At 38.4% G+C, this 72,089-nt stretch overlaps 3 protein-coding genes and 1 non-coding gene across 4 annotated transcripts; 2 read left to right on the top strand and 2 right to left on the bottom strand.

Annotated features, from left to right (window-relative positions):
• Window positions 1–23,643: 23,643 nt before the first annotated feature.
• Window positions 23,644–27,014, bottom strand: LOC110890428 (protein SODIUM POTASSIUM ROOT DEFECTIVE 2). Its single transcript, XM_022138036.2, has 3 exons — window positions 26,270–27,014; window positions 24,966–25,041; window positions 23,644–24,007 (listed from the first exon to the last, which is right to left on the bottom strand). Exons 1-3 carry the CDS (start codon window positions 26,900–26,902, stop codon window positions 23,841–23,843), a joined length of 876 nt encoding a protein of 291 aa, XP_021993728.1. The 5' UTR covers window positions 26,903–27,014; the 3' UTR covers window positions 23,644–23,840.
• A 14,315-nt stretch (window positions 27,015–41,329) lies between these two features.
• Window positions 41,330–41,770, top strand: LOC110888357. The gene has a single exon (XM_022135887.1). The coding sequence runs from the start codon at window positions 41,330–41,332 to the stop codon at window positions 41,768–41,770; it is 441 nt and encodes a 146-aa protein (XP_021991579.1).
• A 6,923-nt stretch (window positions 41,771–48,693) lies between these two features.
• Window positions 48,694–49,254, bottom strand: LOC110888358. Its single transcript, XM_022135888.1, has one exon. The coding sequence runs from the start codon at window positions 49,252–49,254 to the stop codon at window positions 48,694–48,696; it is 561 nt and encodes a 186-aa protein (XP_021991580.1).
• Window positions 49,255–61,502: 12,248 nt separating this feature from the next.
• LOC118484497 lies at window positions 61,503–61,609 on the top strand. Its single transcript, XR_004873608.1, has one exon. It is a non-coding gene; the product is annotated as a small nucleolar RNA R71 (small nucleolar RNA).
• Window positions 61,610–72,089: the final 10,480 nt, after the last annotated feature.

The following is a 72,089-nucleotide window of genomic DNA, read 5'->3' as shown; positions in this document are numbered from 1 at the left end:
TAAACCCTTTTAAAAAGTTGTCAAAATTACCAACCCACATTTCTACCAGCAAAACGTGGCCCGTCCACATGGGTTGGCAAAGGGTGTCCATTGTCTATGCGGTCTTAGCAGGTGCAGGAAATTAAAAGCGGCAGGATCACAAAGGCTTCATCCCCCAAACAGAGGATCCCTCCACCTTTTGTAATCCTACCTATTGTCCAAAGGATCCATGATCCTTAACCCTAAAAACTATTGTTCAAGTTACAGACCATAAATTGTTTCAAACATCACAACCACAAAAAAACCACTACCATACTTAAAAAATTGGGCTCCGGCCTAGTCTCGAAATATCCATCATCGCCCAATCCAGCAGTTCACACCTTTGCTGCTCCATCACCACCAGCTTCTCCACCCTGATCCTTGTCAGCATCACCGCCCTCCAGCATTGGGATCTCCTCAGCTTCGTCCTCATCCTCCAGCTCTGCCAATCTCGCCTTCCAACCCTCCACGTCCCATGAGCTTTTGTCAAAGGCAGGATCCTGAGCCTCCGCAGCCATCTGTAGTTGTATCTTGTACATGGAAATTGCGGCAGAGACCTTGGCATCCTGGGTGATCTCCTGCTTCTCGCCATCCATGTCGATCAGCCTTTGAGCAGCCTCATCCTTTGTAGCCCGGAGTTCCTTCTCAAGATCGGCTATCTTGAGATCCTTCAACACGCCCATTTGTTGGAGGTCGGCGATTTGGCTTTCCTGATCCTCGACGTGGCCAAGGTAGGTCTCAATCTCAGCAAGTTTCTGCAAAAGAGAAAAAAGGTAAGTTCAGGATCAGGTGATCCTCAAAGAAGCCGGATATACTGGCAAAATACATAAGCAGGATATTCAAGAAGGATAACCAACAGGGGCAATGATCCTTACCTCATTGACATAGTCAAGGAACTGCTGGCGGAGCAGGGGAAATCCTTGGAGATCTTCAGAAGTCTTTCTCTTCTTCCCCTTACCCCTAACAGGCGCTTTAGGGGCCGAAGCAGAGGGACTGGCAACAGAAGTCTTCTTTCTTGAAGACTTGACATTGGCAAGTTCATCAATCCCAAACTTGGAGGCAGACTTAGCAGGTTTCCCAGCGCCTACACAATCAAAACAAGATAAGTTCCCCTTATTAACTAAACAGTCTTACATATAACTTACTTTTTAATAAGGATACTTACTTGACATAGTGGCAGATGCGGAGGATACTTCTTGTGAATCTTGGACGGTGACTTGAAAACTTCTGGTCTCAGGATCAAGCTTTTTGAAAGCTAAAACTCTCTCTCTTGCAGCAGGGGTTAACTTGAGATGAGCAACGGATATAGCTGAAAAAACACAAAAGACAAAGGAAACATTAGTGATCCTCATCATGAGAGACAAGTCTGATAGTGATCCTTCTAGGATCCTCTATCCTACCATGAGTGGCCCACTCCTTGGGCAAATCCTTCCCGTTAGGGATGGTATCCCTCCTAACAAAGAAGAAACGTCGCTTCCAGTTTATGTCATTCTTGGTAACCTTAAAAACAGGGTGATCCTCCCCGGCTTTCCGTTTCAACAAGTACCGACAGGAACCAAACGTGGTAAGATCATAAAGATCAGCCAGCTCTGCCATCCCTAAGTCAATACCCTCCTGCTCGATGATCCTCTCGAAGGTATACAGAACCCTCCGGATCATCGGCATAGCTTGGACATAAGACATGCCGGTCAGGGAAAAGAAGGATTGGGTGAAGGCTGGAAAAGGATACGAATATCCTATGGTAAACGGAGTTGCAGGAAAGGCCACCCAGGTGTCGGAAACAAAATCACTTAGAGCGGTGGAAGTGAATGACTTGAAGATAGCATCCGCCGGAAAACAATGACGGATCCTATCAACATGAGCGTCGGTGAAGCAGCACCTCTCCGTAGGAGAGTCTTTAATGATCCCTTGGCCTTTTAGGGGACTGCTCTTCTTGTGATCCTTGTGAGGAGAATTTCGGAGCAACATACTTACAGCAGAATGAAAACAGAGGAGCAGAAAAACAGAGCAAGAGAAGGAAGAAAGAAAAGAAGAGAATACCTGATCGATCTTCGGTAGAGATTATAAAGGGAGTATATCTTGAATTTAAATGCAGATTGATCCTTACCCTATCTCCTATTTATAATCATGATTTGCAGGGATGTCACCTCAGTGACGTAAGGATTGCAACGGCTAGTTCGAGATTAACGGCTAGTTATCCGAGTTGTTCGTTGCAGATAAGATCAAAGCAAAATATAACTCATTTATTTACAAAATCACTCCTTATATTTTGGGGGCAATTGTTAGGGCTGGATTTTTACAATACATGATCCTCACGTGTGCTCCTAACCAGTGATCCTTGTCCCTTTGGCAGATAGTGATCCTCAGCAGAGTTACAGGATCACGGACCATTATAGGATCCTCATGTTAACAGTTACCTTCATTGAATTAAGTGATGTTTTGCAGGAACATTTAGCAGGATCCGCTCTTAGCATCATGATCAAAGGACGCGTCTTTACAATTATAGCATGTGCTTAATCGGAGATGGACGTTGCAAAGGATATGGGAACTTGGCATGATTTAAGGGCGACAATTTAGGCAAGATTTACTTTTATTTCTAAAAGGGTAATGAGCTGATTATTAGTCTTTTTACCTAAAATAGGTCACCTACACTTGTATATATAACACTCTTCCCCATTCGGAAGAACACACAACACAATTCTCACACGCTTAGACACACATGACGATAGTGATCCTTGTACTCAGCTCATTATCATCCGAAGTTGTAACCACATTTTGATATATTGAAGTTTGATGATCGGTAGTTGCCATCACCCGAGGTTTTTTATGCCGGAGATCATACATTGATCAAGGGCTTTTTCCTCGTATAAATCATTATGTCTTTGCATATTTCACACTGAAGTGATCCTTTACTTTTTCTATAAACCAAGCATCATACCCCATTTACATAAAGTTTGGTTGCATTATCCTTGTGTGATTTTTAACCAAAACACTTATTATCCGTTAAAATTTCACTTATGGTTAACTTGATTAAAGGTTAGGATCCTAACTTGGATTCTCAGGTATGATCCTTGACTATTTTGATTATACTTGTTATTTTAAATAACCCTTACACTTTGACAACTAAACCTATGATCCTCGATCATAAACTATTTTTGAAAATTTTTCGATTACAGGATATTTGATCCAGGATCATATCCTAAAATTATTGAACATGATTTGCTTAACAATTGGAAAATAAAAGGATAAGCAAAGGATAACAACACGAGATAAGCCAGAAAGATTAGAGTTATTTTATTAACAAAGGATTTTAAACCCTTTCAAAAGTTGTCAAAATTGCCAACCCATGTTTCTACCAGCAAAACGTGGCCCGTCCACATGGGTTGGCAAAGGGTGTCCATTGTTTATGCGGTCATAGCAGGTCCAGGAAAGTAAGAGCGGCAGGATCACAAAGGCTTCATCCCCCAAACAGAGGATCCCTCCGCCATTTGCGATCCTACCTATTGTCTAAAGGATCCAGGATCCTTAACCCTAAAAACTATTGTTTGAGTTACAGACCATAAATTGTTTCAAAACATCACAACCACAAAAAACCACTACCAAATTTTAAAAAATTGGGCTCCGGCTATGTCTAGAAATTTCCATCATTGCCCAATCCTGCAGCTCAAACCTTCGCTGCACCATCACCACCAGCTCCACTTGCTTCCCCCTGATCCTTGCCAACATCACCGCCCTCAAGTATTGGGATCTCCTCAGCCTCCTCATCATCCTCCAACTCTGCCAGCCTCGCCTTCCAGCCTTCCACGTCCCATGTGCCTTTGTCGAAGGAAGGATCCTGAGCCTCCGCAGCCATCTGCAGCTGGATCTTATACATGGTTATCGCAGCAGAGACCTTGGCATCCTGGGTAATGTCATGCTTCTCATAATCAAAATTGATCAGCATCCTGGCAGCTTTATCCTTGGTGGCCCGGAGCTCCTTCTCAAGATCAGCAATCTTGAGATCCTTTAGCACACCCATCTGTTGGAGGTCGGCAATTTGGCGGTCTTGATCCTCAACGTGGCCAATATATGTTTCTATTTCAGCGAGTTTCTGCCAAAAGGGAAAAGGGTAAGTTCAGGACCAGATGATCCTCAAACAAGCAGGATATACAAGCAGGATATACAAGCAGGATATACAAGCAGGAGCAGTGATCCTTACTTCGTTAACATAATCAAGAAACTGCTGGCGGAGCAGGGGAAATCCTTGAAGATCCTCAGAAGCCTTTCTCTTCTTTCCCTTACCCCTAATAGGAGCTTTAGGGGCTGAAGCAGAGGGACTAGCAGCAGGGGTCTTCTTCCTTGAAGACTTGACATTGGCAAGATCATCAATACCAAACTTGGAGGCGGACTTGACAGATTTCCCAGCGCCTACACAATCAAAACAAGATAAGTACCCTAACTAATTTAAAATCTTACATAGAACTGCTTTTTAAATAAAGATACTTACTTGACATTGTGGCAGATGCGGAGGATACTTCCTGTGAATCCTGGGTGGCAACTTGAAAACTTCTGATTTCAGGATCAAGCTTTCTGAAGGCTAGAACTCTCTCTCTTGCAGCAGGGGTCAACTTGAGATGAGCAACGGATATAGCTGCACAAAAGACAAAGAAGACATTAGTGATCCTCATCATAAGGAACAAGTCTGATGGTGATCCTTCCAGGATCCTCTATCCTACCATGAGTAGCCCACTCCTTGGGCAGATCCTTCCCATTAGGGATGGTATCCCTCCTAACAAAGAAGAGAGGAAGAATACCTGATCGATCTTTTGGATGAGATTATAAAGGGAGTAGCTCTTGAATTTAAATGCAAATTGATCCCAACTCTATCTCCTATTTATAATGATGATCTGCAGGATTGTCACTTCAATGACGTACGGGTTGCAACGGCTAGTCCGACTTTAACGGCTAGTTATCCGAGTCGCCCGTTGCAGATAAGATCAAAGCAAAATATAACTCGTCAATTTACAATATAACTCCTTATATTTTGGGGGCAATTGTTAGGGCTGGATTTTTATAATACATGATCCTTACATGTGATCCTAACCAGTGATCCTTGTTTCTTTGGCAGATAGTGATCCTCAGCAGAGTTCCAGGATCAGGATCACGGACCATCATAGGATCCTCATGCTAACAGTTGCTTTCATTAAACTTAATGTCATTTTGCAGGAATGTCTAGCAGGATCCGCTCTTAGCATCACAATCAAGGGACGCGTCTTTACAACTTTGGCATATGCTTAATCAGAGATGAACGTTGTGAAGGATATGGAAACTTGGCATGATTTAAGGGCGATAATTTAGGCTAGATTTACTTTTATTTCTAAAGGGGTAATGAGCTGATTATTAGTTTGTTTACCTAAAATAGGCCACTCACACTTGTATATATAACACTCTTCCCCATTCGGGAGACACACAACACATTTCTCACACGCTTAGACACTCGATACTATAGTGATCCTTGTACTCAGCTCATTATCATCCGAAGTTGTAACCATTTTTTGTTATATTGAAGTTTGGTGATCGGTAGTTGCCATCACCCGAGGTTTTTTATGCCGGAGATCATACATTCATCAAGGGCTTTTTCCTCGTATAAATCCTTGTGTCACTTGCATATTTCTTACTAAAGTGATCCTTTACGTTTTCAACAAACCAAGCATCATTCCCCGTTTACTTAGAGTTTGGTTGCATTATCCTTGTGTGATTTTTGACCAAAACAACAGGGATAATGGTTCACCATCCTCGGGCTTCATCAACAGAGGCGTGGTTGAGAGATACTGCTTCAAATCTTGCAGGGCTGCTTCATGCTTCTCACCCCATTCAAATTTCTTATTCTTTTTCAGGATATCATAGAATTCTTTACATTTTTCCAAGGATCTTGAAATAAATCTATTCAAGGCTGCCACTCGTCCTGTTAACCGTTGAACATCCTTCATATTCGAGGGTGACTTTATATCCAAGATAGCTTTGATCTGCTCCGGGCTTGCCTCTATCCCGCTTTTTGTCACCATGTATCCTAAAAACTTTCCTGCCCCCACTCCAAAATGGCACTTTGCAGGATTTAGTTTCATATTATACTGGTCCAGGATATCAAACGCTCCTTTAATATCCTGGAGATGATCCTCAGCTTTCTTGGATTTGACCACCATATCGTCAATGTACACCTCCATGGTGTCCCCCAGTTTGTCTTTAAACATCATGTTCACCAATCTCTGGTACGTTGCACCAGCATTTTTCAAACCGAAAGGCATAACAGTATAACAGTAAATACCTGTTGGTGTCATGAAAGCAGTATCCTCCTGGTCTGAAGGTTCCATTTGGATCTGCTGGAATCCTGAAGATGCATCCATGAAGGTCAACATTTCGTGACCGGCAGTGGCATCCACCATCGAGTCTATATGAGGCAGAGGGAATGGGTCTTTTGGACAAGCTTTGTTCAGGTCTATGTAGTCTACACAGACTCTCCACTTCCCATTCTTCTTTTGAACCACTACCACATTTGCTAGCCATCTAGGGAATTTAACTTCTCTAATCATCCTGGACTTCAATAATCTTTCAACTTCCTCTTGGATAATTGCATTCCGCTCAGGGGCGAATTTCCTTCTCTTTTGTTGTATAGGCTTGAATGACCTGTCAATTCCAAGCTTGTGAGTAATAATGTCTTTGGATATACCTGTCATATCCTCATGCTTCCATGCGAATGTTGACATCCTGCATTTCAGAAAGTTAGTTAATTGTTCTTCAATATCCTGAGGGATATTGGTTCCTACGAGCACCGAGATATCAGGATTATCCTGATCCAGGATAACTTTCTTCACATCCTGCTCCGAATTCTCCACGATATCCTGGGCCCGCATCTTTAATTGCTATGCTGCACTTGGTTTGGTCGAGGATTTCATTGAGGATGAGTAACATTCTTTCGCCTCTTGCTGATCACTATCGACTTTGACAACTCCCCAAGGGGTAGGGATCTTGATGCATTGGTGATATGTTGATGGTACGGCCTTCATATCATGAATCCACGGTCTTCCCAGTATGATGTTATAGCAGGATAGAGAATCCATCACACAGAAGCGTTGTATGGAGTTGACTCCTTCAACATATACCGGCAACTTTATTTCTCCTACCGTGTTCCTAGCTTCTCCACTGAAACCAACGAGCACAGTAGACTTCGAAGTGATATCCATCGGAGACACATTCATTCTTTTCAGAGTCTCCAGTTGGATTATATTGACGGAACTGCCATTGTCAACCAGTATCCTGCATACAAAATGGTTAGCCACATATAATGTTATTACCAGAGCATCATGATGAGGATCCTGGACAGTATCCCTGTCATCAGCATCAAATGTGATCATTTTGTCAGGTGTGAGGGTAGTCATCCTGACAGGTTTTTCTCCCCTCTCAGCCTTAGCTTCTTTTGCATGTCTCTTCGCCGCCGAATACGAAGTCCCACAGATGTCGGATCCTCCCAAAATAAAGTTGATTATCTTGGCATCCGCGGGAGGTGATGTTGCTCGTTCAGGATCCTTCTCAGTATCCTGACCTTTATTCTTCTTTCTTCCCAAGAGATCTTTTAAATATCCCTTGCTCAGAAGATAGCTTATTTCCTTCCTCAAGGCAATGCAATCCTCCGTAACGTGTCCGAAATCCTCATGGAAGGCACACCATTTGGATTTATCCTTCCAATCAGCTTTTTGTTGATTCTTCCGAGGCTATCTGGCTTTATCTCCCAAACCCTGCATAGCATACATTAGTTCAGGTATATTAACAGAAAAACAATGTTCGGATAATTCAGGATATTCTTCAGGATCCTCGTCTTCGACAACATTCACTCTCTTGTTATCATTTCTGCCATATGGCTTGGAGCAGTATGGCTTGTACGAGGATTCTGACTTCCTGTTAGTCGACTCGTATGTTGAGGATGCATTCATCCTTTCTTGCATTTTCTTGTCATCTTCCAATCGAATATATCTTAGAGCCCTGTTACGAGCCTCATCGAGATTCCTACAGGGATTCATTACAAGATCCTGATAAAACTAAGAATCCTTTTGCAACCCCATCTTAAAAGCTTGCACGGCTGTTGCAACATCAAGATGTGGGATATCCAAGGATTCTCGACTGAATTTGTTCACATATTCCCTCAAGGATTCCTGAGGCCCTTGAGTTATCCTGTAAAGATCACTGGTTAGTTTTTCAAAACTCCGACTGCAATAAAATTGACTATTAAATAAATTCACTAAGTGGGCAAATGATGTAATCGAATGCGGAGGAACATTTAACAGCCATTTTAAGGCTGATCCTGTCAGAGTAGAACCGAAACCCTTGCACAGGCAAGCTTCCTTGAGATCCGGAGGGATAGGGTTGATCTCCATCCTTTCCCTATATTGGGCAATATGCTCTTCAGGATCCATGGTTCCATCGTAAAGCTTCATGTTTGGAGTCTGAAATCTTTTTGGGATTTCAGCATCACATATAGGACGTACGAACCGAGATATCCTGTGGCTATCCTGGGATACTTCAGGAATTGGCTGAACCACCCCAGGTACAGTGGATATCATATCCTTTAGCTTCCGAAGCTCCCTGGATAATTCTGACGTTACGGCTGTATCCTGCAAAGATCCAACACTGTTAGTGGCAATGGTATTATTATTATTAGATACGTTACCAGTCGGAGGATTCTGCCCATATCCTAAGCTCCTCATAGTTGACATCCTAACCGAGGAGGGTACTTCAGGAGTATGATTCTAAGGAAGGCTGGGCACAATATTCCCCCTATTATCCTCAGTATACACAGCTGAACTAAAGTTCAAATTTCTGGGCTGTAGTGGAGTGACGATATCCTCAGCAGATCTGCTAGAGCCGGACTTCAGGAGTTGTATTTCCCTCAACAGCATCTGGTTTGTTTCCTGTTGCTGCCTCATTTGTTCCTGCACACTCCCAAATAAGGTTAGAATTTCATCATTAGAAGCCAAAATCGGAGCAGATCCCTGGACATTCCGAGTAGGGATAATGTCCTGAGGTTGTGAAGAAGATTGCATCCTTGGAGGAGGTGGTGGAAGCACCAGACCAGTAGTAGCAGAAGTTGTAGCAGACACAGTGGAGGAGCTCATGTTTGATCTCGAGGCCATTGTAAACAACGTGGCAAAAAGTGAGGAAAATAGAAAACCGATTAGCGATTTCACAAAAATTTTTAGCAAAGAGAGCACCACTTGCCCCACGGTGGGCGCCAAATTGTTTTGGTCAAAAATTACCGAAGCAATTAAGTGATCAAATTAGTTAAGTGAGGTAGTGTGCTAAAAAGTGTGTTGAAAATATGTTGGTTAAGTTGTTTAGAAAAACACTATTCAGGATACGGCTCAGGATATTGAGCTGTATCTACGATCAAACAATGAGCAAAAAGTAAAGGGGTTGACACGAGATGTACGAGGAAAGCCCTTGATCAATCTAGATCTCCGGCATAAAACCTCGGGAGCTGACAATCACAGCTGCCTTGTTCTTCTTATTACTTCAAACTTCAGGATACAGTGCAGGATGTGGTGCGGATCGACTAAGTGTTACAATATGATTTGGATACAAGTGTGGTGATCGCAGTAAGCTAGAGAGTGAAAGTGTACGAGAGTGTTAGTGAAAATTGTGTGCCTTAAACTGATCCGCCCCCATCTATTTATAGTAAAGATAAAGAAACTAACTATCCTCTAAAACCGAGATCCAACGAATATTCCTCAGCCGAACGTTGTAGACCCAGTCTTTCGGGTTCAACGTCTCTCCCTTAACAGATACGCCCGAGTCTTGAGGAGAAGAAGTCCAATTAACCGTTAGCAAGTTCCAGCCTCTAACCTGCACGTGATTAATTCAATATACCTCGGGATATTATCGCAATATCCCGTCCAGTATCCTGATTACAAATAAACAATCATAATCATAATATTAGTCAAGATATACGTTCAGAAAATGGCCCATAACAATTACAGCTTGTGCGATCCCACAGTCTTGTGCGACTCGGGACCCCTTGTGCGACTAGACTTGTGCGTTCAGATCAAGTCTCATGTGACTTGTTTCTTGTGCGATCGACCAACTTGTGTGATTGGGCTCTTGTGCGATCAGAGCCCCTTGTGCGATTGGTTTTAAATTCCGAATTCTATGCAATCGGTTACAATTATACCATGGTTTCCAAATTTACACTAACCAATCAACAGATAATCAGTTTCAATCATGCTAATTTTCGATCAAACAAGGCAACTATCCTTTAATCCATAAATATGAACAATATTCATAACATATTATCATGATTCATATACTTGATCACTAACATGCATACTAACATAACATCACAACATCCATCCGAATGATATCATATCCCAGCCGATTAGTAAGCCTTCGGTTAACAATCATCTTAACATTATTCGATTATTAATCCTTATCATGATCTAACACTAACTTTCATCACAATCAATCACATAAACATCATTGATTCTCATAATGTACAACACTCAATCATTATATAAATCATAGAATCATAGCAACATGTACACTAACCAATTGAGAGGGGAATGAAATCAAAGAAAACTTCGAGAGATGGGAGGGCCGCCGGCTTCGAAAGAGAGGTGAGAGCAAGTAGGGTTTTGTGTGTGAAGTGTTTTTGCGAATTATGAGAGGTATACCCCATCCTCTATGTGTCATTCGTATAAAGGGAGTGGGCCGGCCCATCATGGGCTGCCCCTTTGGTCCGAATATATGAAATACGGCCCCCAAGTGGGTTTGTGCGATCAGACGGGTGTTGTGCGGTTTGGGCTCGATTAACACAAACATTTAATACACATAGCATACAATCATAACATTCAATTAATCATTCAAGTTCATATAGTCGTATCATGTTCACAAACGTTACATCAAAGTACAAAGATAGGTTCGGAATTGCGAGTTGTCACATTCAAACTCTAAGAAGAAGGATGCAGAAAGTTATCCTTAATTTTCTCTACCCATGGTTTCCCCTTCCGGTAACAACCTAGCCGTCATCTCACCACCAATTTTCGGATCCAAGACATTCATCAAGCTGTAACCTGCGAGAACAAAAATCAATAAGTAACCGGGCACTTGACAAAGCAAATTAAACGAGAAAACAACTAACAAAGGCTACCTCTGCCCCTATAGGCATATATCGGTGTAGCTCTCGGATCCTTTGGAACCCACATTAAACTCATACCAGCACCAACCAACGCTTTCTCCTCAAGTTGTATAATACCAGCACCAACCAACGCTTTCTCCTCAAGCTGTACCAGTCCCGACCAGCATATATACCTCCAATCACCATCTTCGGCACTCCCTCGCTCTCAGAACGGTAGTGCATGTCTATTGGAATCACACCACGACGAATGAAGAAAATCTTGTTCTTCCAATCATGGAAACTATTTGGTGGGTCCTTACTACAGGGTACAGAGAAGGACATTTGTGGTTCTGGAGTTAAACGAGTAAAAACCACCTATATATGTGACGTATTAGAAGATGTTTAACATATCAACTGTCGGAACCAACTTCTGAGCCCGACAAACAAACTCAAAATGAGTCACTCGGGGCAAACCCAAGGCATTGATTTGTGAGATATGCAACCCATACCGCGTAAGAACCTCCCCAAGGAACTTCGTCATCGGCAGACGAAAGTTCCCCTCCCTAAAAAACGCAACGTATAGAGTTAGGGATGGCAAAAATACCCGAGCCCGACGGGTATACCCGAAACCCAACACAAATGGGACGGGTATACCCGATACCCGACGGGTATTGGGCCGGGTATGGGATTAGTTTTAAATTTTTTCGTGGGTTTGAGTCGGGTATGGGATTAGGTGGTACCCGGCCCGATTACCTGAAACCACATACCCGTTTACCTGAACTATATACCCGATCATATACTCGAAGTTTTTAATTTATATTTTTATTTTCCATTAACCATTATCTATTAGTGATTTATTTTAGTATGTTTATAATGTAAAAAATAAATTTTCTTTTAGCATATGTATTTGATGATAGTATTTATATTTTGTATGTTGTGAAGTATATACGTATAAGTGTATAAGTATTATAAAGTTATTATTAATTTATGATAAAATTTATATGTATGTAATGTATATTTTTAATTTATAATAATTGTTGCATATATAAAATTATATAATAATTATAATAGTAAAAAATGTATTTGGAAATTTCAATGTATATCTTTTAACAAACTAATGGGTATACCCGATATCTGTGGGTATACCTGGTACCCGACGGGTAATTACCCGACAAATACCCGACGTGTATTGGGTCGGGTATGGGACACGATTTTACATCCGGTATTGGTATGGGATTACCAATACCCGACCCGAACCCGACCCATTGCCATCCCTATATAGAGTCATGTAACCGGGGGGAGCGTTCAAAGCAGTACTACCAACGGTCGGATATTGGGCTCCCAAATCCGATGGAAACCTAAATCTCTGAGAAAGATTATGAAACTCTTCTTCTTTTTAGTTTATAATGACGCGATCCGGGCCCTGTGGGTCTTTGGGCTTTGATTGCCTTTTCTTAGAGCCTCCCAGCTTAGTAGAAGCAGACATATTTGGAGAAACAAATGTCGATTTAGAGAAGGAAGAAAGAAAATATATGATGAAGAAGAGAGAAAATTTGAATGAGAAGTTTGAAAGATGGGGGAAACCGTCGAAAACTTCTAGTATTTATACTCATCGCATTAAATGCGATGGGGAAGTGAACCGTCAGGAGGAAAAAAAGTAACCAATCAGAGAGCGACACGTCAGGAGAGAGAAACAAATCGCTGCCTATTTAGGGCGCGTGGCCGCCACGCGCCTGACACAGACGAAAAACGTACCTGTCACACCTAACGTGCCCCCTACAAAAGAAACTCTTCCTCATTGACAAGACAACCACCTCAGACGGCAGAACGTCAGTCAGGCGTCAGGGGTTACATCTCACCAAACATGAAAACCAACAAAAAGGAACTTCTCCTTGAAGAAATCTTAAGGAACCCCATATGCGTGCGCCAAATCCACGCGCTATTTTGGCTCAATTCCGTACGCCAAATCTACGCGTTGTTTTGGCTCAATTTTGTATGCCAAATACACGCGCTTTTTTTTGGCCCAATTCCGTACGCTAAATCCTTGAGCTTTTTTGGTTCAATTCTTTAAGCCAAATCCACGCGCTGTTTTAGCTCAATTATGTATGCCAAATCCACGTGCTTTTTTGGCTCCATTTTGTGCGCCAAATCAACACGCTGTTTTGACTCAATTTTGTACGCCAAATCCACGCGTTGTTTTGGCTCAATTATGTACCCCAAATCCACGCGTTTTTTTTTGGCTCAGTTCTGTACGCCAAATCCATGCGCCGTTTTGACTCACTTTTGTACGCCAAAACCCACACGTTTTTCTGGTTCATTTCTGTGCGCCACCTACACATGCGACTTTGGCTCAACACTACACACCAAACCCTGACGCCTCCTAGCTTACATAACAACTGCTATAGCACAATCTCAATTTTTCTAAGTACAGAATCCCTCCCAGTTGATAAACTCACCTGGAAGCTACACTGGACAATGGGGACTTGAAGAGGTATGGTCCCAAATCAGTGCACCCATGTCACGGGGACCACACCACCTTTCCAACATGGCGTCCACATCACACGAGTGCACCCAGAAGGTTCTGGAACCATCTGGAAGAAATCACCTTGTGACAAGTAAGATGCCCCTGCAGACAAAAAGGACAACAGGTGGCACTAATAGATGGACGCCAGCAGCGATCACAAGATCCTTGGGCGACAGGCTGACAACCAGTGCAAGTAGGCGCCCAGCTAGAACGAATGGCCATGCGACACATCACCTCCAGGACTGACGATGCCAGAGGGGACATAAAGGATATTCCCCCTAGTCGGACATCTGGCGAGCACTGGCTAGCTGGCAGGCCTCCTCCTCCTTCATTCTCCGCCTATAAATAGAGGACTCCACCTCCAGGTTTAAGGATCCGATTTCTCATTCTCTTACTCTTAACACATACTTATCCTCAGAACAATACTTATTCTCACGCCAGAGGGTGGTCACAAGGAGAACCCTCTATTCCTATCCTTGTGGGTGAGTCACTGGTGTAGTGTTGTTGTTTTGCAGGATACTCTCTGAGAGATCAGCTTAATGGCGAGTGAAGAAAGAGACTGAACCACCCTTCACGAGACGACCAGCTGGGAAAACTTAGTGTTAACCAGTGTGTCATCACTTTTGTATATTTAAAATCTCTTAAAAAACACTTACTAATTACAAATCAGTTGTAATTCTAATAAAAATACAAATAAAACCAATGAATGATGGTAGAAACGATACTCCAAAGGTTATAAACAATTGAAAGAAATCGTAAAAGTTATTTCTTATAACTTCGTTTTTAAATTTCTACTTCTCTATCCATTTAAGATAACTTGTTACACACATTAGAGTGAGTGTTTTATGAGTTTGGTGTTGCTTTTGTAGCTTTGAATGATCTTGGGTAACATACTCCAGTCGGATATGATCATCATCATATTAAAATATTTAAATTGTACATTTAAAAGCTTAATCAAATAATTCAGAAAGAAACAAAAAGGAGAATGTATATATCGGTTTTGTAGATTGGGAACATTTACACCACTTAGTTGAAACGACACAATGTTTCGTGAAAGAGTGTGTTAGTTGAGGTTGATTTTGGTAGTTAATATGATCAATAACTTAGTTACTACACTTGTTACTTCTATAAGTAGGGGTTAAGTTATTTTACAAAGACTCCTAATTGTAAGAAGTGTAAGAAAGATTTATTGAGTGACAAGTGTCCAATAACCTAAAACCTAAACCCACTACACAACCACCCAAAACCTAAACACCCCCCACCTCCACCCAAAAATCTAAACCCCCCCACCCCTATCCCCACCCCCAAAAACCTAACCCCTCCCCCACCTCCAAAAACCTACCCCCACCGGCACCCCCAAAAACCTAAAAAACCTAATGTAACAACCCGCATGTTCGAGCGTTGTTACTACCCATTACACTCGTTACGCATAGCACCAGAGATTCGGATCATAATGTAACTATATCGATTACAACGCTATTTCGCAATCTTTTCGCATATTACGCATACTTTATCGTTATAACACCTCACAGCGCATACACCAACGCTCACGATGACGTCGAGTGAGGACTTAAACTACTCTCCTCGATAGCCGTGATGCGACGTAACGCAACGTAAGACTCGAACGCGCACTCGCGATCACGCGCAAATCGATAATCCCAATGCAACCTTGGAAATGTGTATACTTATATACGACCTATTTATGGCTAATTATAATAAATATATATATGTATGGACATGTGTAAACAAACTATTGCAACGCTTAACGAATGGAACGAAAAGTCGGAAAACTAACCCAAGCAAGCCTTCCGATCGAATGACCATTCGATCGAATGGTCATCCGACCAGATGACCATCCAATCGGATGACCATCCGATCGCAAGGCCCTCCGACCGGATCACTGTGCACCGCCTTTCCCCCTCTTGCCTATAAATACCCCACTGTCACATCATTTCTCACTCATGTGACAGCCTCCTCCGATCCAGACGCTCTCCCGCACTTTCACGCACTTTTCTCTCGATTCAAGGCCAAATCTTAAGTATTCCACTCCAAATCTTGTACTTCTATCACCTACACACACTTTCACATCATTTCCACCACCAAATCTTGCATTTTCACCATGAAATCATCTGATTTCAGCTGTTCTAGGGTGACGTTATCACGGGTTCCGATGAACACGATTGAATGACCTCATCTCATAAAGAACAGTTCGGATCTAACAGATTTCTAGACGTTTTTACACTAGTCTCGACTGAATCTAGACGAGAGACGATCGATTCACGGGTTGAACATGAAACGCCATCAAGAACAGTTGGGTCTGATCGAACGGGGTGATTCCCAACCGATCAAACGAGCTGGACTTGATGAGTTTTCCGTTGTTTAACGCGTTGTCATACCGTCTCAGTCAAACCGCAAATTTTCTAAACTTAACAAAATTTTACAGGTTTCAAACGATCAGGTCGCTGAACGGATTGCCGTCCGATCGGATTACCATCCGATCGAACAACAATCTGATCAGATGACTTGTGGTCTCCAACACTTAAACATTTTGCTAAACTTCAAAATATCAGTTTCCCCAACGAATTGTCATCCGATCAGATGACTATCCGATCGAATGACTATTCGATCAGGAGACTTGGATCTTGAAATGTCTCACTTGGATCGGATCGCCATCCGATCGAACAACAATCCGTCCGGATGACCGTTCGATCAAACGACCTGAAAGGTAAAGATACTTCTCATTTCATAAAATGCTACAATGAAAACTTCAAACTCATCATACACAAACACATCCACCCTAAATGAATGACAATCCGACCGAATGGCCATCCAAGCGGATGACCATCCATCCGACCGGATGACCATCCATCCGGATTGTCATGCGATCGAATGACCCTTCGTCACTCAGTTCACCGACACACCATTTAACGCACTGTTCGTCGCCTATGCTATCATTCTGTAATCAGGCTAACTTTCTAGCGCTCCCTTCAATCCAATCCAAGACTGTGTTTATTTTAAACACGCTCTGTGAGTACACTCGAACCCTTTTTATCGCACTTTTGGGCGTAACATACGTTTATATCAAAATCGCACTTATCAAAACAAATCAACTATTTAGACTATTTATTACTTGCGAATGACTGACTTACATATTGACACGTGATGCTAGTTACATATGTGCTAGGACTTTTACTCGCGATATCCCGCCTTAACTAATATAGTACTATAGCACCCGATGCGGTGTAGTTAGGATGAATAGCAATCGCATATCGCAGCTTGAATGACATAGCCGGTAGTATCTGTCTTGTATATATGTTGTGTATTTCGTTTATGTATGTGGTAATTTGCAACACTTTTTATCTACTATGCTACTCTATCAAAAACTTGTATACTCGCCAATACTTTTGTATTGACGTTATTTTAATGTATGTTTCAGTTTTGGTTGCAATCTACATCAAATCAAGCTAGGAAGTCTAGAAAACACCTAAAATCAAGGTTGTCGGATTTGTATTGTTTGAGAGAACATGAAATTCGTGACAGCTTATGTGATTGTACTCGTTTATTAGTATGGGATAATGAACGCATTAAATATTGTCGCAATTTAGTTGTTATGGATTCTCTTGAGCAATCTGATTCGCCTAGTGCCGCGCCCCGATGATTCTGCCATCGGTTGGGGTGTGACAGATTGGTATCAGATCCATAACTATAGGGAATTAGGTGAAATCTTATGACTCGACCTAGTTCGGGATACGAATCAAGTTGACCTAATCTATAGTCTAAATACCAACAGACCAGGCTTCGTACGAACCCAGTAGGGGTTAGTACAAGCCTACTTTTGTTACTCTTGTTCAAACTGCTAAAACTACAACTTTGTGTGAACACCGCGTACTACAGCGTCGCACAAAGAAGCCTTTCCTAAGGCTGACACAATACACACGTTTTCAAAAATAGTCGTATAACACAACCGAGTGGTCAAGTCGAGATTAGGTGTGAAAACCAAGAACTCTCAATAAGATCGCTTACTCAGCGCATTATTCTAGCACGAGAACCTTTCGTTGAGCTAGGAGTGACATCCATATCTCAACGGAAATCTCCATTTTGAAATCTAGTGGAATTCCCGAGTTTATTCGACGAGCACAACCACGGCTAGGAGCAAAGCTGTTAAGTCAGGGGTAAAACCCGTATCTTAATAACCCGTTCCACTCCCTAAAATGGTTTTCAAAAGCTCTCACCAAAGACTCGACTATATCAATGACTCGAGTCGCGTGATGACTAGGAGGACGAACGCCATGAGCTGCATCCCAGTGGAAGCATAGTCTACTAGATAAAACGTGTGCGCGAATTTGTTGAGGATAGCTGACTTACATTGGGTAGTCGATGCCTAAACACCCAAGGCACTCTGTCTACTTTTTCTAGCCTACAATTCGCCGGTTTTACGCCTTACCGAACTTATTTACGCTTATGTGCTAACGACTTAAATTTTACGCTTTATCGATTTTTTGACTTTACCGCTTTATCGATTTGTCTCTTTTTGCTCCCCGCTTTATAAGCACAACTCGCACAGCTATCGAAATCTAAAACAAAAGCCGAATGCTCGCAACAAAACTAAAGTCTAAGAACTCGCTCGCTCTCTCTCTCTTCATCGCGTCCTCACGCAATCCACACAACTACATGTATGTATGTATATATATATATATATATATATTATACAATTGTATGTGTAACATGTGAGAACTTAGGAATCTCATGTCTCCTATGTGGCTCTTATGTGAATACGTATTACTATACTACCTGCAACAAATTTTAAACGCGCTCAATCGCATCGCAAACTCGAAAATCATTATGATTGAATATCACTCCAAATCTCTCTCTGTCTAGATGTCTTCAAACGATTCTACCTCGATACGAATAGCTAGGAGAAGAGCTAGACAAAGCACCGATAAGAGGATTGCCTCGCTTGTGGCTAAGGAAGTGGCCAAGGTCATTCCTCAAATTGTCGCTCAGGTTCACTCTCTCGGCAACTCTCGAACCTCGAAAGCATGTGACCTGATGGTTTTCACAGGAAAAACCATCAAGAAGTACATCCGCGGCTTGCTTGAGTGTGTGGGTGATTTTGTCGAGGCTGCGAGACCTGCTACCATCGAAGAAACCTATCGCTTGGCTGCAGAAATCAACGACAAACGAGTCATAGAAGGCTTTTTCTCCAAGAATGCCACCAAGAAGGTTAGCCAAGTTATCACCGTGTCATCTGATGGCACTACCGAGTCGTCTGATGAATCCACCGATGCTACCGACTATTCTACTGACTCATCTGACGACGACATGCCACCGCAAGACGCCGACGAGACCAGCCGCAAGTGAAAGAACCCGAGCTTTGAATATGCGGCAACAAACTCACACCAAGAAACTCCGAATCCCGAACCTCTCTAAGCAGTCCTAGTTCACTCGAAGCGCGCCTACACTGGAACTCGTCCCCTGTGTCACATGTGTACGTATCATCACCCGGTAGAAGCTAACTGTCGCTATTGCACAAATTGCAACTGTCTGGGTTATCTTACCCAGCACTGTCAAACAGGGCCACGAGCTTGAGGAACGCCAGCAACAATCGTAGTCTCCGCAGAAGTCTTCTACCGCAACATCAACTATGCTCTTAACGATGTTGTAATAATACGATTTGCGCTGTTAAAATATTCATGTGTGGTACTTATGCTACTACTCGATGCTACTACTATATGATGTGTTTTCCCCCATTATGCGTTCTTGAAATAAGGTACGACAAACGTGCAAGGATCAAAATAATCACGGGTGCACACGGGATTACCGTGGTCAGTGAACGGAGATCGTAGTAAGTTTCAATGATGCCATAACGTTAAAAGCATGGTTAATCGTGGTGGATACGCCGCTGGTACTTCCTTTATATAAGCGTCTTAACCATGTCAACACAGTGTGACACCTATTCACGGGACAGAGGCGTGTGGTTGAAGCATGGTGGATACACCGCTGGTACTTCCTATATATAAGTGCTTCGCCATGCCAACCAATTTCTTGTGAAGAAAGTGCCATGCGACGTTGAACGTTATTAGACCAAGTATACTATTGAAACTATTTTCGACACCCTAAACTACATCGCAAGGCGTAACAATCTCATCGCAACTTAAGCATGTCATCGCTAGACTTTTCATAAGTCAACACGCTCGAAATCGCACCATCGCTGGAATCTATCTCGCACTCGCTATCGCTTTACGCTTAACGCTTCAACGCCTTCGACGCTTACCACTCTATCGCTTATCGCTTGACGTTGTCGCTTATCGCTTTAACCCTCATCGCCGCCGTCTTCGCTTATTGTTTTCGTTTTCGTTTTCGTTTATCGCTCATCGCTTACCGCTTACCGCTTGCCGATTATCGCACTCGCTCGCATCGCTGAGCCGAGTTCGTAAACGGCTTCATCACTCAGTTTATCCCACCATTCTTCTAAACTTGGTCCAACCATTCCTCGTTTGGACCGAGGGAACGAAAATCTATTAGAACCATGTTGACACACGTGACACTGCTTCACGGGACAGAGTCCATATGTCTAAAGCATGGTGGATACGCCGCTGGTACTTCCTATATATAAGTGTTTTAGCCATATTGTCAAACTTTCATGGAAAGGAGCCATGTGGGGCCCAACTTTAAATTGAAATTGTGGTATTATTAAAACCTTTTGTGTAAACAAAACTTTTTCTTACAAAACTTTTACGAAATATTGGAGAAATTCCTAAATTTTAATCAAAACCTTTGACAATACAAGATTTTCTCGTGACGATGGTGTAACAATCGACTCAAGTTAACGCCGCGTGATGAGAAAATTTAAACAAGTTTTATTACCTTGAAATCTTTTAATAACTTAACAAAACTTCTCTTATAAGCGCTGGTGTGAACATCGATACAGTTAAACACCGCACTGAGAGGAAATTTTCATAAAATCAGTGTTTTTCAAACCTTTTCGCATCAAATTAATCAAAATTTTCGAGAAATGAAAACACTTTTGGATCGCCTATTCGTAAGTTACCATCCTTATACGAATCGCCTTACTCGCCGCTCTCGTCTAGTCTCCGCAATTCTTTCACTCGTCAATTTTCGGTCGATCGCTCGCTTATCTTGACGCTTCTTATCGCTTCCTCACTTGCATCAATCCTCGCGACCCTCCTTGTGGATTAATTTCGGGACGAAATTTCCTAAAGCAGGGGAGACTGTAACAACCCGCACGTTTAAGCGTTGTTACTACCCGTTACACTCGTTACGCCTAGCATCAGAGATTCGGATCATAATGTAACTATATCGCTTACAACGCTATTTTGCAATCTTTTCGCATATTACACATACTTTATCGTTATAACACATCACAGTGCATACACTAACGCTCACGATGACGTCGAGTAAGGACTTAAACTACTCTTCTCGATAGCCGTGATGCGATGTAACGCAAGACAAGACTCGAACGCGCACCCGCGATCACGCGCAAATCGATTATCGCAATGCAACCCTGGAAATGTGGATACTTATATACGACCTATTTATGGCTAATTATAATCAATATATATATATATATATGTATGGACATGTGTAAACAAACTATCGCAACGCTTAACGAATGGAACAAAAAGTCGGAAAACTAACCCGAGCAAGCCATCCGATCGAATAACCATTCGATCAAATAGTCATCCGATCGGATGGCCATTCGATCGAAAGGCCCTCTGACCGGATCACTGTGCACCGCATTTCCCCCCTCTTGCCTATAAATACCCCACTGTCACATCATTTCTCACTGATGTGACAGCCTCCTCCGATCCAGACGCTCTCCCGCACTTTCACGCATTTTCTCTCGATTCAAGGCCCAAATTGTAAGTATTTCACTCCAAATCTTATATTTCTATCACCTACACACACTTTCACACCATTTCCACCATCAAATCTTGCATTTTCACCATGAAATCATCTGATTTCGACTGTTCTAGGGTGACGTCATCACGGGTTCCGATGAACACGGTTGAATCACCTCATCTCATCAAGTACAGTTCGGATAACAAATTTCTACATGTTTTTACACTAATCTCGACTGAATCTAGACGAGAGACGATCGATTCACGGGTTGAACATGAAACGCCGTCAAGAACAATTGGGTCTAATTGAATGGGGTGATTCCCAACCGATCAAACGAGCTGGACTTGATGTATTTTCCGTTGTTTAACGCGTTGTCAAACCGTCTCAGTCAAACCGCAACTTTCTAAACTTAACAAAATTTTACAGGTTTCAAAGGATCAGGTCGCTGAACGGATTGTCGTCCGATCGGATTGCCATCCGATCGAACGACAATCCGATCGGATGACTTGTGGTCTCCAACACTTAAACATTTTGCTAAACTTCAAAATATCAGTTTCCCCAACAAATAATCATCTGATCGGATGAACATCCGATCGAATGACTATTCGATCAGGAGACTTGGATCTTGAAATGTCTCACTTGGATTGGATCGCCATCCGATCGAACGACAATCCGTCCGGATGACCATTCAATCGAACGACCTGAAAGGTAGAGATACTTCTCTTTTCATAAAATGCTACAACGAAAACTTCAAAGTCATCATACACAAACACATCCACCCCAAACGAATGACAATCCGACCAAATGGCCATCCGACAGGATGACCATCCGTCCGGATTGTCATCCGATCGAATGACCCTTCGTCACTCAATTCACCGACACACCGTTTAACGCACTGTTCATCGCTTATGCTATCGTTCTGTAATCAGGCTAACTTTCCAGCGCTCCCTTCAATCCAATCCAAGTCTGTGTTTATTTTAAACACGATTTGTGAGTATACTCGAACCCTTTTTATCGCACTTTTGGGTGTAACATACGTTTATATCAAAATCGCACTTATCCAAACAAATCAACTGTTTAGACTATTTATCACTTGCGAATGACTAACTTGCATATTGACACGTGATGTTAGGTACATATGTGCTAGTACTTTTACTCGCGACGTCCCGCCTTAACTAGTATAGTACTATAGCACCCGACGGGGTCTAGTTAGGATGAATAGCAATCGCATATCGCAGCTCGAGTGACCTAGCCGGTAGTATCTGTCTTGTATATATGTTGTGTATCTCGTTTATGTATGTGGTAATTCGCAACACTTTTTATCTACTATGCTACTCTATCAAAAACTTGTATACTTGCCAATACTTTTGTATTGACGTTATTTTAACGTATGTTACAGGTTTAGTCGCAGTCTACATCAAATCAAGCTAGGAAGTCTAGAAACACACCTAAAATCTAGGTTGTCGGATTTGTATTGTTTGAGAGAACATGAAATTCGTGACAGCTTATGTGATTGTACTCATTTATTAGTATGGGATAATGAACGCATTAAATATTGTCGCAATTTAGTTGTTATGGATTCTCTTGAGCAATCTGATTCGCCTAGTGCCGCGCCCCGATGATTCCGCCATCGGTTGGGGTGTGACACCTAACCCCACCCCCTGAAAACCTAAAAAATTCTTAAACACCCACCACCACCCAAAAACCTAACCCCCCCTCTCGACAAAAAAAAAATGGGGGGGGGGGAGGTTTAGGTTTTTGGGTGGTGGTGGGTATTTAGTTTTTTTTTTTTTTTTTTTTTTGTGTAGTTAGTTTTTTTTAGAAGCATTTATACCCTTCTTACAATCAGGAGCCTTTGTATTTGATCCTAAAAATAGTTGCTGGTTTGTGTCTGTCAGAATTAACTTTAGAATATGTAGATCGCATGGTTCATGTTAACTGCATAGTTACTATTCATCACTTAGTTACCATGGATGTGTTAGTTACTAATAACAGAATTGTCGTTGCACAATGAGTCCCTTCTAATGGATAGAAAAGATTCCACCGATGAAAGGTTCATGCTATTGAATCACTTTTTGTTGAAGTTTCTATACCAAGCTCAAAAGTAAATTTCAGAGGCTTTCAACTACTGGAACCGAACTTTCGCTCGTCTTGTCGCAGTTTACATAAACCTCTATCATCTAAATATGTTTTGGGTTTTTACAAAAGTCGAACATACACAAACACACAGTTGTAACTCTTGAAGAACACAAAATATCGATTTCATTACAAATAGCAAAAAGATAATGTGCATAATTAGTATCCTATTGTAATTAACGGCGAAGAAGAAGATGAAGGAGAAGTAGAAGGCCATAATTGTGCATTTTTCACCTTTGAGATGCTTGTAAGAACACTCAATGGAGTTACATCTCCAACCACTGTCACCTTCTTTGATTCCAAGTCTATGTGAAATGATGTCACCCCTGCATATATGAATTTGAATCAAAAGTGGATTTTGTAGCATATCTAAAATGTTTTTACATTCATATGTGTGATTTTGTATACAGTAACCAAATTTTAATATGCTATATGTTCTATTGTTTAACTAACCCTAAACATAAAGGTAAAATCTTAAGAATAACATTTCTGGCCAACATTATAACTCGTAAAATGTTTGCATAACCATTTGACTAAAAAATGCAATAAAAGTATTTGATCTTTTAATGTTAAAAGTACATAACCCAATATATTGGTATTAAGGATTTGATCTTTTAATGTTAAAACTAAATAACCCAATATATTGGTATTTCACTAAATTATATGTTACTAATTAACGCGATCGTGAGAAAAAAGTATCATTAAAAAACAACATATGTCCAAATTACGTATTTTTATATCAGACTTGTGAATCAATAAAAAAAACAACGCATGTGATTCCACAAAATCGTATCACATCTATACCTTTATGTTTGTAAATTATTATTTTTTTCATATAAATTACACAAAATCAAGTAACAACGCATGGACTTTATAGGTTTTTTTCTTCTTTAACGGGTAACAGAATTAATCTCGAGCACTCTCCGAACACTCACTGGATCAAATGGATCAAATGGAGTACTCTAAGAGCAACCTAAGTCCACCACCAATTCTGGAGAAAACCCGGTAACCCACCAGCCTATATGCACAATGGTGAAATTACTGGTAAAACCCGTTTGTCTCAAACATCGAACCCAGGTTTCACTGGTTCTCCTATCATTGCCCACCAGTGTCTCACTCTGCACTAAGTGGGAGTTAAACCTGCATCTTTCAAGAGAAATGCAAGTATTCTACCACTTGATTTAGAGATTATTGGCGCATGAACTTTATAGGTTAAACGGTTATTTTGGTAAAAATGGTTATATCTCTAATTTCTTATGATTTCCTAACATATAAAAATCATACCTTCCATTCTTGAAAGGTGTTTTCTTACTTTCCCTGCGCATCCTTTGCAGTGTATCGACACCCTCAGTTCCACAACCTGCACAAACCATTACAATAATTTTTTTTATATTATATTAGTATATAACAAGCCATATATAAGAATATAAAATTAGTTTATATCTGTTTATTAACGTTATTATGTTTGAATAATATTTAAAGATTCGAGTTTGAGAAAGTAGAGACAATAATATTAATTTGCTATGCGTTTTAACTTTTTTGTTGTTTTATTTTACGGAGTTCTATAAACTACACATAAACTTTGTGGAATTAATTTATCAAAATAAGTGCAAATCTAGAATTTTAAAAGCAACTCGTCCAAATCTTTTTACTGTAGTGTTCCATAAAAAGCCAAGTTTTGGCCAACTTTTGAATTATTTCAATCATAAAACTAAAAATTATAATTTAAAGAATAAATCATATATTACTCAAGTTATAATTGAATGAATATAATAATATACAACTCAAACTACAAATTAAAGAATACAACTATGGAAGAGTAGCCATGTTTTAATATTATTTAAATAAAATCACTTGTATTTTTTTTTCCTAAAGCACAAAAATTTACTCAAGCATAAGCATTGTTTAATTACTATAATTTTTTTTTATTATAAAATTTTTAATGTAAAAGATCTGGATAGAGAAATTATATAATTTAGTAACTGAATTCCGATAGTGTATTTAGATATTGAAGTCGATTTCAGAATCTATATTTAAAAATATACAACAGTATTTAGATATTGATGTCAATTTCAAAACCTAAATTTAAAAATATTGAACTCGATTTAAAAATAAATATTGAATTCAATATCAAAATACTGAACTCGATTTAAAAATAGATTTTGAATAGCAACTCCGTAAGAGTTTTCAGGTTGAGCAGAGCAAACTCCTTTAGTTTTTGCGTCGAGCTCGATCTAAAGTTGGCTTGACTCGCTTGTTAAACAAAAATCATCACTGTTTACCAACTTTTCTTCTATGATTACTTCCTGCTTCATGTTGTACTTGAAAAGAATAATCAATATATACTTACCAAGTTTAACATTCATTATAAAAAAAACTATAATAAGTTGGAAAATGAAAGTTTGAGAAATAGTCAAAATAAGATATTTATATTTTTAAGATACATTCTCAATACCTACTTTAACTTTCAAAAGATCCCAACTTCAAATTTTCTTTTTTCACTACCAAACATTTATTATTCAAAAACAAGAAAAGGATGAGAAAATAAGATATAGGAGTGTGGGAATAGTAGGAGCCCATTAACAAACCTGATCACGGGACCTAGCCTTCAAACCTTTCGAACTAGGAGACTCCGGCACTGCCACTACCGCCGTCGCCGCCTCAATCCGCTTCGACGATCCAGTTTTTACCAACGCCGGGGACTCCTCACCTCGCAACCGGCTCGACAACGACTTCTTTCCCACCACATGCACCTCATCATGATAATCCGGCCACACATGCTCACTAACCACCAAAGCGCCCGCGTTACAAACATCATCCCCATCCGCCACGAACATCGGATTATTCAAAAGATACTTAGCCGAAGCAGCACTTCTATAATTCCTAACACTCTCATCAGCACTACTTTTCCTTCTCCCTACTATGTCACTATCTTTTCCGGTGGTGGAGATGCTCTTTCGAGCTTTTTGGAGGTAAGCAGTGTAGGGTTTGGGGTCAATATGTTGTTGTGAAGTGCATGGGATTGTAGGGACTTTGAATTTAGGTTTATCTTCAAAGTCAAACTGGTAGTGATTGTTATAGTAGTTGTGGTTGTGGTGGCGGTTGATTGGTCGTGGCGTGCCGCTGCCGCCACGTCGGACCATGGCGTGTTGGTTCATGGTGGTGCAGATGGCGGTGGACGCCGGAGAAGCACAAAAGAGTTCGGCTGTTTTGATCTTCATGTTTTTTGGAATGGTGTGTTTGTGGGAATGTAGGTAGGGTGTGTGTTGTTATAAAGTGGTGGATGAAAAGTGGAATATGGAAAATATTATATGGAAATGGGAAATAGTTAATGAGATTGTAGAAATGGAAATAGGGATTATGATAAAAGGACACCTCATGTGACATGATGATATATATTTTCCATAGTCTTAAAAAGCAAAGCCGAAAAGGAAATGAAATAAATGTAATCATCTCTTGTTTTAGAGGGTTATTTTTATTATTTTTACATTTTTAATTTTCTCTTTTTTATGTACTTTTAAATGAGAAGGATCAAATAGAAAGTATAGTTTTGGTAGGGAAGGTAGGAATAAAAATAGTTATGACATGTGGATAAATTGAAAAATGAAGAGAAAATGTATTTTAGTCAATCTTATCTCATCTTTTTTCTTTTTCTTTTCCTGCAACTTTAAAACTCACAATTTTCAAAACTCATCATCTTCAACATTTTCTTAACTTTCTATCTCAATAATTACTATATTATAGTGCGATGTTCATCATCAATCAATGATTCAAACACTCAATCAAGGTCTTCTTCAATTTTTTTTTTAAAGAAATACAGTTTAATTTCATACAATTTCTCATTTTTTTCCGTGATTTTGAAGCGAATCACTCGATTCGTTCGATTCGATCGCTGATAAGTGTTTCTAGCATTTATTATATCGTAAAACTGGAAAAATTTGAAGAAATCGGCTTCGATATGTGTAAGAAATTTCTAAACTTTACGATCTAAGTTTTTTATATAAGTCATTGTGTTTTACAAATGAATGAAAACACACTTTTTGTTTGTGTTTTCAGTCCATTACTTTTATAAACAACACATTTCTTTGTGTTTTTAGTCCACTGCGTTTTAGAAATAACATATTTCTTTGTGTTTTTTGTGCATTGCACTTTAGAAACATCATATTTTTGTGTTTTTTGTCCATTACGTTTTAAAAACAAGACATTTCTTTGTGTTTTTAGTCACTTGCATTTTAGAAACAACATATTTCTTTGTGTTTTTTATCCATTGCATTTTAGAAACAACATATTTTTATGTTTTTTGTTCATTGCGTTTCAGAAACAAGACATTTATTTGTGTTTTTAGGTCGTTGCGTTTTAATAACAACATATTTGTTTGTGTTTTTAGGCCGTTGCGTTTTAGAAAAAAAGATATTTCTTTGTGTTTTAGTCCATTGCGTTTTTGAAAAAAAACATTAATTTGTGTTTTTAGACCATTGTGTTTTAGAAACAACACATTTCTTTTGTGTTTTTTCCCACTACGTTATAGAAAAAAAGACTTTTTTTTTGTGTTTTTTATCCATTGCATTTTAGAAAAAAGTTATTATTTTGTGTTTTTGTCCATTGCGTTTTACGCATCAATTTTTTTTCCGAAAGTTTAGCAATAGTGTGCTCGTTTTAAAGATAAAAACGCTCGTTTTTTGGTGCAATCTTTATAAAAGATATTGTCGTATGAAAAATTTATCAACGTTTTAAAAACGAGGGGAATTGGGGGAGAGAAAAATTATTGGTTTGGATGGACTAGAATACTCTTAAACAATCTCACGCACCTCGATTTTTTGTTCAATTTAACTTATTTAATCCAAGCTCTTAATTATTTAATGGATGGTCAAAAATGCTTCTTAACCTTCCTACAATAATACATCTTCGTATTATATCCTGACCCTGGTTTAGATATATCTTTACCGCTTGTCAGTTATCATTTGAACTTACCTTAAAATTTACAAATTCTCACAAAAACTTAACGTACATTATCAAACCATTACAACGATACATCTCACGACTTTACTAGCAAGGCTAAGACTGACACCTTCACTAACAGAGTAACAAATACTATTATTAAATTATTGTTGAATGTATGTTATTCCGATTAAAAAATATGCTAAGTAGCAATGAAGAAACAGAGTTTTTAATAAAAAAAATCAATTCGATTGAATTGTATTTTGATTGATTTTGTTCACAGTCACACACGCGAACGTGGCACACTTTGATAGCACAATCTTTTTGACCACACGTTAGTGGTAGCGTGCACAGTTTCGCACCTACTTCTCAATGATTATACTGTATATTAGAGGAAACGAATTGTAATTATTGTAACAATTGTAATTATCTTCTTTCCTTGTTATTTTGATTGGCTCTCCTGATATCTTTGTAATTATTCATTATAAATATATGTTTTGATCCCTCATGTTAGATCCTAGGCTCTCATGATTGTGCTTGTTTGTGATGTTTGAACAAATCAAATAAATATGAGCAGTTTTAAGTGCAACGGAAATGAATAACAAACTTTGTAAACACAATCAAAGGAGAATATAGTTTGATAAACAATTGCTTTTTCGTAGAGTCAAAAGATTACATTAAAAGCAAAAGGTTACAATGCAAGCTTACAGACTAAACTCCCCCTCAGCCTGATACTCCAGGGTTGGTTGCACAAGATGAAAGGATTGAATTGAGGAGAAGAACTCACTCAAAACGAATCAAATATAACAGTATAGAGTACTGTCATATTTATAGGCAAACCAAACTACTGATGTACCTCAGCTGACGTCACCATGATAGTGACATCTAACAGCCTAACAACCTATAGACACTGATCTATACAAAACTACTGATGTCTAAAAACTGATTGATAATACAATACAAAACAAGTCTAACACTGTTCACGTTCCACTGTTGTAGCCTAAGCACTGATTACTTGAACATCAGTGCTTTCTTCAAAAGGTGATCAGTCTTTGAATGAGCAGTGCTTGGATCTTCAGCAGTACTTAAGAGACAGCAGTAGGTAGAGCTCAGCGTTTGCCTTTTAGCAGTCTTTAGTTGTTTCATCAGTGTTTGGTTCATCAGTTGTTCTTCTGAGCAGTGTTTAGAGTGTATCAGCAGATAGGTAACCACTATCAAGGGGAGAGCTTAGTGTAAACATCTGCTTATTGTGAATCCACTGTTGTGATCAGGTTTTGGCTTTACATTATCTATTCCTCTGGTAGGGTTCAATCCCAACAATCTCCCCCTGGAACAGATAATGCCAAAAACCTGTCATTATTCTGGATTTTTGTTCTTCATCAGAAGTTCCTTTGCTTTTCTTTTAAATTCTTCTTCAAACTCTTTGGAACTTAAATCAACCTCATCCCTGCACAGTGTAAGCTCAAGGATATCTTGTAGATCTTCAACACTTAGGCCTAGTGCTTGATTCCTTGATATATGCCTCACTTCTCCATTGGTTCTGATCAGAGTTAATACGTGGGTCTTTTGATCAGAGAGCCACTTTAGTATTTTTAAACCAAATGGCTTTCTTGGGAGAGGTTTATTGACTGATGAACTTAAGATGTTTGGCCTAGAGAAGAAGTGTAGAGCAGTATCATGAGCTTCAGACACTCGTGTGAATGCTTTTTCAATAATCTCATTAGCTGCAGCTATGTCTGCTTCAACTTCAGACAGCTCACTGTTTGTGACATCTGTTGATGACTTTTGGCTTACTACTTTGACCCTTTTGGCAAGGTCTTATAGTTTTGCTAATCTTTCTTTATCTGAAGCTATTTTCTTGATAGCTTCTTCAATCTGATCAGCTTCTTTATTCTTTTCTTCTCCAGCAGACAACATTTCCTTCCTTTCTTTTCTCAATTTTGTGACAAAGGCTTCTGCTGTGCTGATCTGTGTTTCAAAGGTCTTGACTTGCTCCTGTAGCTTTTTGTAGTTAGACTTTTTAGGAATGTCAGAGACTTTCAACCTCTGCTTCTCAAGCCTTTCATAAGCTTCATCAGTTTGCTGCTTTGACCATTTTGCTATGGCATCCGCAGTATCCACCTTTCCATCCACTGACTCCTGCTTCTTTCTTTTATGCTCGGAAATAAGATCAGCTATGAATTTGTTGTATTTGTTCCAATTTGGAGCTGTCTTTTTCTTCCGTGGATCAAGTTTAATCTTTTCAATTCTGTTAGCCTCATGCTTTAGTGCAACGATTGGCCAGTCTTTGAATTCTGTTTCTTCAGCAGGATAGAACTTTTCTTTCATTATGTATGCAAGATATTCTTTTCTCAATTCATTTCGTTGTTCTTCAGGGAATAAACTTGACATTTCTTTGTTCAGATTACTTGCATATTCTTCTATTTGTTTGACTTTGTTGAGCAGGAATTCCCTTCTTTCCAAAATGGCTTCATCACCTTAATCCTTGCATTCAACTTTGGCTCTTATCCTTGCTTGTCTTGCTTTTATTTCGAGATATTCATCCATGTTTTCTGGAATTATGAAACCTATGAGAGAAGGAAATTTCCTTTTTGTAGGATCATCTTCAGTGCAAAATTGTTTCATCTCATTTTTCACAGCTTCTAATTCCAATGGATATTTAGCAGCAACAGGATCATACTTTTCATCAGTAGCCTGTGTTGTTTCTCTTTTTCTTTTGTGAGGCTTTGGAGGTTGTGGTGTCGAAATGATGAGATCAGTGGTGGATGTTTGACTAACAGTGGTTGAAACAACTGGTGTTTCAACCGCTGTTGTCATTACAACTGCTGATATGTCAACAGATGTCTTCTGCTTTTGAGCAGGGGATGGAAGATGTGACTCATCATCAGGAATGAAAACCCTTCTCCTTTTTGATGTAGAAGAGGATGATGATGTTTTGGGTGGATCAGTGGTTTGAGATTGGATAGTAGTGGTTTGTGGCATTACAGCAGATGTTGTAACATCTGCAGTCTTCTGCTTTATGGCAGGAGGCAGTGGTGGTGATATGATTTTAGATGATGATGGTGGTGGAACAGTGGTTGTGATGGTGTGTGATAGAGTGGTGTGTGTTGGAGGTGTGTGTGTGTTGATGACATGGCAACTATTTGGCTACTGACAGCAGTTTTTGTAACTACTGATGTATCAACTGTTTGATTTGAAATTTTGGATTTTGTGGTTTGAGGTGATTAGATGATTGTTTTTCTTCTTCTGGTTCAATATACAGCCCATCTTCTATTCCTTTCTTTCTCAACTTGATTTTCTCCCCCTTTTGGCATTATCTGCAAGGGGAGTATCCATGAAGAGGATGGAAGATGGAACTTTTCCACTATGGGCAGTCTTTTGTTTGCTAGCCTTTATAGCCTTGATATCTGCTTGAGTGTCTTTAAACCTTGATTCCACCATGTTGGTCAGCATTTGTACTTGAATAGCATGCTTTTGATCAGCCATATGTTGCTGTTTTTCAAGCATGGGTTGAAAAATATTCCAAAGCTCATTTGCAGCAAATGCATGTTGTGCAGGTGCTTGAGCAGGAGCAGCAGTAGCTTGTGCTTTTTGAGCTTTTAAAATCTCTTGCACCATATCTTTAATTTCAGCAACTGAATCTTCAAGTTTTTCAACTCTTTCCGTCAATTTCTGATATTTTGAATCATCACCTACATTAGTAGGATCATCTGAATCCCCACCAGTAGTGGTTGTATCAATGTGTGACTTAGGAACTGAGTCCCAAAAATCATCCATTGATGCCCCTTGTTCTTGGTACTGGGGACTTCTTTCTTCAGCACTCGATAAACCTTTGATGGTACCGGTGGTTAAAATCAACTCACTGGTGGTTACGGATGTTGCCATGGAAGAAATTGCCTTCAAGGGAGTCTTATTAATGAAACAACTGTCCAACTGAAGATCTGTTGATCCATCAGTTGTAGTTGCTGCTCCACTTGAACTACCACCCAGAGTTACTTGTAACTCAGGGGGTGTAACCTCCTCAGTTGTTGCTGGGATAGCAAAGGTATAAGCAACAGACCCAGTCACTTGTGGAGGTATACTCTCAGTAATGGGTGATAGAGAGGAACTGGTTTGTGTCTGTGCAATAACAACTGCATGCAACAAGGGTATTATTGATTGTGGCATTATGATTGTTGAGGGTGTGGGTGTTGAAAGAGACATGTCCTTGGGATCAGGACTATGGAAGATAGATCCGAGTGGATGCAGAGCTTCATAATTTGGTGTCCCTGTGATTACAACCTGATCCTTTTGTGAGGATGCAGGAGGAGTTTTAGGCATAGGTTGAGATCTTTCTTCCAACTGCTGTGAGGAAGTAGCAGCAGTGGTTTGTGGTGATATTTGTTTTGTCACTGGCATTTGTTCTGGGATCTCATCTTCCAGAGTTGCCTTTGTTTTGGGTTTGGTGGGTTTTCTGGATGTTTTTCTTTTGGTCTTTTTGGTAATGTCAGGTATGGGTTTCAGAGCAGTGGTTGTGCTGATCTGATCACCTAGAGCAGTGGGCTCAGCAGAAGTTACCTGAGGATCAGTGGCAGTTTCTAAAGTCTGCTCAGGTACCTTTGCTTTTAATTTTATTGGTGCCATCATTCTTGAAAATGTTTCAATTGTTAAACTTTTTATTTGAAAATGGACACCTTGTTTGGGCAAATTTTCATCCTCTTTTTCAAATTTTTATTTAAAGTAATAGCTCAGAAATCTTGGAAAAAGAAGAAATGATTTGCTGTCAACATTCTTTACCATGTCATTGAAGATCTCCTGGGAATAGTTGTAATCTTTATTGTTTAGAATAACATATCCCAAGCATTGAATCTTCAATGGTATTTCATTAAACGTTGTTGTTTTATTAGAAACACAACTTAAAAGTGTGTGGAATAAAAATCTGGGTGCAGATGGAAAATAACCTTTTTGTAAGGTATCTACCTTTGATTATTCTGCATACCCTCTTTTCAGAAAATTAGCTTTTAACTCGATTTTATCAAAAGAAGTTTTACCTTTTCAGATCATCGAGTTTGAAGACCTCTGAGATTGATTGTGGGGTGATTTGAAATGCTTTACCCTGTATCGAGGAGTTAATGGCTACTACTTTTCTGTCTTGTTTTTCAAGATTTGCATTTTTCCAAAACTCTCTCTGGGTTTGCAAGTAAATGGGAGCATCTACTGTCAACAAAGTTTTGTACTTTGATGCAAATAGTGTATCAATGATGGAGTCGAAGGTGTGGTTATCGGTAGGTTTTGTGAGGAGACCCACATAGTTATGAGGTGATTTGTATGGGATTTCAATGGTTTCTTCGGTCGTTTGAGCGACCTCTTTTGAAGATGATGGTGATTTTGGTTTAGATTTTGATTTTGATTTTGACTTCGTCATTTTGATGAAGAAGAATCAGAGAATGTTTTGAGAAGAAAGGTTGGAAACTGCTTTGAGAAGAGAACTTTGGAATTCAATTCGACAGTGTAAAACCCCGTTTGGGGGTTTAGGGCAGGGTTTTATTTAGGGAAAAAAATGATCGCTGATGTGGCAGCGGTTATTTTGATCCGAAGGCTAAAAACTGACCACGTGTCAAACACAGATGAAATGGATGAAGGGTGGAGAACAGTTGTTTTAAGAGCCACTGATGAATCAAGCATCAGTGGTTACAACGGTAATAATGTGACAACAATGGAAGATTTTTACTATCAGTGGATAGTATATCAGTGGATAAGACACTGATTTTGAGCATCATTGCTTGTCTTAGCAAAATGAGGAATCAGTGGTTGACTTTCAGCAGTGGATAGTATTTAGTGATCAGATGTTTGAACAAAACAGTAATTAGGGTAAATGATACAGATTTGAAAAACAAATATTTTAGCAACTGTTTTGAGAATTTTCATTCAAGGTTTTTGCCACATGTCAATTTTGAAGAACAGTGGTTAAGTACCCCAGATGATGAAAACTTTTTACTAAGGCATCTCATTATCGTTTAATATTCAAATTAAAACATAGATACCTCAGTAGTTTAAGCACTGTTTAGCAATCAACCTTTGATGTTTAAAACAACCCTGAAAATGACATGACCTTGACATATGTACCTTTTCCTCTTGACCCATTTATGAGGACAATAATACCAACAAAAATAAGGTATTATATCCTGACAGGTAACAGAACTATCGCCAACAAAAACAAGCAAAAGTTCAAAATACATTATTAAAAAAATGAACACTATATCCTGGTTATTTGAGAAAATCCTTTGAAGAAAAAAATTAAAGGATTTTCTGAAAACAGCATCAAAGAGGATCTGGTAAAGTTTTCAATAAGATACGTGATCATATCATTCTTAAGTTTAACAAAATGGTCAGTGGTTTGGCAGTAGTTGGTAGAACATTCTGAATACGTTCTGACCACTGTATGGTACCATTTTCTTTGTCAGTTGATTGCAAACATGAGGACACATGGATGAGAGAAATTTTTTTTTTCAAGTCCTCTTTGGAGTTCATTCACCGGAATCAAAACCTTTTCCTGAGCAAGTGGATGCACACAGTTGCTTAATGATTATTATTACTCTAAACTATGACTTATAAATGTTTTATGTTTATACTCTTTTCTTTTGACTTGAAAAGTTTTGAGATAAACACACTTCTGAGTTTTTGTGAATTTTCTTCTTCCCTTTTTACCCTTCCCAATCATAAGTATTGAAATACTTACTGAGGGGTATTTATTGAAGGAATACTTGTTCCAGAATCATTTTGTAGTAATGTTTTGAGAGATTTGGTCATTTCTGCACATGCTTATGCCAACCTTCTCATTACCTATGATCTTGACATTTTTGACTCCTGATTTTCTTAATGTATTTTAACATAGTTGATTTTGTCCTTTTGAGGAGCTCAACCTGTTTTCAACACATAAGATCTGAATGACTAAAGTTTTAATTTCCCTCTTTTATGTTATCAAAAACACTAATGTTTTAAGAACATAGGTTTTTGTTAATCTGAGGTTCATACTTTAGCATTTAGTGAAAACATCACAAATATCAAAACAACAATTGAAATCAATTTTGAAAATATCGAACGATCCCATAATTTATCAGATATTTTACAGATCTGAAAACTATGAGTGACTTGTGCATGATATCACTTGTTGAGTGAAATTTGTGTGTCATATGACATCTTGGTGGATTTATAGAGTTTCTGAATAACCATTTTGATCATAATTCACTCGTTACTCTGTTTTTCAACTGAATACAACCATCCTTAGTATCAATTTTGAGCCGAACTGTTATGTCAAATTGATTGTTAGATCGAATTTGACTGTCCAGGCTCTGATACCAATTGTTAGATCCGAGGCTCTCATGATTGTGCTTGTTTGTGATGTTTGAACAAATCAAATAAATATGAGCAGTTTTAAGTGCAACGGAAATGAATAACAAACTTTGTAAACACAATCAAAGGAGAATATAGTTTGATAAACAATTGCTTTTTCATAGAGTCGAAAGATTACATTAAAAGCAAAAGGTTACAATGCAAGCTTACAGACTAAACTCCCCCCCAGCCTGATACTCCAGGGTCGGTTGCACAAGATGAAAGGATTGAATTGAGGAGAAGAACTCACTCAAAACGAATCAAATATAACAGTATAAAGTACTGTCATATTTATAGGCAAACCAAACTACTGATGTACCTCAGCTGACGTCACCATGATAGTGACATCTAACAGCCTAACAACCTATAGACACTGATCTATACAAAACTACTGATGTCTAACAACTGATTGATAATACAATACAAAACAAGTCTAACACTGTTCACGTTCCACTGTTGTAGCCTAAGCACTGATTAATTGAACATCAGTGCTTTCTTCAAAAGGTGATCAGTCTTTGAATGAGCAGTGCTTGGATCTTCAGCAGTACTTAAGAGACAGCAGTAGATAGAGCTCAACGTTTGCCTTTTAGCAGTCTTTAGTTGTTTCATCAGTGTTTGGTTCATCAGTTGTTCTTCTGAGCAGTGTTTAGAGTGTATCAGCAGATAGGTAACCACTATCAAGGGGAGAGCTTAGTGTAAACATCTGCTTATTGTGAATCCACTGTTGTGATCAGGTTTTGGCTTTACATTATCTGTTCCTCTGGTAGGGTTCAATCCCAACACGTCAATTATTTTTAAGGTTGATTTTCAATTACATCTACATGGTATTAGCCTAACCAAAGAAACCCAACCCTAATCGCCTCCTTCTTCCTCCCTTCGTCTCATCTCCTAGTATCCTCATGCCCTCCCCTTCTGACTCCCTTACCACCATGACTAATGTTCCTCACCTCTACCTGATCAAACCTTCTACCACAATGTAACACTCAAAAAATGCGTAAATGCTATTCTATCGTTTTATTTTATTAGAAAGTTACTTAAACACCTTAGTATGAATAAGATAACTAAAAAGAAATTAACTTAGTTATTCTACTTTTACTTTAACATAAAAAGGAAGTTAAATTGTGCATGAAATAAAATGTGAACAATTAGGATGGACTAAATGTGAAGTTTGACAAACTTAATAAAAGAAAAAGAAAGTGCGGGAATCTTTATGTTTGTGTGTGTCGAGATATATAGGGAGAGAGAAGAAGAGAACTCTTCTCACTTAACAAACAACAAGAATTCAGCAAATTGAATGTGTTCAAGGGCTGGAATTAGATGCATGAACTAGGTTTCTTGATCATCTAAGTATTCTTAACATAAGGTAAGTCTAATTTTATGATTTGGTGATCTTGAATAAAATGGGTTGCAATCAATCCACGAGTTCATGTGAAATTAGTATGATTATAAGTTAGAAGTACCACATAGAGCATGAATTATACTTGAATTTGACTATTTTGGTGATTTAAAAGTGAAAACCCACTTGAAATAGTAGTATTATGGGTTTGATGATGAAAATGTGCAAAATTAGTGTAATGTTAATGTATGTAGTTGCATATAGTGGTCATGTGTTAGATGAATTTACTATAGAATGAAGATTATGTGAATTTAGTTGATTTTGATGATCCATGATATGAACTAGTAAAAGAATGCATATGATACTTGTACATTGTGCTTTGTTGGTGGTATGCACACCATGTGTGAGATGAAATGCCTTAAATAAAGATTTCTATGTGATAAAGATGATCTCATGTGAATAGGATGCTAAATGGTTAGAATTGGTGATATGATGGTTGTTAACACAATTGTGTTAAGAAAAAAATTGAACGAAGACATGAGCTTGAAAATATGTTGATTTTAAATTGTAGGCGTGAAAGAGGAAGATATGAGCCAATCCGGGTCACAAGCAAGGCTTGACAAAGGTAAGTTCTTATACTTAAAAATATCAGTAGTTATAATGTTTATGTTACATTTTTATGTTAAGAATATAAGTTTGTATTTTGTTAAATGAAATTATATGGAAGTTCGATTCATGCATACAGGTCGAATTAGTAAGAATGACATATGTATGAATTGGGAATTGGTGTCGAACCGAATATAGAAGATCGAATGAATTCGACATCAAGACCCGCTAGAAAGTATGATTGAATGAATGTAATGAAAGGATTATTATCATGTTCTTTGGAAGGTTCGAATTCTATGTTAGTTCATTATGATGTAACTAATTTGTTTGGTATGGTTGTAGGTAGATCATCGTGTTAGGTGGCGCCAAGCTTGGAACGAACACATCACCCGCATATGACGTTTCCACATTTTCATTTTAAACGGGTCAAAACATTTTGTAGTTATGTTTAAGTTTAGTCGTACGTTTGTAAATTGTGTTTGAAACTTATTATGTTAGTATGCTATCTACTAGTAAAATTTTAAGTAAGCAGGTTTTATTGTAAATGTTGAATTTATACATGTTAATGAATGGCAATAGCTTTTGTTAAATGTTAGTACGTTTATAATATGTGTCTTTAATCCCGTGAACAAATGGGCGTTACAAGTTGGTATCAGAGCCAAGGTTTGACGGATTCAAGTACAAAGACCGAGGTACTTGAACTCAAACCGAAAGCTCATGCATAGTGTGTGTTCACTCTGAGGCGCAAATCAAGTAAATACATTTACATTTACATTTGAAGAATTTCATATAACGGATAATGTTATGGGTTGTTACAGGGTGTTACGGAATGTTATGGGACATTATGGGTCGAATGGGGGCCTGGAAACGAGTCTTACAAGCTGAAACGAAGGAAAACAGCGTCGGTAACACAAAGGGGGCGTCGCCGACGGCCCCTGTGGCATCGCCGACGCTGCCCCCGTGTCCTGACGCCCTAAAATCATGTCTACATGATTTTCTGGCGACAGACATTTCCCAAACGCCTCGGCGACGTGGCCGTCGCCGTCGCCGACGCCACATGCAGCATTTGATCGTTGTTTTTGTGATTTCTTGTTATTTTATACCTCCTAAACCCATCCCAACACCCCGTTAAGCTTCCGAAAAACACTGTAATTCTATCGGAACTATGATTGCAAAGCATGTTAACTTAAAAATAAAAAAACGAGTGTATGTATCCGATTAGAAAGTTGTTGAATAGATGAAAGAATGTTCCAAATTTTACATCGAGAATGTTTGAGATAAGAATTATAAGAGTTCCTAACTTATAAGAATGAAATATAGAAAGCATACAAATTCTAGAATGTTATAATGGATGAGTGGTATTATATCTAACATAAGTATGTAATTGTAGATGACTGACGAAGGAAGTCCAAATGCGACGGAATGAATACGTCAGGATAAACTAAATAAACTGATTGTGGAAGAAATAGGAAAGACGCTTGACGTAAATATCCCTTGTATAGCGCAAGAAGTAGAAAGCCAAGTGTTAACTGTGGTGGAGACCATGATGACGAGCAAGATTGATGAACTAAAGGAAAGAAAGAAACACGTCGGTGCACATATAAGGAAATAATGGCATGTAAACCTTCATCATATAATGGTGAGATAGATCCCATAGAATGTCAAAGATGGATCTCCAATATAGAAGGGGTGTTCATTCAGAGTCACTGCAAGAAAGAAGATCAAGTCGTGTTCACTACGGAACAACTTCAACGACAAGCGAAGGATTGATGGGATGCATATAGTAAAGAAATAAGTGAAGACAAACTACAAACCCTCACCTAGCAAGAGTTCAAAGAACCCTTCATGAAATATCATTGCCCACAATCGGTCGTAGACCGTATTCAAGAAGACTTCCTCCCTATTCGACAAAAGGATGAAACGGTCGATGAAATCACTAACACTTTTCTAGATAAGATGAAGTTTTGCAAGGAATTCACAAGAATGGAGAGGATGGAAATTAACCGTTACCACGATATGCTAAGGGTCGAGTTCCGAGAATTCATCAGCCCTTCTAAATGCGAAACATTTGAATGAGCTCATTAATTGGTCAAGAGATAAAGAGATCAAGTTGAATAGGCAAGAGGAATGGGGAGAGAAAAGGCAAATAAAAAAGAGAACAAATCATGGTCCCCCTAAAAAGCCCAAGTCTCACGACCATAGCAAGAAAGAAACTTCTAAAGGAGGATTACCATGATGCAAGACATGTGGGAAACTGCACTCGGGTGAATGTTTGATGGGAAGAAAGGGGTGCTACAACTGTGGACTATTGATACACGATTTCTGTTTCCTTCGTCAGCATATCGAGTCATGTATATATGTATAGGATTTCGTGTTAAGGTGTCGGGTTTTACATTGTAAATACCCCTTCGCACAAAGGAGTCCTTCGTACGAAGGGAAATGTGTCCACTCACATGAATGTTGTCAGTCGCATAAAGGCCCACTCATACGAAGTAACTTTCCTATATATAGGTGAGTGGGTGCAATCATTTGAGAACTTTTTGGCAACTTGTAGCGAAGCTCTGCCAAATTGGTTTCTTGGCTTTGTAACTTCACTCTGTTAATGAAACCAATGTTTAAAAGTGATATCTTGTGTTTGTCATCTTTCTAATTGGATTCCGCACAATATGGAGAGCTAATATGAGTCGATTGGAGCTTATTCGAGATCGAAACGGTCCTCACAAGCAGTATCAGAGCCTGGAGGCCGATTTCAACGACTATCAACATAAGACTTCAGCAATTTGAAGACTTTATACACATCTCACTTCTACTCATTCTTCTTTTGATCATTTTCTAAACGAATTCATGGACGAAATGACCTAAAGTTTTGACATACTATTCGAAATTGGTTAATGGTAAACCCTAGAAAAAATTAGGTCAAAATACAATCAGAATCATCATAAATTTGTGAAAATATGCAAAAATAGGTAACTTGAATTTGTGCAACTGAATCATTCGCGCGAAGGAACACCCCACTCGCACGAAGAGATTTTCCCTTTGCGCGAAGAGACAAAATTTCAGTTTGTTTGAAAATAGTCCACTCGCACGAGTGATCTATTCATACAAGTCTACTTCGCATGAAGAAGTTGTTTGACCTAGTTTGACTGATTTTCATGTACGTTTGCATGAAGTTCGAGAAATTGACAAGATGGAGAATGAATTTTATAATGCGTTTGCAACAACTCCTAGTTGGGTAGCTCAGAGTTAGAGTTTAGAAAATGAACTTGGAACAAGAACTAAACCGCCTAAGTTGTTGAGTATTGACAAATTCAATGGTTGGAGTAAGCGATTTGCAAATTTGATTCAAGCATATCATATGGAATGTTGGTACTCAATGATATATGAATATATGGAACCAATGGCAGAAGATGGTCAAAAGAAAATGTTAACACAATTTGACCAAATTGAGAAAAATAATCTCATCAATGAGAAGAAAATGATAATTTTTTTCCAACAATCAATAAAAGATGATGTTCCCACACTCTCACAACACAAAGGAACATCTTACTCAATATGGGATGCGTTAAAATATAAATATGAAGGCAGTAAACAAATGCTTAAGAACAAAAAGGCACTGATCAAAAAGAAATTTGATATATTTACAATCTTAAAAGGTGAATCGTTAAAACAAGTAATCGAACGATTCTGTTATCTTGTAAATGAAATGAGGAGGCTAAGAATCGAAAAAGACAAAGAAGAATTAGTGCATAAGTTAGCTGATGCATTACCGCAGGGTGGTGATTGGTCAACATATCTCATGATTCTGAAAAATATCAGAGAATATGAAGATTTTCTCTAAGCATGTTTATCGAAAAGTTGGAGAACCACGAGTTAGATTTGAAAAAGATGGCTAAGACGCAAAGTGCTAATGTACAACAAGAGGTGAATCTATAATACAAAGGTAGCAGCTTATCAAATATACAGAGTCCCAAAATTCAGACAACATATAGTGCAAATAACTCGACTGGATTCTCTTCCAACCACTCAAACAACAACAGCGGGTTTTCAACATTCTCAAGTTTCAAATTAAATTCTTCAACTCCTAGTTCAAAATCATCACAAGGCTCAAACACATACTCGAATCAAAGCAATTCAAATCCTCATGTGCTACGCTGCAATATAGCGGTTAATCTGCAAAATACTCAAGGATTTAATGAATGTACTGCGAAATAGCATATGGTGTTTCTGGCATCAGTTCTCGAGTCATATGGAAGTCTACTTGCGGAAAAAATCGGCAATTCGGATAAAATAAGAGAAGAATATGACCAGATAGATCAGGAGGAGTTAGAGCTGATGGATATTAAATGGAGCTTGGCAAGTATTCTTAGACGGGTACAGAGATTCATGGAAATCGCAGAAAGAGATTGTAGGGCTGGTCCTGATTCAAAATTGGGATTCTACAAATCGAAAGTTACTTGTTTTAAATGTAAAGAACGAGGACATTTTAAAAGAGAATGCCCAAATCAGGAAGTTCAGGGAAATGTCAATCCTTTTCACGAAGATAACTACAAAAGGGCAATATATCACAAGACATTGCCACAGTCAAACATGACAAGGTCTCGGATCGAATGTGGTTCGTCTAAAGAAAGGAAAAGGGCGTTGGTAGTAACTCAGGAAGATGAAGGGTTTAACTAGGATAAATATATTCCAAAAGATGAAGGATTTGCGATGCTTGGTGAAATAATCGACGAGCCTAAACAAACATTTGAAGAAGAAATTAAAGATGAAGGAGAAATTTGTTTCGATGAAACTCCCGAGAGTTCTGATAAAGTTTATTCTTCTTCTGAAGAAATGTTACAAGAAGGATTAAGATCAATGATGTCTCCTGAATTGTATAATGTTTTTGTAGGTTATTTCGGCAGTAGCTCAGGATCTAGTGGGATGCAAAGAGAAGAAGAAAATATATAAATTGAGGAAGAAATCATTGATGTGTCAAAAGTGATGGATGAAGAAAGTTTGTGTAACATAGTAGATAAAGCAATGATCGCTCAGTTTGAAGAAGAAGAAAGAAGAGTTGAGAAAGAGAAGAAAGATGAGTCAGTTGAAAAAAAAAACCATATGTGTACTTCGTTCTATTTGCATAAAACAAGGACGATGGTGCAATTATGTCTATAATGTCATATAAAACATTTGATTGTTGTCAAACGTTAATGTCATTGTTTAATCTAGAAACCAAAGAAAACATGTCATATCCAATGATCATATGATACCAGCGTTTCAAGCATTAAGGACGAGTAACCTTAATCACCTCGCGTGTGTTGTCCTTGCCAAGCCTTCGATAGTTTTCCCACGACTATTTGTGCAATCGATGTTACCAAGCATCCCGAGAAAGCCGTATACCTCTTCATGCACATCCTACATACTTTGAATGTTACCCTATGCCGGTTTTCTTAAATATCTCTTTTTGTATAGATCAATGACACCTTATAATATTAATTTCAGCTAATAAAAAATGCACTTTAATTCGATATATAATCATAAATATTTACGAGATAATACAAATAATGTAAATACTCATATTTTAACTAAAATAAAAAATGCTATCTTTTGAGGGTTTTCTAACAATTTTAAATATTCATCCCACAAGTCGGTGCTAGTGTTGTAAGTCATTCGTCGAATCGAAGAAATATACTTATGTATAGTAGATAGTCATAGTTTACCTCTTGCATTAGTTTTTTTTATTTAAAATAGTCAAACTCGTGCTCTAGATATCTAGTTATGCGTTCCAATAGTCTACAACTCATGCGAAAACAACATCAAAATGTGATCATTATAAAGAGGCTCATCATCAAAATAATCATGAACTAGTTGGCTAGCCGCTTGTGTGCAACCGCACGATCTTGGTTTACTCGATCTGGTCTAGTACGTGGTTGAAGTGAGCTGTCAATAAGATCATTGATGAATTTTATACCAACTTGAATCACACCAATGAAAAGCTTGTCACCTTCGTATGAGGTGGCACCCCTCACGCCCCTACACACGTTCTTACCATCGCACCATGGTTTACTCGATCTGGTCTAGTACGTGGTTGAAGTGAGCTGTCAATAAGATCATTGATGAATTTTATACCAACTTGAATCACACCAATGAAAAGCTTGTCACCTTGGTATGAGGTGGCACCCCTCATGCCCCTACACACGTTCTTACCATCACACCATGGTTTACTCGATCTGGTCTAGTACATGGTTGAAGTTAGCTGTCAATAAGATCATTGATGAATTTTATACCAACTTGAATCACACCAATGAAAAGCTTGTCACTTTCGTATGAGGTGGCACCCCTCACGCCCCTACACACGCTCTTACTATCGCACCATTTTCCTTGAGGATTAAACTAGAATTAACTTTTTAATTTAGTTACACTATAAAATTTAATTTAGTTATACCATAAAATGGGTTTTCAAATGATTGCTTTAGAGAGGAATTGAGTGGCCTTTTTAGGTCTAAGAAGTCGTAAATTATTGCTTTATATTCTTTTGAGAAGATTAACTTTGAGTGCCGCTGCTTCCATTTCTCCTCAACTCATTATTGCAATATCATTGTTAACCGTTTGATCACAAAAAGCCTACCTTTGACAAATTTTTGAATTGATGAGGCAACTTGTATGGCAATTAGAGGCTTAAACACGCTTTTTTTGCATGTGCTTTCTTTTCTTTATTTTGCTTTATTACTATTATTATAATACAAAATACATCAATTTTTTTCATTATATATTTTTTTAGGAACAACAACTTTCCTGTATTAGACTACTACACTCCCTGAATTAGAGAGCCCCGTTGCCCCACTTTGGTCAGACTATGTTTTCTTATCCGGGACCACGTTGTATTCAGAGTTTTGGCTTAGTTGTTCCCTCGGGAAACCATACCGTCGACTGCCACTTGACAGTCGTTTTGCCACCACAAGAGCAGAACTCTCTGACGTAACACACGGTGGGACAAAACTCGAGTGGGCTCTAACACCTCTGCAAGGAGGCTAGGCTTTTATTATATAGAAGAATGAAATTTCAGCTACAATTTTATTAAAGTAATATTTGGTAGGGGTGTTCAAAACCGGATATCCGAAAATTCGGATATCTGAAATTTTCGGATACCAGATTTCACTATTCGAATCCGTATCCGAAATTTCGGATATTTCGGATACGGATTCGGATAGTGAATCGGATACCCGAAAATCCAACTTTTTTATTTAATCTTTGTTTTTTTATTATTTTTTTCATATTCGGAAACGGATATTTTGGATAGTTTCGGATATCCGAATATAAGTTTTTGGATATTTTTCGGATATATTTAGGATATTTCGGATATTTTCGGATATTCGGATATCCGAAAAAAATGAAAATTAAATTTTCGGATATTTCGGATATCCGAAATATCCGAAAACTTTGAAAATCACTATCCGAATCCGAATCCGAAAAAATCGGATATCCGAATTTCGGATATTCGATTTTTCGGATATTTCGGATTCAGATATCGGATATTTCGGATCGGATTTTCTGATACGGATAGTTTTGAACACCTCTAATATTTGATAGTTGGTTTAAATATTGATCAGTTCTTTGATAAATTAACTGAAAAATAAAGCTGATAATAAAAACATTATTAAATTAGCAAGTAATAATAATTATAAATTAAAGAAAATATCAATTAGCTTTAGCTCAATTGACATTTGATGGAAAGTAGAGACTTAGGTTTGAGTTCATATGTTTAAAGTTCATATCTGATCCCAATTAGGTTTTATCACAGTGGGTCTTCGGATGGTGGCCTTTCCCCATAGCTAGAGATGATAGGTTTGGGCTATCTAACGATGTTTGTGGTAGGTAGCAGGCGTATGGGATCGCTTTTTATCATTGGGTTACCCCAGGTAGACGGACTTTTATTCGTTGGCCTTTAAATAAAAAAAATAAAAAAATGATCTAATTTCGAATGTCTTGCTAAGTTAACAACTCTATTTCAACCATCGTCTGGTTACATCCATTCACTTTTGTGGTTTTGGTAATTAATTATTAACAAATTAAAAATTTGTTAACTAATATTAACAATTAAGCTATTAACATATGCAAAATTTTGAAACGATTTTATATAATTTTATGTAAGTTTTTGGCAATTCTAAGAGTTGATATTTAAAGGTTGATTCTATAGATTTCTAGAATTCGAAACCTATAAACCGGAAAACCAAATCAATTTAGTCTATCAGGGTGGGTTTGTTACTTTGTTTATGGGCCGGGTCAAAACCGAACCATGGCATATTTCATAACCTATCAGCTTTAGTTAAAAACTGTTTTGTTAACTCGGACATTAAAATGGATTATGTTAACACGAAAAGATATTTGTGTTCTTATTTCGGATGCTTATATTTGAGGTTTTAGGTCATTATTGACATGTGCTCAGTGTTGAGGTACTGAAGTTGGCGAAGTATAAAAAATGTGAGCAACTTAGCTGACTGGAGAGTTCAAGGAACCAAGTTACAGCTGCTGTAAACTTGAGGAACTAAAGTGAAACGTGGGCAGATATCTAATACCAATAAAACACTCCAAATAAGCCACATGACATTCTATCTTTTAATCTCATAATTTTTATTTATAATTTATTTAGTTAGTATATCCTTTTTTAATTTAATATATGTACAAGGCTGGCTCAACCATTTTAGTGGCCTAAGGCGAAGTAAAATCTTGTGGCCTTTTTCCCAAAAAAATGTATGTGATTGAAAGTTAAACTTGAAGGGCCCAAATGTAATTATTTGAAAGATTGTGTTAAAATTTTAAAACAAGAAAAAAAATGGTGAACCAGGGATTCAAACCCGGGTCTCACCAGCATCCATATATACACAAAACCACTACACTACAACCATCAATCTGTTGACAATCCACACCCTAAATCTTTTATAAATGGACTGTGGTTTCATCAAATTGTGGAGACCCTATAGTTTCGGTGGCCCAAGGCCTAAGCTTCATTTGGCTTACCCTTGGGCCGGCCCTGTATATGTATACCACTTAGCATTATCTTAGTTCCTATCTGTCTCTCTGTCTGTCTGTCTGTCTGTCCGTCCGTCCGTCCGTCCGTCTGTCTGTCTATCTATCTATACTTTTTACAAAAGGAGAAATCCCAATAACATAAGAAAAACTTATGTGGCAGCCATAGAGGCTGTCCAACAATGTTTTTCTTATGTCATCAACGATGAGGTGGCAGCCATAGAGGAGCCATAGTGACATCATAAAGCTTAATATTAAAACACTTTAAAATTCAAAACTCTGGCCCACATTCTTCAAACATCTGCTTTCCATTCATGTTTCAAACCTCTGCCTTCCATTCATGCTTCAAACATCTGCCCAGATTCAAATTTCAAAATTCTGGCTCCAGATTTAAAATTCAAACCATATAGGTATATAAAGCTCTTTTTAATTTCAAATTCTCATAACAAACATAAACTCTAATTCTCTCTCTCTACGGTTTAAATTTTTCCCTCTCTCTCTCTGTTTCTCATCGGAGCTTGAGGTCATTTCACAGCCTACGTTGCTAATCTCGACCCTCAGGTACTGTTTATTCATCATGTTTAACATCGATTTGAATATTATGCAGACCAACAGTAGTTTAAAAATAGATATTTTTGGATTTTTTCTTTTTATCACAAACTGAAGGTTTGTATGCTAAATATTCTTCAAGTAGATCTTGCTGGATTTGTTATATGGTGTGGAAGTCTTGAGTTCGTTGGCCGAACTTCGGAATGTAATCAATGTTATAAAATGGATTTCAACTTTATTGATGAAGAGGTAATGTCTGTTTGTGTTTAAAAATAGATGTATATGTGTGTATTCTTGATTCATCATGTTTGACCATCGATTTGAATATTATGCAGAGCTGAAGGTAGTTTAAAAATAGATATTTTTTGATTTTTTTTTCTTTTTATCACAAACTGAAGGTTTGTATGCTAAATGTTCTTCAGGTAGATCTTGCTGGACTTGTTATATGGTGTAGAAGTCTTGAGTTCGTTGGCCGAACTTCGGAATGTAATCAAGGTTATAAAATGGATTTCAACTTTATTGATGAAGAGGTAATGTCTGTTTTTGTTTAAAAATAGATGTATATGTGTGTATTCTTGATTCATCATGTTTTACCATCGATTTGAATATTATGCAGAGCTGAAGGTAGTTTAAAAATAGATATTTTTTGATTTTTTTCTTTTTATCACAAACTGAAGGTTTGTATGCTAAATGTTCTTAAGGTAGATCTTGCTGGATTTGTTATTTGGTGTGGAAGTCTTGAGTTCGTTGGCCGAACTTCGAAATGTAATCAAGGTTATAAAATGGATCTCAACTTTATTGATGAAGAGGTAATGTCTGTTTGTGTTTAAAAATAGATGTATATGTGTTTAAAATAAATCAGGTAATTGTTATTCATTTGCTAATTGTTAATACACTTTGTAATCAGTTCTTCTTCTTCTTCGTTATTTCTTGAGCTTTGTTACATCTTTTCCAGATTGAAGTTTCTTCAAATCGTCATCTTCTCCAATGCTTCCATCGATTCTTCTCTCGCTAAATCTGGTAACAATCCGTGACCTAATTTCTTTCATGATTCTATGAAATTTGTTTGATATGTTTGTAGCTTTTGATTTTGTTTTTGATTTGTTATTGTTTATTCAGATGCTTGCATTGGTGTACCATGTGATTACGAGTAGATTGATTTTGATATGTTTGTAGTTTTTGTTTTTCACAATCTGTTTTGTTGGTTTATTCGAGTTTCTGCTTGTTTGTGAGGATGTCTTTTAAGAACCTTGCGTATTTAGGAATTTGAGTCAACGCCTCAACAAATGGTATGTTTATGTGTAATTGTTTAAACATTTCTAAAAACTTACCATGTTGTTCATCGTTCTTTTGCTTCTTCAGTCTGCTCGGATATGGGACAGGAGGAATAAAATCTTTAACTAGCTCCTGGAACTGTGTTGTACTTGCTGGGACTCGCCTAGTGTGCACCTCGTCTGAAGCGTCAGTTTGGACCGTATCAGTGATCGGTGGTGAGTCCGATTTGTCAGGTCCCGTGGTTTTACCACTCCTCGTCATTACTGCATTAACGTGCCCTCTCGGGTTTGGTTCTGTGTTACCTGGAAGACTACCTTGGGGTCTTTCAGACAACATCTTGGCCAATTGGCCGACTTGATTCTCAATGGTTTGTATTGAAGCTTTCTGGCTCCGCATTTCCCCTTCTTGTGTCATGAAACGCTCCTCATGCTGCTGGTATCGCTTTTCAAATATTTGGTTGGCGTTGTTGGAGTTGTTTAATAGCTGCACCATCATCTCCTCTAGTTTTGAGTTGTTGTCAGAGGTTTGAGGCTGGGAAGTGCTTCTTGAACCTAAGTTATTGTAACATGGTTGAAAGGTTTGCCCTGATGGCTGAAAAGATTGTCCCTGGGGCTGAAAGGATTGCCCCTGAGTTTGTTGTGGCGCGTGAGCGCGTTGAGCGTATCCGAGTGGGTTTTGGTTATTGGAATTAGCTTTCCACCCAAAGTTTCGGTGATTCTTCCAACCCGGATTGTACGTGTTTCTATAGGGGTTATTTTGGGGCCTAATTTGATTGCCCAAATAGTCCACCTCTTCGTGGCCTGTAAACATAACACCCTGCTCACATGTACCTGGCTCGTGTGATACTCCACACAGCTGACATGATGTTGTACTTGCGAAACGTTCTGAGCTTGATCAAATATTGCTGCCAAAGCTCCAATCTGTGCTGCAAGAGCCGTATATGTATCCACTTGATGAACTCCAAGAATAGATGATGCTTTATTTCACACTCCACCGAGACGAGAACTTGACTTCAAGGTAGCCTTCTGTCGCAACCCCCGTCCCCCTGGTACAAACCCCGGGAACGGGCGGCCGCGACCAGTTCTGGTGGTATCTTGTTTTTGTCTAATTTGGCAGCGGAATTTTCATCAGGACCGTAGTTAGGAAATATTTTATCAGAGTAAAATACCACACTTCCATAATAGTAAACACATGGAATAAAACCCAAGTTTTCAGTACACACATTTTCATAGGGATACACCCTATTTTATTTAATAAAACATCTATTTATTTTTAGGTAACTTTATTGCCACTTTTCCAAGCCTTCAGTGCTGTCCAACTGGCTTCTATTTGGCTTTCACATTTTGTTACTTGAAACGCGTTTTAAAAACATTTTGTCAGTGGGAAATACTGGTGAGTGAATCCAAGTTTAATCAAGTTTTAATAAAAACCATTGTACAGTATTGAGAGCGGTCTCGCAATTACATTTGTTTCCAAGCTATATCAATTATCACCCGTGGTACTGTCAGACCTGACTTGTGGAAATGTTACCCCTCCAGTAACAAATTTTGTATACAAAACCCCAACATACCCACGATAATTGTATTCTTACAAATACTCCATAACTGCTTAATATATAATTATTCATGTGAGCTTTTGTAAAAACAGTTAACAAAAGGTTTACAAAAAGCGGATAAACTCACATTGCTGTCTTAGATAATCCTTTAGGGTTTCCTTGTGATAATCTAGAAATTACACAAATGCATGCGTGTTAGTATAATAACCCATTTTAACATTAGTAATGCCCTCCCCGAGACAACATTCGAACGACTACGTCGGGCAGAACCACGACAGCCGTTACGGAACCATAGATCAATCGAGCAAAGTATCTAATACGTCTCCAGGGGTTATGATACTTACATCGAAGCAGAACCTCGCTATTTAGGGGGGTATTTTACCCGTGTATAATGCCTATTGTTAGAGAATTACGTTTAGAAAGAAAGATTTGAACGAGTTTTGCTGAAACCCGATGCCTGCTATTTATAGTGCCACATCTCAACTTTTACGCGGCCCGCGTAAATGTTAACAAAGGGCTACGCGGCCCGCGTCAAACCCGGTCAAAGGCGTAGGTGATTTGGGTCAGCTTATAGGTTCAACACGAGTCGGACACGTGTCATCACCGGGCTGCGCCACACTTTTGATCTCTAGCGGCCTGCGTAAGACCCTTAAGAGGCTTACGCGGCCCGCGACAAACCCCAAAACAATATTTTTAAATATTTTTATTAATATTTAAGGTATTCGGGGCCCGTTTTCACGTATGGGGTGTATTTTAGGACATATTGAGATATTTAAAATATATCAGGGTGTCGGCAAATTTATGAGGGTGTCAGTTTTATTTAGGGTTGTTATATCCTCCCCACCTTGTTTTAGAGCTCGTCCTCGAGATCTACTGGAACAAGTGTGGATATTTCTTTTGCATTTCCGATTCAAGTTCCCATGTGCACTCAGGTACTCTTTTGGAGTCCCATTTCACTTTGACCAGAACTAATCTCTTGTGCTTAAGATTCTTGATTTTCCTGTCTTCAATCTGTAGAGGCCTTTCTACAAATTTAAGTTGTTCATTTACCTTTATATCCTTAAGAAGTACCATCAGTGATTTATCAGCTATGCATTTCTTGAGATTACATGAAATATATCATGTATTCCTGCCATTTCCTCTGGCAGTTGTAGCTGATAGGCTACAGGTCCTATTCTTCTAATAATCTCAAAAGGTCCAACATACCTGGGACTTAACTTACCTCGTTTGATGAATCTTACCACTCCTTTCCAAGGAGAGACTTTTAACAATACCTTATCACCTACCTGGAATTCTAATGGCTTACGTCTGTTATCAGCGTAGCTCTTCTGTCGATCACGTGCTGCTTTCAGTCGTTCCTTGACTTGAGTGATTTTATTGGTTGTTTCTTGTACTATTTCAGGTCCAGATAGTTGCTTTTCCCCAATTTCTGCCCAACATATTGGGGTTCTGCACTTTTATCCATAAAGTGCTTCAAATAGTGCAACATTTATGCTTGTGTGATAACTGTTATTATAAGAAAATTCTATTAAAGGTAAGTGATCGTCCCAATTACCTCCGAAATCAATTACACAAGCTCTAAGCATGTCTTCCATCTTCTGAATTGTCCTTTCGTTTTGTCCATCTATTTGAGGATGATAAGCTGTGCTTAGATTTAACTTGGTTGTAACACCTCGTAAAATCACGTCCAATGATGTATTGACACGTGTAATAAACCCTAATAATGTCAAACATTGAATTTAAGGGACTAATTTTTTTGAAAAATTGAAAACTTTGATTATGAAAGGACTGGAAGTGATAGCATACCTAAAATAAGTTTCTAAATAATCTCTTACGATGTTTATATTCACAAATGAGCCACTTGATGATTAAGTGTAACCGTTTGCGTAATTAATTGAAAGTTTGCGCGATGAAGGGTTAAAAGCGTCAAAATGTTAATTCTTACCTCTGAGTGACCTTTTAACAAACCGGGAGCCTCATGATATTTGATTATACTCTCGGGAATGCCAAGTAATGGCCGTCTAAGGTTTTTATGTCTATAAGTAAAGTTACGCGCAACTTTGCAAGTTAGAAGGACTAAAAGTGTCAATATGTTTAATTATACCTCTGAATGACCTTTTAGCGAACCCGAAGCATCGTGATGTTTAATAATACATTCAAGAATTTCTAATATGGATTAGATGAGGCTTCAATGCTATTAAATGATGAGATGCGCAAGTTTGCGCAATAGAGGGACCTAAAGCGTCAACTTTTGAATCTACGCCTTTTGGTGACCATCTAAGCGAACAAGAGCGTAGCAATATTTAAGTATCTGCTTGGGAATGATCAATATGAGCCATGGAAGGCTTGGATATCATTAAACGGCATTTCGCGCTACTTTGCGCAATTAAGGGACTAATTGCGTCAAACTGCAAAAGTATGTCAATTCGTAGGATATCGGACCATCCGGAATATGGCCATGAGTTAAACATACCCTATTTATTATTTATATAGCTTAGATATAGTCTTGGAGGTGTTTGGTGCGCAAAAATAAACTTTTAAGTCATACAGGGACTAAAAGTGTCAAAAAGTGCACAAGTTTGCATTTTCGCGCATATCTTGCATTCTGAATATATCCGGACACCCAAAAATTTATGTAAGCACTAAGATATTTTATTTTAGTGTTTGGATTGATAAAATTCCATTCGTCGCGTAGTTTGGATCGTTTTTCACGTCCGTCCGTGTTTCGTCGTAATTAGAAGAACAACGTGCCTGTACGGCCAAACGAACCGACATCCGACATGTTTTTGAGCATGTTTCATGTCCCCTACGTTTAGGCATCATCTTAGAGCCTTGAAATGAGGTTGACAGGCCTTAGATGTGTCAGAAACACATTATTATGCAAGCAGGGACCAAAACTGCACTTTTGAAAGTTTGTTTGAGCTGTGCAGGCCGTAGGCTACGCCCCCTACAGCGTAGCCTACGCTCAGGTCTGGGCAGATTCATATTTTCAGCATTTTGGTCATTTTTCAAGGGCTTTTAGGTAAAATTCTCAAAACCATGAGCTGGTTTTCAACACTCATTGTATTTAGAAACCTTGGGCACACATAGAGGGCCAAGATTGAAGCACGGGTTACGAGAAACGATCCTAACGGTTCTTGAAATCCTATATAAACCCACTTGATCTTGGCTTTCATTCACACCTCATTCCATTTCTGCTTGTTCTCTAATTCTTGGAGGATCTTGAGCTTCTTGAGAACCTCCTTCTGTCCTTTGGACCCTTTGTAAGTGTTCCTTCATGCTTAGTTTAATTATTTAGCGTTTTAAGCCGGAAAGTCAAGCGTTTGCGATAAACGCTTTGACTTTTAAACGGTTAAGCCATTGTTTGCATCGAACATGGCTACGTGACCGTAATTAGGTAGGTGTTTAACCCTCAAAAGGGCACCTCCTAATTACCACGTTTACTTAGTTAAATTGTCGGGTCAAATGAAAGTCAAATGGGTTAGTTTTAAATAAATTCATAACTATTAACATAAGAAATCATAAAATCAGTTTTCTCACTTTAATAACTTGGTAAATATTAGTTGAACATATCTAAGCATGTTCAACCCGACAATTCTAAGTATAGGCTCGGTTCGGAACCGAAAGTCGCAAAAGTTGACTTTTGCTTTGACTTTCAGTTCTGACCCGATTTAGCTTAGTTTAGATATGCCTTAGGATTCCATTAGGACCATATTATAGGTTAGTATAACCCTCCAAGGTTATACAACTTGGTTCCATACAAATCCTAGTTCATGCTTGTTTCCGTTAAATGCCTAAATGTTGACCGTTATGCCCTTTTGACCTTAAAACGAGAATTTTGAAAATGTGAGAGGACAATAATCTTTATTACTGATTTATAAACTTGTCCCTAAAATTTGACATCAGTTTGAGGTCTAGATTAGGAGTTATGCTCAATAGCGTAATTAGAAAGCCTTTTATTAATTTAACGGCGTAATTAGAGTATATCCTATCTAAACCCAATTTTTGATACCAAACTTTTTACCTACTGATATAAAATAATATTTTAGGATTTTTAAAAATTTTTATTTATTTTTAGGCTTAGCATAACATAGGGTTCTAGGTTTGATTCGGTAATTGCCGGTTTTGCCCTTTTGGGCTATAAAATGAGTTTTACAAATCCTTTTGACCCCAAACCGTTTTCTACTGATCTAATATGATAAATAAAATATTTTGAGTCTTCTGGAATAATAAAAATATCAGCTTTCTATACAAAACCCGTAAATGGCTCCAAATCGCCTTTTTAAGCGTTTTTAACGCATAGTATGTATCGAAACTAGTTTAAATATATAAGGGTTGATGCCTACTGATATTTTCAGTAAATTTCTATATTTTAACAGTAAGCAAAAGGTTTAAACTCAGATTCTCTGTTTTGCCCTTTTTAAGCCTATGTGGAATTACCAAAATGCCCCTACGGTGCATAGTATGGTTATAATTAATAAATTTCACATATATATGATACCCTACTATTATGAATTATTAAATTAAGTATAATTACTGATTTAATCAGACCTGTAACTCAGAATGATATTTAAACTCTCTTATAACCTTTAAAATGACCAAAATACCCCTACGGGGCATAAATTGGTCTTAAACTCGTTTTGTGCATAATGGAAGGTATCCTACTGATATCACAACATTTTTAGGGCATATTAACTTAGGAAACTTGTATATGACTCATTTGGTTACTCGTTACGCACTTTTCGCGTTCTGATCGGCGTATGTAACTAGTTTGCATATATTAGCCGAAACGGGTCAAACCATATTGTTTTTTGTCTCAAAATTCAGAATGTGTTTAAGTTACCCATATTAAACAAGCATACAAGCTTGTCGGGTCAAAATCACATTCTAAACCGGTCTTCGCTTTATCATGCGTTTGAACCGTGTCTTCCTTTTGAAAACTAACCGGTCTAAGCTTAGGCTTAATTAAAGACCCGTTAGGAATCTAATAGGTTATTAAAAACCTTCGTTCCAGATTTAGGAGCCCAGTAAAAGCTATCTGTACTTGCTTGGTGGTATACGGCTGGGATAAATTGTATAAATTTGCTCAGGTAAATACTTTTAACTTATTTCCCTTATACGGGCTTGGGGTACGGTATATAAAATACCGCTTGGTCGGGCATTTGACCTTAATCGATTAGTGGTTAAGTATTATCAAGATGACCCGTTTAAAAATTTGGTTTTGTTTGTTTAACGCCTTTGGGGGTTTAATGACCATGTCCCGGATATCCTTGGCATCATTCAAAGAATGGCCACGACCTTAGCACGCGGGTGTAGGCGTACACCCGTCAGTGCATTTATAATTATTAAGGTATAACCGTCGGTTTTCCCACCGCGGGACTATACTATGTGGTGTGTCTATTAATCTTTAACCCGGCACGATCCGGGCTACTGAACGCATAACAAACATGTAATTCTTTTACAAGATTATATACAAATAATTATCCCAAGTTATAAAAAGTTTTGAGCCTTGTGCATTCAAATCAATTTTAAAACATCTTCAAAATGAGTCAGTTAAATTGTATTTATCAGTGTAAACTAACGTATTTTCCCAAAAAGACTAAGTGCAGGTACTACGCGTAATAGGCTGGTCTCTCCTAGCATCAAATAGAAGTCTCGCAAGCTTAGATGCTTGAAGTCTGTTAAACAATGTTTCCTCTTTATTTTGATCCGCCTGTGGATCTGTTTCAGCCACTTTTGATACTTAATATTACATTTTATTTGGTTGAAATAATTCGATCTTTTGCTTCCGCTGTTTATTTAAATTGTGTTGTTTGACTATGATGACATCAACTACGTCACGATACTCCCCACCGGGCCCACCAGTAATACGTGGAAATATCGGGGTGTGACAGGTTGGTATCAGAGCCAACATTGAGTGAATTAAACACTAGCCTTTTGTGTTTAATCTCAATGACACAGTAGCACATTCCTTAAACTTTTGAGTCTAGACTTAACATAGGAATACTCTCATCTATATTCGGAGAATTATTGCTTTAAATTCTATATTTTTAATTCGTCGCCAAGCAAAGAAGCTGATGTGCGTAAGTGTGTATATGTTTTAGATATATATTTTAAGCCCTTTTTACACTTTAGCCAAGGTTTAAATTTGTAAAACATGATATTTACTAACACTAAACACACATATGGGCAAGTGCACCCATCGTGGACGTAGTATAGTGTTGGTAAGATACCAAGGTCGTCCAAGGACACAAGAGCTTTTATTACCGGTTTATCCTCAATGTCTAATCAAATCAAAATGTTAGAAAAAGATTTTTTAAACTAAGAAAATAAAACTAACTAAATGCTAAAAAGTAAAATAAAAATAAAAACAGATAGACAAGATGAATCACTTGGATCCGACTCGTGTGTTAGTATAACCTTTGATTATTTTCGCACTTTTGCACTTGTTTAAGAGATTATCTTAGTTATTGTAGTAGGCCCCTCTTTTGAAGGCGACGTTACCCTCAACCCAGTAGTTTGAGTCAGCAAGGATACAATCTTAAAGGGTCGGATTATTGAAAGATAATTAATTAAGTTATTAATGCAAATTATGGTAGGCCCCTCTTTTGGAGGTGACGTTACCCTCGACTAAGTAGTCTGAGTCAGCAGGGATACAGTCCTAAATAGCCGGGTTAAAGTATTAATAGTAGTTAACTTATGAGGGGATCAAAGAGTTTGGACCCCCGCCATCCAATACCTTTGGGTATTGAAGGAGGTCCTACTAAATTTGACCCAGGTCCCTTGCAGGACCTCTAAACGCTGAACAAGGGCAAGACCCTTACCAAACCGTTCCCTTAACCCCCGACCAGGTAGCCAACATACCTCCATATAGACCGTGGAGATATGAATGGTGAAAATCTTTTATTTTATATAGACAGTAAAATAATGCCAAGACACCACGGACAAACGATAAGGAAGAATCACCTTCAACATAAGAAACTAGTTATTAACGTCATTAATACAAAACCAATTAAGAAGTGCAAAAGATTAAAAATAAAAAGTATTATACTAAACACTTGTCTTCACCAAGTGATGTAAGAGACTTAGGCAAACATGGCCTTGATTGTCAAGAACTCTTACAATCAATCTTGGATCCCGAGACGACTCACACACTATATGATGGACAATGGATGATGGTGGTGGATGATGGTGTTGTGATGGTGGTGGGTGGTGGATGAAGTGTGAGAGAGGTGGTGTGCCAAGGGATGAGTTGCAATCTATCCAAGCACACCTATTTATAGGCTGAACAGAAGCCTGGGCACGGCCCCGTGCCCGTCTGACACTATCTCTCCTCATTAATTGTAATTCGCAATTACAATTAATGCGCCTGCAGTACTTTGGGCACGCCCCCGTGTTCACTGGGCACGGCCCCGTGGTGAGCAATAGAAGCTTCTACTGGTTTGTCTTTTCTGCTGCTTCTTGGGCACGGCCCCGTGCTCGCTGAGCACGGGGTGTGTTCAGTCTTCTGCCTTCTCTGTTTTGCTTGGGAGGATGCTGTCAAGGGGTCGGGCAGTCCACTTTTGTTCCCTTTCTTGTATTTATGTTAGATTTAGCTGTCTTTTTGCTTCTTTTGTTAATTTGAGCTCATTTAATCCTGAAAATACAAAAGGAAGACAAAAATACACTTTTTCCAACATTAGTACTTAAAAAGGGTTAGTTTTATGCCTCATTTGATGTAATTTATATGTTGCATTTTACACACATCAAATATCCACACACTTGAATTTTTGCTTGTCCTCAAGCAAAACTCTTTAATATGTGGCTTACACTCCCAAATGGAATGGGTAGAAGAGAAGGTTTTGGGCTTGTCATAGAGTGTCGGGAATTTCCAAGATTATTTAGGTTTTATTTTTACTTATTTACAATCCTATTCGTCATGATTTATTAAAAACTTTTCCTAAGGTAAATTATTTATTAAGGCATAACATGCCTTTCTAAAATTTCATTTATATACAGGTTCACATACCTCACGGGGGAAATCACTCACACTCGGCCGAAGGTGTATTTTTAGTGAATCACTCGAGAGCGGCATGGAACTTATTCCTACCATAAGCTTGCCAAGCAATCAATCCTCCTCCTTTTTAACTTTATACCTTTGTAAATATCAAGAGGACTTTTTGGGTGAAGGGTTAGGTTTGGGCTAAAGGTGGGTAGTTGGGTTAGTGGTTAGTAGAAAAGGGCGAAAGGCGTAAAAAGCGTCGGTTTTCACAAAACATTTTGTTTTTGTCACTTTCTATTTTTAATGAAGTATTTATTCAAACAAGCTTTTGTTTTAGGAGCTTTGTTTGTTTATTTCCAACTTCATTGTAAAATATTTATATATATATATATATATATATTTTCGATAGTCACACGAAAACCGAGCTTGTTACTAAAATAAAAGGTAAAAATAAAAATGATTTTTGGTGGGTAAAAAGGGTTTTGGGTTAAGAAATGAAAAAGGTTTAGGCTCAAAGGGGTTAACTAGGGGGAATTTTTGGGTAGGTGAAAATAAAAATAAAAATAATGGTGTTGAAAGAAAAAGGGTTAGTCCTAATGCCTCCATCATTTACTTACGTGGGTTTAAGTTGGTAAGGACCGGGAATGTATTGTCGTGGCAAGTTCTAGAGTCGTAAGAACCAAGCGGCTATTCACACAAGAAACGAAAAATGAGCATTTAGCGTGAAGATGTATATTTGTATGCTCAATAAAGGCTCAAAACTCACTTTTGTGGGAATGGGTTTTTATGTGATCAAGTATATATAATCAAATTTTAACTAAGCTTGTCATGCCGTTTCATAATTTTCTTATGCTGGTTCTTTTTATCACAACGCTATCGGTTGTAAACTTATAAAAATATAACCTTGTTAGACTTAGAATTCCCAACTTAAACTTAGACAAGTAAAAAAAATGAAAATTTTTGAAAAAAATTTGGGGTGATTAGCAGTTCCAATAGAGTTTTGTGTAAGTCTTGTTATTAGGACTTACAAAATTCAAGGTTTTAGCATCCCTCCCACACTTAAATTACACATTGTCCTCAATGTGTCCCAAAAATAATTTTTTTTAGGTTGATTGAATGTGTAAAATGGTGTTAAAAGCAAAATTTTACGTTACTAGCAGTCTGGACACGGCCCCGTGGTGACCGGGCACGGCCCCGTGTTCAGGTGCAAGTAACAATAATTAAAGAAAAGAAACAGAAGCCTGGACATGGGGGCGTGTTTGGTGAACACGACCCGTGTCCAGTTACCTGAACTGGGCGTTTGTCTGCAGGATGCTCAGCACGGGGCCGTGTTAGCCGGGCACGGCCCGTGCTGAGCTTACTGTAATGGAGAAATTGTTGTCGGATGGCCCTGTTTTCGTGCACGGGGCCATGTTTCTCGTTTCCCTTGTTATCCTTGACCATCCCGAGTGTGTTTTATTTCTGCAAATTAAAATTAAAAGAGTAAACTAAACTAAGGATAGTTCCGCGGAAAGCCTCCGTGGTGCGCCACGTTTATAAGGGTCCTTGGCTAGACCCAAGGCGAGGTTATATGTTTTCCGAGCGGGATGTTTTGCATCCCATGTTGCACCGTCAGAGAGCATCATCCAAACTCGAATCAATAACCTTCATGTAATTAACCGGGTCATCGTCCTCTATTCTCTTCCCAACCCCAAACTTTACTTCATTATCCCCATATTTTAAAGTGAGTGTTCCGTCATTCATATCCACCACTGCTTGCGCGGTGGCGAGAAATGGTCTCCCTAGTATGAGGGGGACTTCGGTGTCTTCTTGCATATCAAGTATGACAAAGTCGCCCGGGTAGACGAAATTGTCGACCTTGACTAGGAGATTTTCAATGACACCTTGCGGGAATTTGACGGATCGATCAGCAAGCTGTATACTCATTTTTGTAGGACTCGTTTTTCCTAGGCCGAGTCTTTTAAAAATTGATGCGGGCATGAGGTTAATGCTAGCCCCGAGGTCGGCTAGTGCATTACGAACGGGGGAGTCCCCGATCGAGCAAGGAATTGTGAAGCTTCCGGATCAATTTTCTTTTGGGGGAGTTTGTTGAGTACGAGGGCGGAGCATTCTTCGCCTAAGTTAACTAATTGCAATGTTTCAATTTTTCCTTTTATGAGTGAGGAAGTCCCTCATGAACTTAGAGTATTTAGGCATTTAGGTTAGGACGTCAATGAAAGGAATGTTGACATGCAATTGTTTTAGCAAACTTTCGAATTTTGCGAATTGCTCATTGGTCTTTTGACGGATTAACCTACCGGGGTATGGAACTAGAGGAGCCTTGGTGGGTTCTGGAGGTGGAGGAGTGACCTTCTCTTGCTGTGGCGGAGATGTGACCTCCTTAATAGGTGTTGGCCCTTCTGCGGGACCCACAATACGGTTCCGTAAAGTGATGAGATGAACTTGTGCCTTTGGGTTTGTCTCGGTATTACTTGGTAGCGCGCCTTGCGGTCTCTCGGAGAAATTTTGGGCTAGTTGATTTATTTGTTTTTCAATGTTTTGAATACTAGCTTGTTGATTTCTAAAATTTGATTCTAATTGTAGAAACCTATCCGAGTTTTTCTTTTCAGTGTCGGAGATGAGGCGAGATATAGTATCTTTAAGCCTTTCTCGTCCACCTTGTTGTTGAGGGAAATTTTGTGACTCATTTCTTGGTTGTTGAAAGTTTGTTCGTTGGTTTATGCTTTGTTGGTTACTACCGTTGCCGGGTTCTCTCCAACCAAGGTTAGGGTGATTTCGCCATCCTTGGTTGTAGGAGCCCGTTGGAGGACCCGACGGCCTAGGTCTATTATCAATGTAGTTTCCCGATTCTTGTTGATCGTCTGTTTCTTTCATACAACTCCAATTTTCATGTGGCCCACCACACCCTTCACAAGCCATAACCGAGACCGTTTTTGTCATTTCAACTTTTTAACTTTTGAAGAGAGGGCCTCGATTTGGGCTTGTAAAGAAGTGCTTTCATCAACCTTATGGGAGCCCGGGGCAATAGATTTATTGCCTCGGGGAGTGTGCCACTGAAAATTGGTTTGAGCAATTTCCTCAATTTGATTATATATTTCATGCGGGCGGCGATTACCTAAAAGTCCCCCGGAGCTAGAGTCAAGTATTTGCCTTGTGTGTGGCAACAACCCATTGTAGAAAGTGGATACTTGTTGCCATATCGCAAGGCCGTGATGTGGACACTTTCGCAATAGCTCCTTGAACCTTTCCCAAGTTTCATATAAGGATTCCCCGTCCTCTTGTGAATATGTATTAATTTCAGTCATTAATTTAGCCGGTTTTAGCGGGAGGGAAATACATATATAAAAATTTTTGGGCTAGTTCATTCCAGGTGTTTACCGATCCAGCTGGGAGGGCGTTAAGCCAAGCTTTTGCTCGGTCTTTTAGTGAAAAAGGAAACATTCGGAGGCGGATGGCGTCATTTGATGCTCCATTGATCCGAAAGGTATCACATATTTCTAAGAAATTAGTAATATGTAGATGGGGATCCTCGTCCGCAAGCCCATGAAAGGTTGCAGAGTTCTGAAGCATCCGTATCAAATGCGGCCGAAGTTCGAAGTTATTGGCTTCAACTTTCGGTGCATTGATAGCGGCGCCGAGATTACCTACGGTGGGTCGTAGATAATCCATGAGGGTACGTTGGTCCGCCATTGGAAGTGGGTTCCTCGAAACCTTCTCTTGGTTTTTAGATTTGAGTCTTTTTCTGAGAAAGCGTTCGGGTTCTTCTAGAGGTTCTTTTATGTCTTTATTAGAACTGGAGCTCATACACTACATAGAGGTGGCTTCTGGTTCCAAGTCCTGCAATAAAACAAAAAAGAATGTTGGTCAGAAGGTTCACCACGGCCCCGTGCTCAGTGAACATGGCCCGTGGTCGGAGTTACAGTGATTGTTTTCCGGACCCCTGTTACTGGAGAGTTGGACACGGCCCCGTGTTGCACCGACACGGCCCCATGGTCAGCCTTCTGTAACCCGGAAAACTAAAAACTGCCAGTAACACTGCTGGGCACGGCCCGTGTCCGACCAGGCACGACCCGTGCTGAGCTCTGCAGAAGCTGAAAAATTAAGAAAATTCTCAAAAATTAAAAGAAAATAAAAAAATGATTAGGCCGTTGATTCCTAACTTTCTTAAAATCCTTGTGTCCCCGGCAATGGCGCCAAAAACTTGATGTGCGTAAGTGTGTATATGTTTTAGATATATATTTTAAGCCCTTTTTACACTTTAGCCAAGTTTTAAATTTATAAAACACGATATTTACTAACACTAAACACACATATGGGCAAGTGCACCCATCGTGGACGTAGTATAGTGTTGGTAAGATACCGAGGTCGTCCAAGGACACAAGAGCTTTTAGTACCGGTTTATCCTCAATGTCTAATCAAATCAAAATGTTAGAAAAAGATTTTTTAAACTAAGAAAATAAAACTAACTAAATGCTGAAAAGTAAAATAAAAACAAAAACAGATAGACAAGATGAAATCACTTGGATCCGACTCGTGTGTTAGTGTAACCTTTGATTATTTTCGCACTTTTGCACTTGTTTAAGAGATTATCTTAGTTATTGTAGTAGGCCCCTCTTTTGAAGGCGACGTTACCCTCAACCCAGTAGTTTGAGTCAGCAAGGATACAATCCTAAAGGGTCGGATTATTGAAAGATAATTAATTAAGTTATTAATGCAAATTATGGTAGGCCCCTCTTTTGGAGGTGACGTTACCCTCGACTAAGTAGTCTGAGTCAGCAGGGATATAGTCCTAAATAGCTGGGTTACAGTATTAATAGTAGTTAACTTATGAGGGGATCAAAGAGTTTGGACCGCCGTCATCCAATACCTTTGGGTATTGAAGGAGGTCCTACTAAATTTGACCCAGGTCCCTTGCAGGACCTCTAAACCCTGAGCAAGGGCAAGACCCTTACCAAACCGTTCCCTTAACCCCCGACCAGGTAGCCAACATACCTCCATATAGACCGTGGAGATATGAATGGTGAAAATCTTTTATTTTATATAGACAGTAAAATAATGCCAAGACACCACGGACAAACGATAAGGAAGAATCACCTTCAACATAAGAAACTAGTTATTAACGTCATTAATACAAAACCAATTAAGAAGTGCAAAAGATTAAAAATAAAAAGTATTATACTAAACACTTGTCTTCACCAAGTGATGTAAGAGACTTAGGCAAACATGGCCTTGATTGTCAAGAACTCATACGATCAATCTTGGATCCCGAGACGACTCACACACTCTATGATAGACAATGGATGATGGTGGTGGATGATGGTGTTGTGATGGTGGTGGGTGGTGGATGAAGTGTGAGAGAGGTGGTGTGCCAAGGGATGAGTTGCAATGTATCCAAGCACACCTATTTATAGGCTGAACAGAAGCCTGGGCACGGCCCCGTGTCCGCTGGGCACGGCCCCGTGCCCGTCTGACACCATATCTCCTTATTAATTGTAATTCGCAATTACAATTAATGCGCCTGCAGTACTTTGGGCAGGCCCCCGTGTTCACTGGGCACGGCCCCGTGGTGTGCAATAGAAGCTTCTACAGGTTTGTCTTTTCTGCTGCTTCTTGGGCACGGCACGGGGCGTGTTCAGTCTTCTGCCTTCTCTGTTTTGCTTGGGAGGATGCTGTCGAGGGGTCGGGCAGTCCACTTTTGTTCCCTTTCTTGTATTTATGTTAGATTTAGCTGGCTTTTTGCTTCTTTTGTTAATTTGAGCTCCTTTAATCCTGAAAATACAAAAGGAAGACAAAAATACACTTTTTCCAACATTAGTACTTAAAAAGGGTTAGTTTTATGCCTCATTTGATGTAATTTATATGTTGCATTTTACACACATCAGAAACGGTAATGGAAATTCTCCCCATTTGAAGCCTAGGAAAGGCCGAGCTTCGTACTACGACTAGGATTAACGTGCAACCAAGGAGAAAGCATTCAGAAATAAAATGAAGAAGAAACTCCTTTTTGCTGAAGATCGTTTCCTTAGTAGTCCTTATAAGGACATATTTAGCTTTCAGTCCCTTCGAGGACAACATTATTTCTTAGAAGTCCTGTTTAGGGAAACCATGTACCCATTTAAATGTTAATGGGACGGTTAGATTTAAAATAACGTTCCTATTATAAGATCTACCATTATAATAAGATGGCAAAATCTAAAAAGGACAAGACCTAGCTCATGTGTCGTTTTAAGACAGGGCCAAGATGGTAGTTACACAATTAGATTCAGATCCTTGTTTACATCTCAATCTAGGATTGTTCTGCGTTAAATATTAAAAGAATCTTAAAGGTAAAACCTAGCCTAAATGTCAATTGCAGACATGGCCAAGATGGTAAAACCTATCCAAAAGATTCAAAACCTTATTAAAAAAAAAATCTTAAAGGTAAAACCTAGCCTATTTGTCATTTGAAGACATGGCCAAGATGGTAAAACCTATCTAAAAGATTCAAAAAACCTTGTTAACATCTGTAAGTATAATTAACATGCTTGACAAAATGTGATTCAATAAAATCACATAAGTCGTTCTTAAAAAGGGTTATTCTAAATTCCCTTATTTAAATAATCATCCCTTAAGGATGAAGTGCCTACGGGCTATAATTAACGTCCTCTGAGACTAAAGACAGTGGTAGCCTACAACTCCCTGTCGAAAAAAAGGTAATGAACTTTGATTCAAACCTTAATGCCTCGATTCCATAAAATCTGGGCTTATAAATTAAACTTGTCTATGTGACTAGGCCTTTTGTGTCATTATTAACTTATAATTTAGGATTTATGATAAGAATCCTGAACAATTATATATTTATCAAATTAACTAAAATGGTTATAAAAAAAACCATGGTTTATAAATTTTAGTGATTTCACATAAGTCTATTCTAAAGACTCAAATCTTTGTTTACACCTGTAAACATATTAACATTCCTGGAAGATGTGATTCGATCACATAATTCATCCTTATATTGGATTCTCCCGAAATCCTTTCTTATTAGGTGAATTAAGCATCCATTAAGGATGTAATACTTACGGGCCATATTCATTGTCATGTAAGACAAAAGACAGTCGTAGCCTACAACTCCCTGTCAAGAAAAGGCAATGAACAACGTTCAAAGCCTAAATACCTGATTCTACAAAATCATGGTTTATAATTTAAAGTTGCCTTGTGACTTGGCCTCTTTGTGCCATAGTTAGGTTTTAAATAAATTTAGGATAATTATAATGGAAATCCTGAATAAAATAAATATTATTCCTTTTCTGCCAGTATATGTATTAAAAGAATCTTAAAAGGTATAACCTAGCTTGAATGTCATTTAAGACCTGGCTAAGATGGTAAAACCTGTTTAAAAGAGATTCAGATCCTTATTAACACCTGAAAACGTGTTAACACTCCCGACAACAGTGATGCGATAAAATCACACTTGTCATCTTTATATTAGGAACTTCCAAACCCTTATTTAGCCTAAAGATCCATAGGAATCATGGCCAATAAACATCGAACATGATGTACACATCAAAACATCCATCTAGGATGTATACCTACGGGTAAGGATATGTACATAGAAAAGATAGTATTATTTCATAACTTCTTGTCAAAACAAAGAACTGTGAAATTTTCCGATCCAACGGAATCATTGATTATGTTTTAAAATTTCCCAGTGACAAGGCATCTGTGCCATCGAAAGTCCTTGGAACAAGCCCTTGTGCTATATAAAATGTCGGTACGACATTGACAGTTGTGACTAATGTCCCCTGTCTAATAAATATGAAGGATTATATTCCGTATAAACGCCAAAGATGGTTTATTTTAAAAACCTAGGCAAAACATAATCCAATAAATTTAATACTATCTATTCGCCTATATGGTCTATTTGTACCATGGCTATTTAATCTTCAAAGTTCGACAATTCACTATATAATTAGGCAAAGTATTACTACTTGGTTGTAGCCTTCAAAGCTTCACTATGGCCCATTCCTCTGAAGCTCACAATCATCCAGTCGATCAGAATAATGATACAATACTGAACTTAACGGGCACCGAATTATAGGCTATGATAAATACAGCCGTAAACAACGCCATGGACCGTGCATTGAAGGATCATAAGCGAAAGTGCGATAATACCCCAAATAAAGGTTGCAAAAAGGGTAAGGCCGGTTCAAACCAGTCCAAGCCAAAGGAGGCAAGAACCAAATGCAGTAACTGCAGAAAGCAACATTTTGGAAAATGCACGATAGACCCACGTGCTAAATTGTGTGGAATTTGCAAGACCAAGGGTCACAAGACCTTAGATTGCAAGGAATTGAAGAACGCAACTTGTTACAATTGTAACGAAAAAAGGGCACATCAAAACCAATTGCCCAAGTGAAATCAAGCAGCCTGGAAAGGCTAAGAAGACCAAAGCTGGAAGCTCTCAAATGGATACTGAAGAGGCCGTTCAAGATAACAACGTCACAACAGGTACTTTCCTGATCGATGACGTTTTTGCTAGAGTATTAATTGATTCAGGTTCAGATAAGTCTTTCGTAGACAATAGATTTTGTAAATCATTAAATCTGCCTGTTAAAACTCTAAGCGTTAAGTATAAAGTAGAATTGGTCGATAGTACCTCAGAGACTGCTTCAGCAATATTAGATGGATGTTTTACATCCATTAGGAATCATTCTTTTCCGCTGTCCTTGTTTCCGTTAAAATAAGAGGGGCTCGATATAATGAAAGAAATGGATTGGTCGTCTGGTAACCAAGCCATATTGTGAGTGATAAGAAGCAAGTAGTTATCAAGACTCCTTATGGTGAGCCTTTGACAATCCAAGAAGACACATAGTATGGATTGCCTAAGCACTTGTTGAATTTGGTATTTAATACCAAAGCTCCGGGCATGGAAAACTCGGGAGAGATAAACAACAGTCGCGATGTTAAGATGCGACAAATGTTAATGGTGCATCAAAATTGAACCTCAATGTTAATGGAGTTAACCTCCAAAACTGTAATTAACACAGCCATTGGAAAGGCTATGAGAAAAGTCATGAAATGGTTCAAGGAGCCTAATGCTGCTCACTTTAAAACACATGTCACTACTCATAGGAAGAGCTATATTCATACTTCAGATGTGAAGAATAAACCTAACCAAAGCATATATGGCAAGGAATCCCATTCTTTCAAGACGTACATAAAAAGTACTTCGTCTCTTGGAAGCCAAGAGACTTCAATAGTAAAAAGGGGCCATCGATTACAGGAAATTGTTGGGTGAAGTAGAAACTATAAAGGTATATCAGCGGTTATGCTGGAAAGGACACGGTGAGGTATGCAGCACAATCATTCGAGGGCAATAACCATAACTAGTAAGGACATTAATGAAGTCCACAAGAAAGACCCTCTTATACATTATTGGATGGTCCAAGTTCTGAGGACCTTATTAGAAAAACCTAATATCCGCATCACGAAATGGAAAAAGATGGGATAAGAATTTTATTGACTCTCACTATAAAAGTACTAGACTGTCGACAGTATGTCACAAATTTTAATTCATTGGCTGAAATAGTGCCCTATTCCACTTACCCAAAATCTAAGCGTAATGCAATAGTTATTGGTGGTTACCACCGGCAATAAGAGGGCACATTATAATTTCAAAGCCTGTTTGTTATAAATCCATTATGGATTTACCTCAGCCACCCACGTTTTATAGATTAAGAAATAACCAGTCAAAGCTGAGACCGCCCTAAAATATGTCAAGGATTTTATAGCTAAGTAAAAGGATTAAAAATGGAGGCGTTTAACCCTCCTGATGAATGATTAGAGGCAGTTCACCTTAATAATGACACCAGATAAATCCCTTATTGTGATTTTATTGCTAAGAGTTATGTTTGGTTTCAGGTACTGCTAAGTCTCTCATAAAACCATAAGCTTAGCAAACTTTTAGAAATTATCCCGTAAGAACCCCAGATGTTAAGTGTAAGGTAAAACTTACAGGCGAAATCATAAGAACCATTTCTTCTATTCTTGTCAGAAACCTTCAGTCGTAAAATTTTAAAAGTATCCTCTCTCTAGAGGAAGTGCGTCCGCATATATAGTTGATATCTCTTGATCTATATCGATTACGAATACCAGATCGTATGATAAAAGCGCCGTATGAGGATTGGTGTATCTTTAATATGTTCCATAGATTGCTTCCATGCCTGATCAGTATGGAGGTTTAATGTATGGAACTTCAAAGATATCCCGATGGGCATATGGTACTAAAGTCAGCTAAAGGTACTCAAAGAAGATATCCAGAATGGAATTGACCAAGTAAAGGTCTTCGATTAAGGAATCCGTGGACTCGTAACATAAATGTGTCACTTATCCGACACAGTATATGATAGATGAACTGGAGCCTGAGATTTGGAAAATCTCTGTAACCTCCTTGTATCTTGATTATCTTCTCCTAGGACTACCCTGTTTACCTCTTGTAAGGTAAGTAGAGTTAAGAGTTATATCCCATTTAGGGATGTATTATTAGGAAATCTCCAAGACGGCTAGTGCCATCATTAGAAGAATCAAAACCCTGATTAAATAAGTTTTAAAATTAGAGGATTCATTTAGCCTAACTCAATATTCTGAGCATTCGGTATTGTTAATTAAGAAAGACGGTTCATTTTGTTTATGCATTGATTACCGCAACTCTGATTAGGCAACAATTAAGTATTTCCATCAGCTGCCCAGGATCGTCGATTTGCTCGACTAACGGCAAGGGTTAGCCATCCCTTAAGATTAGTTTTAAGCAGTGATTGGAATAACCATCTCACCTTGAGATAAGCTTTTCTATAATAATTAATGTATAAGTATTAAGGCTGCTCCTTGGGAGAGCTTGTATAGATGGAATGTTAAACATCTAATGTTGGACAAAAGATTGGTAAGTCCGATTATCAGGATCTGAAAAGTTGCCTTGGAAACAACGAATAAGATCAAACAAATCCATAATCATCTGTAAGATGCCTGTATTCGGCAAAAAATCAAGGATTTATGAATATAGCAACCCTCCTAAGTTTTTGTTAAGGAATAAGGTTCAACAAAAGATATCACCCTGGAAGGGTGTGCCAATTTGTTGATTATCAGACTAGTTAAGCTCTGAATATATAAAATCATTCAAAGGAATCGAATGTATCAAGATCAAATAGCTTATGAGCTAAAACCCATTTAAGGAGCTTGGTGAAACTCGCAATGAAACCCACACTAATGGTTTAAGGATATGTTTCCCTAATAAGTCACGAAGCATTATCATCTAATGATATGCAGATTAATGAAGATTTTTGGTTTGATGAGAAACCTGTATTAATTAAAGATCGGCCAGTTAAGAAACCCCAAAAGGATACATGTACCTATTATAGAGGTCAACTTGGGAGCTTGGAGAGGCTCCAGATATGCTATAGAAATTAGGTCCATTATGTGACAAAAAGTACTTCCAGCATTTTAGCAAATCTCGAGGTCGAGATTTCTTTTAAGGGGGTGAGGATGTAACACCTCGTAAAATCACGTCCAATGATGTATTGACACGTGTAATAAACCCTAATAAAGTCAAACATTGAATTTAAGGGACTAATTTTTTTGAAAAATCGAAAAATTTGATTATGAAAGTACTGGAAGTAATAGCATACCTAAAATAAGTTTCTAAATAATCTCTTACGATGTTTATATTCACAAATGAGCCACTTGATGATTAAGTGTAGCCGTTTGCGTAATTAATTGAAAGTTTGCGCGATGAAGGGTTAAAAGCGTCAAAATGTTAATTCTTACCTCTGAGTGACCTTTTAACAAACCGGGAGCCTCGTGATATTTGATTATACTCTCGGGAATGCCAAGTAATGGCCATCTAAGGTTTTTATGCCTATAAGTAAAGTTACGCGCAACTTTGCAAGTTAGAGGGACTAAAAGTGTCAATATGTTTAATTATACCTCTGAATGACCTTTTAGCGAAACCGAAGCATCGTGATGTTTAATAATACATTCAATAATTTCTAATATGGATTAGATAAGGCTTCAATGCTATTAAATGATGAGATACGCAAGTTTGCGCAATAGAGGGACCTAAAGCGTCAACTTTTGAATTTACGCCTTTTGGTGACCATCTAAGCGAACGAGAGCAAAGTAATATTTAAGTATATGCTTGGGAATGATCAATATGAGCCATGGAAGGCTTGGATATCATTAAACGACATTTTGCGCTACTTTGCGTAATTAAGGGACTAATTGCGTCAAACTGCAAAAGTATGTCAATTCGTAGGATATCGGACCTTCCGGAATATGGCCATGAGTTAAACATACCCTATTTATTATTTATATGGGTTAGATATAGGCTTGGAGGTGTTTGGTGTGCAAAAATAAACTTTTAAGTCATGCAGGGACTAAAAGTGTCAAAAAGTGCACAAGTTTGCATTTTCGCGCATATCTTGCATTCTGAATACATCCGAACACCTAAAAATTTATGTAAGCACTAAGATATTTTATTTTAGTGTTTGGATTGATAAAATTCCATTCGTCGCGTAGTTTGGATCGTTTTTCGCGTCCGTCCGTGTTTCGTCGTAATTAGACGAACAACGTGACCGTACGGACAAACGAACCGACATCCGACATGTTTTTGAGCATGTTTCATGTCCCCTATATTTAGGAATCATGTTAGAGCCTTGAAATGAGGTTAACAGGCCTTAGATGTGTCAGAAACACATTATTATGCAAGCAGGGACCAAAACTGCACTTTTGAAAGTTTGTTTGAGCTGTGCAGGCCGTAGGCTATGCCCCCTGCAGCGTAGCCTACGCCCAGGTCTGGGCAGATTCATATTTTCAGCATTTTTGTCATTTTTCAAGGGCTTTTAGGTAAAATTCTCAATACCATGAGCTGGTTTATAAGGCCAAGATTGAAGCACGGGTTACGAGAAACGATCCTAACGGTTCTTGAAATCCTATATAAACCCACTTGATCTTGCTTTCATTCACATCTCATTCCATTTCTGCTTGTTCTCTAATTCTTGGAGGATCTTGAGCTTCTTGAGAACCTCCTTCTGTCCTTTGGACCCTTTGTAAGTGTTCCTTCGTGCTTAGTTTAATTATTTAGCGTTTTAAGCCGAAAAGTCAAGCGTTTGCGATAAACGCTTTGACTTTTAAACGGTTAAGCCATTTTTCGCATCGAACATGGCTACGTGACCGTAATTAGGTAGGTGTTTAACCCTCAAAAGGGCACCTCCTAATTACCACATTTACTTAGTTAAATTGTCGGGTCAAATGAAAGTCAAATGGGTTAGTTTTAAATAAATTCATAACTATTAACATAAGAAATCATAAAATCAGTTTTCTCACTTTAATAACTTGGTAAATATTAGTTGAACATGTCTAAGCATGTTCAACCCGACAATTCTAAGTTTAGGCTCGGTTCGGAACCGAAAGTCGCAAAAGTTGACTTTTGCTTTGACTTTCAGTTCTGACCCGATTTAGCTTAGTTTAGATATGCCTTAGGATTCCATTAGGACCATATTATAGGTTAGTATAACCCTCCAAGGTTATACAACTTGGTTCCATACAAATCCTAGTTCATGCTTGTTTCCGTTAAATGCCTAAATGTTGACCGTTATGCCCTTTTTACCCTAAAACGAGAATTTTGAAAACGTGAGAGGACAATAATCTTTATTACTAATTTATAAACTTGTCCCTAAAATTTAACATCAGTTTGAGGTATAGATTAGGAGTTATGCTCAATAGCGTAATTAGAAAGCCTTTTATTAATTTAACGGCGTA

This window comes from Helianthus annuus, chromosome 11, assembly GCF_002127325.2.
Source record: "Helianthus annuus cultivar XRQ/B chromosome 11, HanXRQr2.0-SUNRISE, whole genome shotgun sequence".
NCBI classification, from domain to species: domain Eukaryota; kingdom Viridiplantae; phylum Streptophyta; class Magnoliopsida; order Asterales; family Asteraceae; genus Helianthus; species Helianthus annuus.
The sequence above is the reverse complement of the archived record's forward strand: the minus strand, read 5'-3'. Positions and strand labels throughout refer to the sequence as shown.

Coding starts and splice junctions, on each gene's coding strand:
- LOC110888358 (XM_022135888.1), bottom strand. CDS start 49,254: ATGGTGCAGCTATTAAACAACTCCAACAACGCCAACCAAATATTTGAA.
- LOC110890428 (XM_022138036.2), bottom strand. CDS start 26,902: ATGAAGATCAAAACAGCCGAACTCTTTTGTGCTTCTCCGGCGTCCACC. Junction 25,042..26,269: donor AGGCTAGGTCCCGTGATCAG/GTTTGTTAATGG, acceptor TGGTTTGTGCAG/GTTGTGGAACTGAGGGTGTC. Junction 24,008..24,965: donor ACACCTTTCAAGAATGGAAG/GTATGATTTTTA, acceptor TCATATATGCAG/GGGTGACATCATTTCACATA.
- LOC110888357 (XM_022135887.1), top strand. CDS start 41,330: ATGGCAGAAGATGGTCAAAAGAAAATGTTAACACAATTTGACCAAATT.